General features: G+C 34.1%; 1 long non-coding RNA gene and 3 pseudogenes across 1 annotated transcript; 2 read left to right on the forward strand and 2 right to left on the reverse strand.

Annotated features, from left to right (window-relative positions):
- Positions 1-12,082: 12,082 nt before the first annotated feature.
- On the reverse strand, positions 12,083-13,706 carry LOC120215549 (annotated as a pseudogene).
- A 12,993-nt stretch (positions 13,707-26,699) lies between these two features.
- On the reverse strand, positions 26,700-29,275 carry LOC120215585 (annotated as a pseudogene).
- A 3,458-nt stretch (positions 29,276-32,733) lies between these two features.
- LOC120215531 lies at positions 32,734-45,954 on the forward strand. Its single transcript, XR_005524968.1, has 4 exons — positions 32,734-32,743; positions 35,139-35,144; positions 36,289-36,294; positions 45,759-45,954. It is a non-coding gene; the product is annotated as an uncharacterized LOC120215531 (long non-coding RNA).
- Positions 45,955-47,121: 1,167 nt separating this feature from the next.
- On the forward strand, positions 47,122-48,335 carry LOC120215550 (annotated as a pseudogene).
- The last annotated feature ends 23,754 nt before the right edge of the window (positions 48,336-72,089 follow it).

Below are 72,089 nucleotides of genomic sequence, written 5' to 3' on the forward strand. Positions count from 1 at the left end.
CAAAATGCAGCCATTCGAGATTTCTTGGAACATGTACAAAAAGCAGCTCGATACTTGCATGGTTTAGCTAGAGAAGCCGGAACGGTTCGACAGGGTATTCAACCGGTGACAGACGAAGGCAGAAAATGAGTCAACCTGTCAGAAGCTATTCGGGGTCTAGAGGACTTAGTCAGAATACACCTTTAAAATGTTTTCTCTCTCTTAACAAATAATGATTTTGTCCCAATAAAGATTATTTATAGTAATAGACACATTTTTGGATCAGTGCCTCAAAACCTCATACATCATGCATTCTTGCATATTTCGTATTATTTTTTATTTTTTTTCCATTACATTCACATTAACTAACAAGAGATGTCTCATAAAAAGGAACAAACATTGGATACACTGCTCAAAGAAAAGGAAATTAAAAGATAAGCTTTGAAAGTAAATTGAAGCTTTGAAAGATAAGCTCTGTAAAAAGATCTAAAGCAATGAATGAGATATTAGCACGTGTTGGTAAGATTGAGAAAATCCCAAGAGAAACTCATAAAGACCCAACATGAGATGATTGATCAAGTAAAAAGGTTTCAGAAGGAATCAATAGAACAAATGACAAAATTAATGGACATGGTAAATGTTGTGATCCATGGAGAGAAGCCATTAGTGGATCCCGTTTTGGATGGGACTATAATGCTAGTGTTGAAACTGAAAATCGTAGACCTATTAAGGAGCTGAATATTTCAGGCCAGTCCCAAAAATCAAATATGGAAGAACTAATGAGGGATAAAATTTCCCTTGTGAGAGATAAAATTCACTCAAATAAGAGGGTCATAGAAGAAGACTAATTGTTGACCAAGAAAGCTATGAAGGATCAACCTCTCATGATTAGAGGTTCTAACTATTTACAATCATCCAGTCAGAACACTTAAGTTCTATCTATAAAGCCATTGTCACGTAGTCTCTCGTCATGGGGACTAGATGAGAAGAAAAATGAAGTGCAGGGTTTTCAGTTCCCTCCCTTCCACTTTTCTCTTGAAAAGTTATGTTAAAAAATGCTCACAGCCAGATTGGTTACACCGGGATATGCCCAGCCACAGTGGCCCCAGAATGAGAAGTGGACTTATAAGGAGATTCCTTGGATAAACCAGAATGGAACCCAGATTGTTTAGTTAAGATTCCTAGCAACCTTGAGGATCTTTTAGAGCAAGCAATTCAAGGGTAAAAGGTAGAAGAGAAAGGGATTAAGGTCCAAAACTCGGAAGTCGTTGTTTCACCAGAGATTAATACATGAAATTCATGTGGGGAATATAAGGCACAAGAGGATAGGAAAGGAAATATAAGCAAAAGGGATTCCATGAACATAATTTGAGACTGCTATGTGGGTTTAAGAATCAGTAGGATAGATGTAGCTTTTGAAGACACCTCAAACACCTATATCAAATTTTCTTAACGCAAGAGGGGTTTTGGGCAACCTAGAAGGCCTGACGAATATTACCCCAGTCACAGCTGTAATATGCATTCGGGATCCAACCAAAACTATCATCACCAAGGAAAATCGTTTTAGATCTAAATTTGGGCCCAATTTCCAACCAGGAAAGGAAAAGCTGATGAATCACAAGGAAGTGGGATTTTCCCAAGAAGCTACTCAGGAGGAAGCATAAATTTGTGCGTCTGAGGGTACATCAAAAGGAGCCTTGGCAAGTGAAAGAATTGAGAAATGAGGAGCAAGTGCAGATGAAGGCCCTAATCCAATTAGACACTCAACATTCTGAAATAGTGGGGCATCCTAATAAGGTTTTATTCCATTTACAACATCATGTTTGAGCTTGTTTTTTGAACTTTCTCATATTTCTTTTTGTAACTTGTTTTTGAACTTTCTCGTATTTATTTTTATAAGGATATTTAAATAAATTTTTGTTGAGCATTGAATCAAATTTAAAACTTGAAATTCTTTGAATATCGATTGAATTGAAAAACTCTGTAAATGATTCAGAGTTATAGATATTTGACAATGTGACATGATAAAAAAATTGGTAAAACAACGACCCTTAACTTTACCCTAGAAGATACGCTCGAACACCATACACTTTTCTTGTAAGAACCGATATAGCCTTCTCATCTCATAAGGGAATGAACTCTTGGTGTTTAGGTATACATAAGAGCGGATAACATGGGGAATCTCTTGTGTATGACATTCCTACACTTTTGTTGAGGTCGTTCGATGATGATGATGATCTTCACAAATGGAAAAATCGAGTAGGTGAATCTAGTTTAGGCCAGTTGCTTAGAAATTGAACTCTAAAGATGAAATTTCTTGACTTTCAACAACACCTGGACTATAATAGGTTCTTATTGACAAACTTAAGAAATTGGATTCGTATGCCCTGATTATAATATTATATATATAAAATAAAGCTTGAGTTGTCCCTCTAGAGCAATTGATTAAATGCTCCGACTTTATGGATAAGATTCAGCTAGCCTGATAAAGGTGATTATAATATTGAGTTATCCCTCTAGAGCAATTGGTTAAATGCCACTTCATGGATAAAATTCAGCTAGCCAGACAATGGAAAATTAAATCAAATTTATCTAAATAAGGAGTTTCAGTAAAAATGGACTAAGGGAGTTAAATAACACCTGTTATAGTCAATTTCACACGAGCACTCAGGAATTTCATTTTTAGACCGATCTTTCTACACTATCTTTGTTAGAGGAGTCTACAAAGCTTAAACAAATGAAAGATTTTAGAGAATCGAAATAGAAGGTCTAGTATTTGATTATGCTAGTTGTGTCATTCTATCCCTATCGAAACGGTTTCTTTCCGAGTGAGATTTTTTTAAAGCCACACCAATTTTTAATTATTCTCTTTGGATTAAATTTTAATTAAAAGTGAATATGATTTAAAAAAACCTCTCGTTTCAAAAATTTTGGGATTCTTTTTAAAATAAAACATACGGTTCGAAGAGTCGCCACCAATATTTGATTAGGGTGTGATTGGGCACTCAAAAATAAATTTGCCATTTTAATAAAATATTAATTTTAATTAAAAAGACAAACTTGAGGTATGTGTTTCCAAAATTTGAGTTCGGAAGTCGGTTACGCGTGGGGAATGCTTAACACCCCACAATGCCCTAAATCGGTACCTAGTCGATTAATTAATAGTCTTTGCAATAAAATGTACAAGCTCGAGTCTAATTTAATTTAAGATCCCCGAAAATAATATTTTTCAAAATTTTGGATGAAAGATAATAATATTTAATTATTTCTTATCGAGAAGAACCGATCTATCATACCTTAAAGCAATCGATTCTTACTACAATTGAAATAAAAATAAAATTCCATTCTAAATTTCAAAATAATAATACCCAAAATAATTTTAAGAGTGGAAAAATAATATTTAATTATTTATGATTGAACATTATTATTTTGAAAACCCTTTGAAAACACATGCAAAAGTAAAAAAAAAAAAACCTATCAAGCAATTGATTAATTATTTATTTTACCAATATTTAATGAGAATAAGGATATTCAATTAATTAAATATCTCGGGACGAGATCATAGATTCGATCTAACTCTCTTTTCTCGATTAATTTAATTAAAAGAATGCGATCTTTTCCTCAATCCCCAATTTTTTTTATAAAAATGATTCAATTTAATTGGTGTCACTTGACGGGATAGATTTTCGTTTTAAAATTATCAAAAGTAACTTTCTTATACGTTAAGAAAGTTAATTTACGACAATATTAAAACGATCGAATATTACCCTTAATCAATTTATTTTGATTCAAATCCAGTGATGCTAAGGAGTATATCATATATTTTACCAAAAAATGATGCCATGCAACTAAACTTAATCTAATGATGCATTCACCTACGTTATAAATATTAAAAGATAAAACATATACATCATTTAAAATACAAACCATACCTATTTATATGCAAAACATAACACATATTATAATACACCACAACTAAAATGTTAATTAGTATGCGCGGGAAAAATAATAATATAAACACAAGTATGGCATGTTTACGTTTAATATATATATATATATAAATACAATCAAAATATAAGGTAATATATTAATAAACAGATTAAATTTAAAGAAGGACGAAACGTGAGTAATTTAGTTTATTTTCAAAATAAAATATTTAATATTAATAATGGTTATTCATGAATTAATAATATAACATGCATATTTTGAGAAAGTATTTACAAAATAAAGATACTTACCAAATCTAATGAATATATAAAAAATTTGAAAAGGAAAAGGAAAAGGAAAATTAAAATTAAATATATGTAATAAAAATTATCGTATTTGTGAACCAATATATTTATGAGATTGTGCATACAATAATCTATATATTTAAAAAAAAAACTTAACATATATAACTTACACACATTAAATATAATACATAATATGCAGAAAAATTACATACTTTTCAACCTTAATATATGTTTTAGACCATATATACACAACATATATAATACTTACATATATAATAAAACCAAATATGAAAATATTAATGTCCCTTAGGATCTAAAATGCAAAACACGGTTAAAGCTTGGAGGATTGAACTGATATTTTACCAAGATAAATATAACTGCACATAAAAATGGCTAAATGCCAATTTTGATCCTTACAGGTGACATTTTCATAAAACACGCTTAAACCTAGGGGATTTATGATGTAATTTAACCCTAAACTTTGTTTATAAATACCATTTATTTGATTTTTGTTTCATTTTTACACATTTGAGAGAAAAAAGAGAGAGAGGAGAAATCCTCTCCACTTGGCTCGGTCGGCACACCGCCGGCCCCACGAGCCACCGCTCCGACCACCGCACACGGTGGCCGAAATTCCTAAAATCACCCAAAACCACCCTCTCGCTTAGATCTAAACTCATATCTAGTTATTTTCGGCTAAAAATGACCCAAACGTCCCAAAAAAAGCCCCAAAGTCTCGACTTTTCGGCTTCTACGAGTCTCGACCGCCGTGGAAACCTCCCCTTTAAGGTAAACTCTACTATATCTCTCTTTCGTGTTTTATTTCTCATACAATATGTTTTTTTATATTTTATTTATTATTTTCGAAATCAACCGAAAACTAAGATTAAATAGATAAAAATAATACCTCAAATATTTGATGTTTTATTATTTTTTTCTCTCTGGAAAAATCCCAAAGGGGTTGAACCTCCTTGTTACATACAACATTCGGGTATTTATAGAACCCATGGTTTACATTATTTGTTATAAAAACAAGAAGGTGGCCTCATGTATTTCTACCCTTTTTGTTGATCTTTCCCCTGTTGTTGACGAAAATCCCCTTCCCTTTTCTGGTTTTGATTTCCTCTTTTTTTATTTCTTTTCACTCTACCGAATCTCTTTGTGCTTTTGTTGATTTTTTCTTTGTTGTTTGGTGAAATGTTGATGGGTTTAGGTAAAATGAAATCCTGAAATTTTCGGGATTAAATTGCTTTCTTTGTGTTTGACTTTGGTGCAGATTTGTCCCCAGCCCGACGGCTTGGTGACTCGACACTGGTCCAGAGAAGCTGAAGAGTCGAGTTGGGTCGACTATTGGGCCAAGAGAGGTCGGATCCGGAGCAACTGGATCGGGTCTACTGTTGGGTATGTTGGTTTTTGGGAACTTGTAATCTGGGCTCCGGGATTTGCTGGGCTTCTGAGTAATCATATAATTGGGTTGTTGGGATGAGGCTTGTATTTTTAATATGTAAAAAAATATATTAATAATAATAATAATAATAATTAGGATGGAAAAACGAGTGTCAACAGTTGCCCCTCTTTGTCCTATTTTTATGTCAACAAGAATAGAGAAAAAAATGAAGAGACAATGCGTTTTTTCGTCTAGTTAACTTCATGGTTTGAAATATGATGAGGAATCTGTTCCGCTGTCACTAAGGGAATATCAGATATGGGGATGTTGATCCACTCCATTGTTCTTAAGGGAAGATTGAATCGGGGTAAACTTGTTCCCCTGTCACTCATGGAATATAAATATCAAATATTGAAGGAGGGATATGTTCCGCTTCTTTCTGAAGGGAATATCAAATCTCGAAGAAGAGAGACCTGTTCCGCTTACTCTGAAGGGAATATCAGATCTGGGGAAGTTGATTCATTCAATCGAGGCAGACTTGTTCCACTTACTCTGAAGGGAATATCAAATCTTGGAAAAGAGAGACATGTTCCGCTTACTCTGAAGGGAATATCAAATCTTGAAAAAAAAGACTTGTTCCGCTTACTCTGAAGGGAATATCAAATCTTGGAGAAGAGAGACATGTTCCTCTTACTCTGAAGGGAATATCAAATCTTTGAGAAAAGAGACATGTTCCTCTTACTCTGAAGGGAATATCAAATCTTTAAGAAGAGAGACATGTTCCTCTTACTCTGAAGGGAATATCAAATCTTTGAGAAGAGATACATGTTCCGCTTACTTTGAAGGGAATATCATATCTGGGGTAAGAGAGACCTGTTTCGTTTACTCTAAAAGGAATATCAAATATTTGAGAAGAGAGACATGTTCCGCTTACTTTGAAGGGAATATCATATTTGGGGGAGTTGATGAGACTTGTTCCGCTTACTCTGAAGGGAATATCAAATCTTGGAGAAGCGAGACATGTTCTGCTTACTCTAAAGGGAATATCAGATCTGGAAAGATATGTGATCCATTGAATTAGGTAGATTTGTTCCGCTGTCACTCAGGGAATATCAAACCTTGGAAGAGAGGGATATGTTCCGCTTCTTCTGAAGGGAATATCAGATTTTTCAAAAATCTCAAATTAAAGATTTAAATGAGAAACATTTCTCATAGTTCGATAGACATTTGGAAAAATCCTGCCCAAAGGTCTTATGGATGACCCGAAGTACTTATCATCTTGCTCGAAAGGTTTACAGATACTCAAAGGATTTAAGCATCATGTTGGAAAGACTTACTAATGGCACGAAAAATTTTGGGAAATATTTTACTAGGTAAGAAACCTCTCTTATTTTTCAAAATTTCAATTTTTAAATTTAAATGAGAAACTTTTCTCATATTTCAACAAACATGTGAAAACATCCTGCCCAAAGGTCTTATAGATGGCTCGAAGAACTTATCATCTTGCTCGAAAGGTTTAGAGATGACCCAAAGGATTTAAACATCATGCTCGAAAGACTTACAGATATCCCGAAGGACTTATAAATTTTGGAAATAGTTTACTAGGTAAATTCAAAAATTTCAAATTTCAGATTTAAATGAGAAATCTTTCTCATATTTTAAAAGACATGTGAAAACATCATTCCCAAAGGTCTTATGGATGACCCGAAGGACTTATCATCTTCGGAAATAATTTACTAAGTAAAAAAACCTTTCTTACTTTTCAAATTTTCAATTTTCAAATTTGAATGAGAAACCTTTCTCATTTTTTTCACTTATAAAATGACTTAATGGTTAGGTAACATACCCCACTTCAAAGTAATGTTTCCTCTGTGGATTGGGCCCAATCTGCTTTTCAGGTTCTGCCTCTTTAAACGTTATTCCCTATATTTGAGGTTTGAATTCTAGCTTCCACTTGTTGAGATTTTAATTCCATGAATCTTTTTCCTTTGGAAGATCTGTAAAAACCAAATGTTTATGTGTGAAATGCGAATGCAATGCATTTTCTTTTATGCAAATGATGTTCTCATGCATGTATAAATGCTGATTCAGTTTTCCTTTGACTCTAAGGTGAATAACTGGGCCTTCTTCATCTTGATCGCTCTTCTCTAGGGTTTACTTAGATATCGGTGTAGCAGCTTGCAACTTCTGAAGATTTGCCCAATCATCTTGTGGTCTTTGTTTTCTGTCTTCATTTTGGAGGAAGTGTTTTCTCTCGTAATTCTTGCTATGGTTAGAAACATGATTGTGTTACCCCATTTTTGGAGACTATGTATATGACCGCGCCAAACTCAACAAAGATCAATGTGATAGCATCATCTCTTCTGATTTGAATATTGCGACATATCATAAGAAGGATTTATCCCAATTTTTTTCATGTCACCATATCTAATCGGATATCAAACAAGTCTTATTTATACCATATCATGTCGAGAGGTTTAACAACAACCCATCATTCAACCTTAGTTGGTTCTATTAGTTTCTCATTGTTTAAAATCCCATTGCCATTTTCGTGGAAAGAAATTGTCATCATTTCTCCTTTTTAAACATGGGGTTGTAGAAAACAACATTCACCTTGGGTAATGGAAGCAACACATGATCACCGCATTGATTCAACACCATATTCATTGGTTCGTAAAACATTTGACAACACATTCATCTTTCATGTGGCTTCTGCTCATATCTTTCAACCAGAGTAGCTCTTTGCATAGTGTTCAGAGTTTTTATAGGGTATTATAATGATACCAAAACTCAATGGAAATTAAAGTGGGATGTTTTGGCTCACCAACATTAATGCATATGAAATCACGAAAGTAATGCAACTGATGATAGATAAAATGATCATATACAGTAAACTCCATTGTCACTGTTTCACCATTTTCACTCTTCATACATTTCTATCCCATTGGAACTATTTTTTTCAATTCAATGATCTTTCCATAGGATAACATTGGCTTCTAAAAATGCCCCACATTAATACTTCTAGCTGAAATAGGCCTTCAAAATGCCCCAACATTTAAAGTTGTAAGACTCACTCTCAATGTCTTCTTGGTCTTAATCTTGTCATCTCAACATGATGTGGATTAAGTCATGCCCCAATGTGGGTACTCATGGCTCCTTTCGTACCAAAATCTCTTTACTTTGAATGCTCACATTCTAGTGTTACTAAACAAGAGTGTTGTCAAATAGCTTCAGAGCTTTTCTTCATGTTGTCATGGACACTTAAGAAATGATAAACCCTTCTAACATAATGTCTTGTATTTTGTTATGAGCCGGGATATTTGTGCCCCTCTCTTCAAATAAAGCAATCATCTTATTCTTGACTGGTCGCACTCTTGCATTTTGGCTCTGCACTGGGATATATGCCCCTTTCCCATAAGGTGATCATTTTCTTGATAGATTGATGACAATGTCACAAAGGGATGTTACGAGCTCTTATTCTTCATCCTTTATGATCTCTTAGACCATCTTTCAAGATTGTGGAATGCTTCATGTTCTAGCATTTCTTATTCTTCTTCTCCAATAGAGGCACAATGAGCCTCACAAGTTTCAAGGACCTTTCACATTTGAAAGTGTCCTGTTTGAAAATGTTTTTCCCCTTTCTCATATTTTAAGGATCAAAGAATGAAATAATTTTATAAAACATTGCCCCTTAATTCAGGCTCACAGTCGAATCAAATCATAAACATGAGTTCACAGAATATCAAAAGAATCAATAGTTCTTTAATGTTTTCAGGGTTATAACACTTTGACAGGTGTCAAAATTGAGGGGTTGGCTACAGGTTGGCTTCCTATTTTCTAAGGTTTTGACCACCAAAATGTCATTTCTTTCTTGATCATTGTGAACATCGCAACATCCCCTTCTTTCTTGGCTTGGTATTTTAATCGGATTCGGACAAAATGACGCACCTAGCATAATCAATTACTAGACTTTCTAGAACACTTCTATTTTAGTTCTCTGAAATCATCCATTTTTTCATGCTTCGTAGACTCTTCTAACAAATGCAGTACAAAAATATCGGTCTAAAAATGAAATTCCTGAGTGCTCGTGTGAAATTAAATATAACAGGTGTTCTTTAACTCTCTTAGTCCATCTTTACCGAAACTCCTTATTTATAAAATTTATTTAATTTGCCATTGTCTGTCTAGCTGATATCAGTTTTATTATAATTTTCCTTTATCAAGCTAGCCGAATTGCCAAGTACCCGATCAAGGTCATGGTTTGAATATAATCTATTCATAAAACCAGGGCTTTTGAGTTTCCTCTATAACCAATTGCCTTAGCGGAATAACTCAGCTTTATTGTGTACACAAATATTATATATATATTTTGTTGGGTATATGAATTCTATTTCTTAAGCTTGTCGAGGAGAACTTGTTATAGTCCCGGTGTTTATTGAATGTCATAAAATCTATTGTTAGAGTTCAATTACCAAGAAACTGATCTAAACTAGACTCATCTATTAAACTATTTCATCTATAAAGGTCATAATCATCATTGAACGTCATCAACAAAAGTGTGGTCAAGTCAGTTTTGTAACATCATACACAATAGATTCCCCATGTTGTCCGTTCCTGTGCATACCTGAATACCAAGCCTATTGTTCATTCCCTTATGATAAAAGAAGGTTGTATTGGTCTCTGCAATAAAAAAGTATGGTGTTCGATTGTATCTTCTGGGGATAAGGTCAAGGTCCTTGTTTTATTAGGTTTCAACCTTGTCATTTTGTCAAAGATTTATAACTCTAATCATTTAAAGAGTTTTTAATTCAGTTGATATTCAAATAATTTCAAGTCGTAAATTCGATTCAATGCTCACCATCCTTAAAGTAACATAGATTCATTTAAATATCCTTTCAAACAGAAAGATGAGAAAGTACAAAAAAACAAGTTTAAACAAGATGCCGCAAATGGAACATGCGACTATGGTGGAGCACAAGCTTCACTCACTACTAGAAAAACCCCCTTTAATGAATCACATTGCGCGTCATCTATGGGTGCAGATGATACACAAATGCGCGTCATTGAAGCCACCGTCATAAATCTCAGATGACACACAATTGTGTGTCATAAATCTATGACGCGCATTTATGACTGACATTTATGACGCGCATTTATGACGTGCATTGCGCGTCATTGAAGCCCCCGACATAAATGAAGATGACACACATTTGTGTGTCATAAATTTTTGACTTACATTGCATGTCATTGAAGCACATGTCATTAAAAGAGATGACACACATTCGTGTTCGTGATTTATGTCGTAAATTATATATATACATATATATATATATATATATATATATATATATATATATATATATATATATATATATATATATATATATATATATATATATATATATAGATTGACAAATAATCAAACTAAATCACATTTAATGCCTCATAATACTAAATATATATATCATATTATATATAAGCAATCTATTTGCATACAATATATTAATATTAAGTTATCAAAAATATTGTAATCATATGTCAATACAAAATATCACGTCTTAATAAAGTTTGCAACATAAGATACCCATTCTTTGTGAATATCATCAATGTCATCATCCGTGTATTCTTCCTTCCCATCTCCAACCTAAGTAAAAAATATGAAATAAGTATATAATTTATACTTATTTAAAGTGAAGTATATAACTATCAAAGAGTACTAAAATGACCAATTTTACATATGCATTCTTTGAAGCATATGTAAAAATAAATTTTACACATTTAATTAGTAAAACTTCCCATATAAATTATATACATTATCACAACATCAATTCACAGTTTTCAGTCTTGCTAACAAGTACTTGTATTAATTTGTTTAGAATAATATCATACTTCAAGTCCATATGATAGTTGTATGACTAATGTGTATGTATGATATGACAGATGTGTATCAGAAAAGTTTGCTTACATTCTTATTGACCAGCACTTCAAGTTTGTTCTCGACTATCTCTTTCATGAACTTACAAACATAATATCCACACTCGGTACCTCCCGACTGACGGGGACACTACAAAAAGTTTACAATAAACGATTAGTCAAAATGAAAGCTGTAATTTAAACAAGGAATTATCGATCGAAGTCCTCACCAAAACATTGATCCAATTGAGGCTAACCCTTTTGTTAGATCCACTTTGAGCAGTGTACATTATCATTGCCCTATAAAAATTGATGAAATATATCAAAGAATATACTATAATGTTTCAATAATTTATGTTACTTACGCATCAATAATCTGCTTCAACTGTTGATGGACATTGGTAGGCCCCAAGGATCAAGATAATAACTTGTTGCTTCATATCTATCATCGCCAACACCCAATGATTATAAAACCAAAAACCAAATTAAGTTACTAAATATATGATAATCAAATGAAAAAACAAACCCGGTATTATATAGGCTGACATTTAGATCTCCGTTATGCGTTGCTTCAAAAAAGCTCAAGAATATGGTTCAATAGCTTAGTACCTGCATAAATTCAAGATTTAATAATGGCCTTTTAGACAAACTATGGCTCTTACTAAGAATCAATGGAAACATAATTTCAACAAAAGCATGTTTGAGGCAATCAACAAAACCAATTCTTACCCCATGATATGGTGCTAAAACACCCAATGTCATGATGTACACACAGATGGCCCCACCTTCATTCTTTTTTATTCGACAAGCAATTGATCCAACACATATGTCACTGTAATATGCTAAGTTAGCAAGCAAGCATATGATTGTTAGAATAACATGCTAACTTTTGAATTATACATGTCACTTTCCAACTTCATCTCTCATCAGGCTCCAACTCGTGTAATATGATATATGAGTCTGTGCATGTGTAACCATCCACATTTTGTTTCAAGCAATCAAATTGAAAACAATAACATTTATTATTTCTAACTATAAATGCACCATACTAGTAATTGATGTCAAATGCTGACGACATTGTGACAAAATACATCTCAAACATGCTCTGCACATTGCTAAGATCGTATAATTAGATGAGGCTAGCCACTCAAAACTTCAATCGAGTCTATTTCTTTGATCATGACCTAAGGATTACGGAGAAAAAATAAATATGCAATTACCAAGGCAGAAGAAAGTTATAGGATAAATACTCTAAAAAACTAACATGTTTTGAAATTCCTACAGTTTTAGTGTTATAGACCATCAAAGCTCAATAAGTGCCCTCCAATACAGGGTAGCAAATTTCAGAATTGGGAAATCTTTATCTAGGGATTTTATGACTTGAATATTCTCCCAACAAAATTACTTATATCTACTACCTATAGCTTAAAAGTTCAAAAGAAATGCAAGATAGGGATGGATCAATTAATGTTTCATAATAAGCATAAGATCATGGTAGAATCAACAAGTGCGCCAAATACAATCAGTAGCATATGAGTGCAAGGCAGCACAAGCACAAAAATAGAACTGAAGAGTGTTTTTTAGGCATAAACTGAACAATATCTAGCCATTTCTTGGTTTCAATAAACCCACAAAAAATTGACAATTAAAATATAATTAAATGTGTTAGTTATTAAATGCCTCCGAACACAATCAATAGAACAATGTAATCTAAAGTGGAACTATTTAATCCAACAAATAAATTACTTGTGCAAATGATCAAATGGGAGCAAACTGAATTGACATCTTATAATACCTTATTTGTATCAAAGGCCACTCGTAGTATATCATCAAAAGTCAATGTAAATCAAACCACAAAAGACCAACAATTAACCAATGAAAATATATAGAAGAACGACAAAGAAAACCCCAAGATTAAAAAAGAAACAATTATGAAGAAAAAACCCAAACAAGAATCGAACACAACAACGGGAGAATAACATGCTTTCTAAAGAAAATAAAGAAAACCCAGAAAAGATTGGGGGGAGGAAAAGAGGCAAACCAAACTTTGTGAATTCACCGAAAGCCAGAGCATCGGCGTAGTACTTTTCGTTGTAACGAACGGGGAAGATAGCAGTGTTTAGCTTCTGTAACAGCATCACGTTCTTGCCCCTCACACCATCGAGTGATATTGCTACTTCTCAACCAAACGCCATTATTATTAACTCTCCAAGAAAAAACAAAAGATTTGGGGAGGGGGATATAACAATGGCGTCGTGAAGGGATTGTACGAACAGAGATAAATTTGTTGTGTGTGAAGACATAGAAAATGTAGGCTTTGAAATTTTAAAGCGAGAAAGCATGCGTACGTGATGAAAATTATGGTGGGAAATTAAAAGAAAACTTTTAGAGATGACACACAATGAAAAGTATACTCCATGTGTTTGCTAAATTTTTTGGATTATGACTATTAAATATGACACACATTATTGTAAGTCATAAATCGTTCAGATTTTAAGAAATATGTTATTTTTTATGACACACATTTTTTGCAAGTCATAAATTAGTGTGTGTCATCGTTCATGTGTCATTAAAGGTATATTTTCTTGTAGTGGCTTGTTCAGCCATAATGCCCTATTTTCCCTAAAATGATGGATGCCTAGTCAGATTAGGGTTTTTAGCCTTATTTACTCCCCATTTCTCGATCATGTCTCTTGTCAGGACTCTCTTCTCAACGAGCCTTTCTATCTCTTTCATCAATGGTATGCACTTGTCAGTGTGATGGCCCAATGCCCTTAAATGAAAATCAGAAGCACTATTCGGGTCATAGCCATAAGCGAATGGGCTAGTCTTCATTCTTAAAGGTCTTGGAGTGAGGTATCGATTATTGATTAAAGGGGATAACAAGTCAGAAATAGGCACTTGAAAAACCTTATTTTCCCAAGACATCTTTTGCGGCCAGTCTCGGATTACCTCTCATTTGACTTTTTTCTCATCACTTCCCACCTTTATCTTCTGTTTTAGCGTCAGAGAAGTCTCGAGAGTTGAGTCCTTTATCTTTGCCTCACATACCTCGCTTTCCTTATCTCCAGGAGATACAATCGAACACCATACATTTTTATTGTAGAGACCAATACAACCTTCTTTTATCATAAGGGGATGAACAATAGGCTTTGGTATTCAGGTATGCACAGGAGCGAACATGGGGCATCTCTTTGTATGATGTTACAAAACTAACTAGACCACACTTTTGTTGATGACGTTTAATGATGATTATGACCTTTACAGATGGAATAGTCAAATAGATGAGTCTAGTTTAGATCAGTTGCTTGGGAATTGAACTCTAACGATGAGATTTTCTGACCTTCAACAAACATCAGGACTATAATAGGTTTTCCTCGACAAGCTTAAGAAATAGAATACGTATACCCAACAAAATATATATATAATAATATATGTGTACACAATAAAGCTGAGCTATTCCGCTAAGGCAATTGGTTATAGGGGAAACTCGAAAGCCCTGGCTTTATGAATAGATTATATTCAAACCATGACCTTGATCAGGTACTTGGCAATTCGGTGTATGCTCCACTGTGATTGTCAAGTCGAAGACATTGTGATGAGATGAACTCTTCAACTAGTCTGATAAAGGAAAATTATAATAAAGTTGATATCAACTAGCCAAACAATGGCAAATTAAATAAATTTTATAAATAAGGAGTTTCGGTAAAGATGGACTAAGGGAGTTAAGGAACACTTGTTATAGTTAATTTCACATGAGCACTCAGGAATTTCATTTTTAGACCGATATTTATGTACTGCCTTTGTTAGAAGAGTATATGAAGCTTGAATAAATGGAAGATTTTTTAATTCAGTTGATATTCAAAGAATTTCAAGTCGTAAATTCGATTCAATGCTCACCATCCTTAAAGTAGCATAGATTCATTTAAATATCCTTACAAACAAAAAGATGAGAAAGTAAAAAAAAAGTTCAAACAAGATGCCACAAATGAAACATGCGACTGTGGTGGAGCACAACATTCACTTGTTCAACCAGAATGCCCTATTTTCCCTAAAATGATGTGTTCCCAGTCGGATTAGGGTTTTTAGTCTTACTTACTCCCTATTTCTCAATCATGTCTCTTGTCAGGACTCCCTTATCAACGAGCCTTTCTATCTCTTCCATCAATGGTATGCACTTGTCAGTGTGATGGCCCAATGCCCCTAGATGAAAATCGTAAGCACTATTCGGGTCATAGCCATAAGTGGATGGGCTAGTCTTCATTCTTAAAGGTCTTGGAGTGAGGTACCGATTCTTGATTAAAGGGGATATCAAGTCAGAAATGGGCACTTAAAAAACCTTGAGGGTCGTATTTTCCCAAGACATCTTTTGCGGCCAGTCTCGGATTACCTCTCCTTTGACTTTTTTCTCGTCACTTCCCACCTCTATATTCTGTTTTAGCGTCAGAGAGGTCTCGAGAGTTGAGTCCTTTATCTCTGCCTCATATACCTTCATTTCCTTGTTTTCGCGCTTCTCCTTTTCAACAATCTCTTCTGTATATACTTTAATTGTTTCGACCCCATCAATTCCATTCTGGGAATTGACTTTCAACTATTTGACTGAAATAGACTGATTGTTACCATCCACCTTTATAACTCTATAAGCCAAAAGATCTTGTACTTGTCGTTTGAAGTTACTTCAATTCTCGATGGAATGTCCTTGGGCTCCAATATGATATTCACAAGAAACTTTCTCATTATACCAGCTCGGATAAGGGGGTAGCAGAGGCTTAGCCAGGCATGGAGCAATCAGCTAGGCTTGGAGCAACTTGGGATATAACTGGCTATATTAAAGCTCTTTTATCCTCACTTTCTCTTTGCCATTATTATGACCAGAAGACCTCGTGACTAATCACTGAAACACTCACTTTGAAGGTTTAACATTTGACCTGCATCCTGGGAGAGAAATTGGTTTGCAGATCTCCCTTCATCGCCAAGTTTTGAGCTTCCGGGGAGCTTAGGTTTTCTATTTTCAAAGCATAACAACTCTTTCGTGATGAGGTTTTGAACTTTAAATCTCATAATTGTAAAATCTTCTATAGAGTGGCTAAACTCTCCAATATGATAGTCGAATGATTTTTTAACATCTTGCCAGTCTGGACGCGAACAAGTATTGTACCTCGGAGGAAAAGACGTTAGGACCCCACTTTCAAAGAGAAAGGGTAACAAGTCTGAGTATGAGATCAGAATCAGAATCAGAGGTATCCTCTTCTTCTTCTTTCTATTCTTTTTGGCCTTCTTTATTGGCATTTGAACCTCCTCTATGCCTCTCTTCTTTGAGTCATACTCAACTTTTGTGTTAGCAGTTTCACCTTCAACTTTTGCTTTTTCACGCATGATATCTGTCATATTTACTAGAATCATGCCCGATTCTTTGAGTTGACCTGGATTACCACACTCCCTAACATGTTCTTGATCACTTGTTGTCATCGCATTGGCTGCACCACTAACATTCATATTCTCACTCGAAGTCATCATATTTCCTTGCATAATAGGGTCCTCTAACGATTTCTCCCCATGTATTACTATAAACATCATGCACATCAACTTAGACATCTATTCCCTGGACTCAACTTGGAACTTTCATGCTTCCTCAGTCATTTCTTATTGGGTCCTTATGAGTTTCTCTTGGATTCTCTCAATCCTACTAACACGTGTTGATATTTCATTCATTTCTTTTAAATTTTTTCAGAAACATGCCTCGGGTAACTTCAGTTTACTTTTAGAGCTTCTGTCACATTATCTTTCATGAGTTATTCTCACGTTTTCATGATTAATGCATGTAAAAATGTTTAAATTAAAACAATTCGATGCAAATGTGGATACCGAATGCACATACAAAAGGTGTTAATTCCAAAAGTGACCACCATAGAACAACCTTCATTTAGACAACAAGATTTCATTACACCATGTGGTCAAAATATAATTGTGATTCTTCATTTCTTTATTTCCTTGTACTGTACTCTTTATGGAATCCAACATTACACCCTAAAGTTTTCGACGCATTCTATCAACTTTGATGACGTCGGATGCCCCCATATTTACTTTCAATGCAAAGTGATCTTATTGTCTTTGTGAAGGGTCTTCTCGTCCTTGGTATGACTGTATCTATATCATGAGGGAATATCCTGGCCTTGTGAAGGGTCTCTTCGTCTCTTGAGGAAATATATTGGCATTCGATTCTTTAAAAGAAGTCTTTAATCAGCTTCAAACTTCTCTATTTATCGGATCTCCTTCTTCATAGATCTGTCTTCAATCAGTTTCAGATTTCTTCATTCATCAGATGTAATTCTTCATGAATTGTTCTTCAATCAGTTTCAAATTTCTTCATTCATCGGATGTCATTCTTCATGAATCATTTGAATGTCTTTGGATCTCCCGATTTTTACTACATAGTTATGAATTTCTTGTATCGTTATGATCAACCTTCTTATTAGTCAATCACTTGTGAATTAACACCTTTGGATGACATGAAGATGAAAATGCAATAAATCCAACATAAAATAGACATAAAACCAAAATGGGTTAGTACACATAATATAATCAACAAAATAATAAGTATCGTAGTCATTAAATAAAATCTACTCTCACATGCTGGCTACCCAATCATGCTTTAGTATATCCTATCCAAACACGATTTCTACCAATATACTTTGTTTATAGAACATCCTAACCTCATGTCATCTAGTTCGCATGCTTACCCAAGAAATTAAACCTAACCGCATGATTTCTAGTTCGCATACATTTATTCGAGAAATTAAAATTACACTAAAGAATGCTCAATTAAGCTTTTCCTTGTGTGCTCTCCTCACAGGATCATATTGGTCTGGGTAAGGTTGTATCCGGGTTCTAAGTTTACTGCATGTTAGGTTCAGTTCTAAAGTAAGGGGTCCTCGAATTGTCCTTTATTAGTGCCCCTTAGGCTACCGAACCCTTTAATCCTGGCCCATCACAGGCTTTCGGATCGAGTTCAAGTCGATGGGACACACTTCCTAATGTCATTGCGGAGGTGAAAACCTCACGAGGATCATAAGGCGTGAGCCCAAGGAGCATTTCACTATCCTGCACGGAGGTAAAAACCACACAAGGGAGTAGTTACTTACTCCTACTTAAATAGGATGGAGCGGGGTTTTAACTCATGTTATGCAAATGCAGTTTTGTAGTGTATGAGGAAAAGAGAAAACGAAGAAAACAACACTGAACAGAAAACTCAGGACCCTGAACAATTATTTAACCTGAAAACATTAGTAAACAGATCAGTACAACTATTTAGTGGTTAATTAAAATGCAAATCCAAATGCAAACAAAAGTTTATTTAAAACCAAACAAGGGATCACAAACCGAATTAGAACGAATTTATAATTTTCATATGCAAAGATAATTTATTAATCGACTGATGGCCTGACTCTCTAAAAAAAAGTCCCCAGCGGAGTCGCCAAGCTGTTGAAACGGTTTTTTTTCCGAGTGAGATTTTTTTTAAACCACACCAATTTTTTAATTATTCTCTTTGTATTAAATTTTAATTAAAAGTGAATATGATTTAAAAAAACCTCTCGTTTCGAAAAATTTGAGATTCTTTTTAAAATAAAACGTATGGTTCGAAGAGTCGCCACCAATCTTTGATTAGGTTGTGATTGGGCACCCAAAAATAAATATGATATTTTAATAAAATATTAAATTTTAATTAAAAAGACAAACTTGAGGTATGCGTTACCAAAATTTGAGTTCAGGAGTCAGTTACGCGTGGGGAATGATTAACACCCCCACAACGCCTTAAGTCGGTACCCTAGTCGATTAATTAATTGTCTTTGCAATAAAATGTACAAGCTCGAGTCTAATTTAATTTAACATCCCCAAAAATAACATTTTTTTAAAATTTTGGATGAAAGATAATAATATTTAATTATTTCTTATCGAGAAGAACCGATCTATCATACCTTGAAGCAATCGATTCTTACTACAATTGAAATAAAAAATATTAAAATTTCATTCTAAATTTCAAAATAATAATACCCAAAATAATTTTAAGAGTGGAAACAATAATATTTAATTATTTCTGATCGAACATTATTATTTTGAAAACCCTTTGAAAACACATGCAAAAGTAAAAAAATTAAAAAGAAAACCTATCAAGCAATTGATTAATTGTTTATTTTACCAATATTTAATGAGAATTAGAATATTTAATTAATTAAATATCTCGAGACGAGACCATAGATTCGATCTAACTGTCTTTTCTCGATGATTTTAATTAAAAGAATACAATATTGTCCTCAATCCCCAAATTTTAAAAAAATGATTCGATTTAATTGGTGTCACTTGACGAGATAGACTTTTGTTTTAAAATTATCGAAAGTAAATTTATTATACGTAAAGACAGTTACTTTACGACAATATTAAAACGATCGAATATTGCCCTTAATCAATTTATGCAAATCTAATGATGCATTCACCTACGTTATAAATATTAAAAGATAAAACGTATACATCATCTAAAATACAAACCATACATATTTTATATGCAAAACATAACACATAATATAATTCACCACAACTAAAATGTTAATTAGTATGCGCGGGAAAAAATAATATAAACACAAGTATGGCATGTTTACGTTTAATATATATATAAATACAATCAAAATATAAGGTAATATATTAATAAACAGATTAAATTTAAAGAAGGATGAAACGTGAGTTATTTAGTTTATTTTCAAAATAAAATATTTAATATTAATAATGGTTATTCATGAATTAATAATATAACATGCATATTTTGAGAAAGTATTTACAAAATAAAGATACTTACGAAATCTAATAAATATAAAAAAAAATGAAAAGGAAAATTAAAATTAAATATATGTAATAAAAATTGCCGTATTTGTGAACCAATATATTTATGAGATTGTGCATACAAGAATCTATATATTTAAAAAACTTAACATATATAACTTACACACATTAAATATACTACATAATAGGCAGTAAAATTACATACCTTTCAACCTTAATATACGTTTTAGACCATATATACACAACATGTATAATACTCACATATATAATACATACCAAATATGAAAATATTAATGTAAAACCATGCATATATACACATGCATAAAACACAGGGGGCTATACAGAGAATTTTCCTAAAAATAAATATCAAGCATAAAAAGAAAAAATTTAAAAAAAGTCCCTTGGGGTCTAAAATGCAAAACATGTTTAAAGCTTGGAGGACTGAACTGATATTTTACCAAGATAAATATAACTGCACATAAAAATGGCTAAATGCCAATTTTAGTCCTTACAGGTGACCTTTTCATAAAACACGTGTAAACCTAGGGGATTTATGATGTAATTTAACCCTAAACTTTATATATAAATACCATTTATTTGATTTTTGTTTCATTTTTACACATTTGAGAGAAAAAGAGAGAGAGAGAGAGAGAGAGAGAGGAGAAATCCTCTCCACTTGGCTCGGCCGGCACACCGCCGGCCACCACGAGCCACCGCTCCGACCACCGCACACGATGTCCAGAATTCCTAAAATATCTAAGACCACCCTCTCGCTTAGATCTAAACTCCTATCTAGTTATTTTTGGCTAAAAATGACCCAAACACCCCAAAGTCTCGACCTTTCGGTTTCTACGAGTCTCGGTCACCGTGGAAACTTCCCCTTTAAGGTAAACTCTACTATCTCTCTCTCTCGTGTTTTAATTTGCATGCAAGATGTTTTTTTATATTTTATTTATTATTTTCAAAATCAACCGAAAACTAAGAGTAAATAGATAAAAATAATACCTCAAATACTGGATGTTTTATTGTTTTTTTCTCTCTGGAAAATCCCAAAGGGGTCGAAGCTCCTTGTTACATACAACATTCAGGTTTTTATAGAACCTGTGGTTTACATTGTTTGTTATAAAAACAAAAAGGTGGCCTCATGTATTGCTACCCTTTTTGTTGATCTTTCCCCTATTGTTGACAAAAATCCCCTCATCTTTTCTGGTTTCGATTTCCTCCTTTTTATTTCTTTTCTCTCCACCGAATCTCTTTGTCATTTTGTTGATTTTGTCTTTGTTGTTTGGTGAAATGTTGATGGGTTTAGGTAAAATGAAATCCCGAAATTTTTGGGATTAAATTGCTTTCTTTGTTTTTGACTTTGGTGCAGATTTGTCCCCAACCAGACGGCTTGGTGGCTCGGCTCTAGTCCGGAGAGGTTGAAGAGTCGGGTCGGGTCGACTATTGGGCCAAGACAGGTCGAATCCAGAGCAACTGGGTCGGGTCTGCTGTTGGGTATACTGAGTTTTGGGGAACTTATATCTAGGCTCCAGGATTTGTTGGGCTTCTGAGTAATCATGTAATTGGGCTGTAGGGATGAGGCATGTATTTGTAATCTATAAAAAATATAATAATAATATTAATATTAATATTAATATTAATAATATTTAGGACAGAAAAATGAGTGTCAATAGTCCGCATCCGATTAAAATACCAAGACAAGAAATAGGGGCATGTTGCAATATTCAAAAGGACCGAGAAAAATGACATTTTGGTGGCCGAAACCTTAGAAATTAGGAAGCCAAGTCATCAATTTGGATATTTGTCAAAGAGCTATAACTCTGAAAGTATTAAAGAAATATTGATTCTTTTGATTTTTTGTGAACTCAATGTTTATGATTTGATTCGATTGTGAGCCTGAATTGAGGGGCAATGTTTTACAAAATTCTTATATTCTCATATCTTTTTTTCCCTCCTAAAATAAAAGAAAAGAGAAAAACATTTTCAAACAGGACAGTCTCAAATGTGAAAGGTCCTTGAAGTTGTTGAGGCTCATTTTGCCTCTATTGAAGAAAGAATAAATAATGCCAATTTCGAGCATTTCACATTCTTGAAAGCAATCAATCCGAGTGATTAGATAGAACTTGTAACACTCCCTTGTTACATTGTCAGTAACCCGAGAAGAAAATGAGGTATGATCGATTCCAAGGACCAGATCGGTAGACAAAGAATGAGACTCCATCCAAGAGATAAAACAGAACTAATTCATGTTGCACGAATCTTAGACATACTTAAGAGCATCACATTTATCATTTTTTACATACAAATTTTTTTTGCATCTTTAGAGTCAAGTTTCAACTTCAAGACAAGAGATACTCGATTCAAAAGCACCCTCAAAGATCGATGATGGTAGCTTAACTCAGCAGCGAGGAGCTACACCTAAACCAACTTGACATATTGAAAGATGGACAGATCTTAGAATCAACTTCAGACGGGTTCGAGAGCCAATTCAGAACGGATTCAGTTCAGCTTAAGTCAATGACGAGTGGCTAGCTTTCAGTTAACGTCTTCAAGCGAGACTTCAACTCTACGACGGATGATATCCGGCTGACAGAATTTACCACTTGACTTTCTCATGAAGGGGAGTGATCTAAAGAATTATGATCATCTTAGACCCGCGAAAGGAGACCATCCTTCATTTAGAGGAAATTTATAGAACAGCTTGAGTCGAGAAAAGTTGTCTATCAACAAACAACTCTCCAGTTCAGATTTCGAGCTAGATTTTAACTTCACAGCGAAAGATATCGAACTCGAAACGATGTAACTTATACAAGATTGGATTTCAACTTCACAACGAAGGATATCCAACCCAAGGCCAATTTGGCAAAACACTACAACTTGAGATTGGATTTTAATTTCACAGCGGAATATATCTAACTCAAAGCTCAACTTCACAACGAATGAGCCATCCACGATTTCAACTTCACGATGAAGGATATCGTACCCAAAATATTGACCCAACTTCACGACGAAAGAGTCATCTGTGACATAACCAGTTTCATTCAGAGTCAATTTCAACTTCACAGCGAAAAATATTGAACTCGAATGCGATGCAATTTACAATAGTGGATTTCAACTTCACAACGAAGGGCATGCAATTCAATGCTCAACTTCACAGCGAATGAGCCATCCACGATTTCAACTTCACGACGAAGGATATTGTGCCCTAGTGGATTGACTTAGTTTCACATCAAATGAGTCATCTGCAGCAATAGGGGGTTATCTCCCAAGCTTATTACAGTATAGCTCAAGGCAAGAAAGGTTATCTGACAACAAAAACCTTCGAGTTTGATTCCATTCAGCTCAAGGGCATATCAAATTCACAGCATAGCTCAAGGTGAGAAGGGCTATATGTCAACAAAACCTTCAAGTTTGATTCCATTCAGCTCGATGACAGCGAGGAACTACTTTCCGGTTAAAGTTTAAGCCGATGTCTTTAAGTCAAGAAGAATATTTGGGGCAATCTCTTAGCCTAATGTCGCATAGCTTAAGTCGAGAAAATCTATATGTCAACGAAAACTTTCGAGTTCGATTCCATTTAGCTCGAGGACCTATCAACCACATGGTAGTGTTACTTTCTAGTCGATTTTTCAAGCTGAGGTCTTTAAACTGAGGAAAATACCAAGGTTGATTATGATTTGGCAACAATGAGCCACCTTCCGATTCAAATTCCGAGCTACGGTTTCAATTTCATGAAGAATGGTATCATTTCAAGACTGACTTGACTTTGAGACGGAGGAGTCATCCGCAACTCAGTTTAACAGGGAGTTATTCCTAATTGCAATATCAGAGTCAATTTTCAACTCCAAAAGAGAGGATATTAGACTCCGGGTCCCTTTCATACCAAATGAAAATTTGTGTCATTTTATCTTTGTCCTATTTTTTGTTACACGAAAAAGGACAAAGAGGGGCAGCTTTCGACACTCATTTTTATCCGACCCCATTATATAATATGTTATCTATATTATATAATATAAACATTTTTATTATTATATATACATATATTATATTACATTATACATATTATTATAATAATGTTTTATTGGTTTGGTTTTATGACAGGCCCAAGACCAACACTCAAACCCAACATGTCCAACCCAATTGCAGACCCAGATCCAACTGGAGCGACCCAAAATGGCCCAATCTGTAACTTGAATTGGTTAGGGTTTCAAAACCCTAACCTTTCACCCCTTTCTTTCCTCAGCACCTCACCTCCATCAGTAAATCACCGGCTAGCTCGAGTACTCTTGGAGAGTCCTCATTCCAGCAGCAACAACCCACCTCCCTGAGAAATCCAGCGCACAACCAAGTCAAAAAAACAGAAAAGAAAATTAGTATTCTAGTTCAACTAGGAGTCTAATCTTACCGAAAACAATGTGCTTGTAAATCTATATATTCATGCAACATAAACGATTGAAGGGGATGAACCATTCGGGAACCAAACACCGAACAAAAATAGATAGGAGTTTTCAAAAAAAATACCGAGAAAAATAGAGAACGTTTGAAACTAAAAACAGAGAGAAATAATGAAATAGAGAAGAAAAAAGAGAAGTCTTACCTCGGTTTGAAGAGGAAAGCCTGAAGGTCATCAGATTTATTTTTCCCGAGAGGTAATAACCTAGATCTAGGAGTTTTGGGTTTGTTTTAGGCTAAACGGGGTTGGGTTTTGGTTTTAGAATAACGAGAGGAAACTTTTGGTTGGTTTCTCTCTCTCCAGCCGCCGTGGGCCATTGTTTATGCCGTCGGTGTAGGGCGACTCCTTCCCCACCGATGAGGAAGGTTGAGAGAATTCTCAATTCTCTCTCTTTTATTTCTGGAAAATGGGAGAAACGAGAAAGAATGAGAGATTGAAAGATGTAGGGGTTAAATATTGAGATCAAAACGACGCAGTTTTAAACCCCTTATCTCCGTGTTTTTCAAAATTTTAAGGCTAATAACAGGTTTAGTCTTTTCCCTTTTGTATTCTCACACACATATTTCATATTTTTGGGAAAATCACAGTTTAAGTCCTTATAGTGTTGCAATAGTTGTAATCGGGTCATCTTAATTAATTTATTTTTTTATTTCGGGTTTTGTATATGTTCTATACTTCATTTTAATCATATTTATATTAATGATTTTAGTTATTAATGTTGTGTATTATTCGTTTTGGTAATCATATTATGGTTCTGTTTGTTTCATTTTTTATACAAAAATTATTCATATTTCATTTAGATTATTATTTGTTAACTAATATGTTTTAGCGTAAATATTTTTTTTGAGCCCTAATTTGTGATTAAGTTCATTTTAGTCACTGATTTTGTGTTTTGTATTTTGTTTAATTATTGTGTGATCCTTTAACACTTTCTTCATTTGTTTTAAATAAAAAATTATTATTGTTACTATCTCCTAAATTTTTATATTTCTTTCCTTTTTACTTTTTTTATTTCTTTTAGAAATTAACGTTTTCTTAATTTTTTTTTATTTTATTTTAACATTTCTTAATTTAACCTTTTAAATTTTTTTTAGCATTCAATATTCTATTTTACCATCTAATATTTTTTTAACTTTTTTTAGTAGTAATCTCAATAGATAAAATGTAAGCAATTTGAATCGAATGTTTTAAATTTAAATTTTCGCAACTAAGACAACCGACAAATTAAATGATACCGAAAGGACAGTTCAAGAGTATTAATCCTTCCTTGAATGCAACAGACTCCCGAACCCGACACATTTATGGTAAAACACAGATCAGATAAGAAAGTGTCCGATTGACCTAAACATTGTTTTCAAATGATCGGTGACTGCTCTAACATTTTTATTCAAGTCGAAGCTCAATTCCGGACTCACCCGAAAGACGACTGCGACAGCTAGAATAAAGCAATTCTCTTTTCTTGGTAATGTTATATATATGTTCACACGGTTATAGTCCATGCAAAGTAAAGGTTGAGAAAGTTTTTTTGCAAAGGGATTTTGTTTTCTGATGATTTCATGCCCTTTCTTACGGCCGTTTTGTATTGCCTGACGTGAAATTTATTCATAATTTCTTAAGAAATGACATAAATTTGGGATTCATTTGAAAACAGGATCTCAATCTATCAAGATATAACTGTCACCGAAGGTATCATTTGAATTTCGATTCACTACAAGTAATTAAGCTCAAGCTACTGCATGTTCATCCATGAATAGTCACTTCGTTAACACCTACATTGAATTCTATTTATTCAAATTAAAGTTATAGATTTGGTTCAAGTCACTGCTCAACCTAAATCCAGATTTATTTTGGAGGATAACAACTTATCTCGGTGTGAAAACCGACATACCTTAGCAGGAAAATCTAGTTCTGCGTGTTTTAATCACTTTTTCTTCAGTTTCTCCTTCATCCTCTCAACCGCGGAGCTCAAAGTAACTTCATCCTTGCAGAAGGTAAATCTCACCAAATTCTTACCATCTTCGGGGTTCAAGTAAAATACACTAGTTGGAATTGCCACGACTCCGACTTCCTTGATCAGATACTCACAAAACGCAATATCATTCTCCAAACCGAAAGGAGTGTGATCTACAACAACAAAGTACAAACCGATCGATGGGAACATCTTAAACCCAACATCTTTCAACCCCTGTACCAGAATTGCCTTCTTTGCCATATAATCTCTCTTTAACTCCTCAAAGTAGGAATCAGGGGCACAGAGAGCGACTGTAGCTGCCCATTGCATTGGAGTGGAAGTGGCAAAAGTAAGGAACGAGTGCGCTTGCCGTACTCCCCAAGTCAAGTGTGGAGGAGCTATTGCCCACCCGATTTTCCACCCTGTTAGGGAGAATGTCTTCCCCAGGGAATTCATTGTCACTGTTCGCTCATACATTCCAGGAAGTGATGCCATAGAAATGTGATCCATTTCGAAAGCCAATTTATCATAAACTTCGTCCGTAAAAACCAAGACATCATTCTCAATGCACAACGATGCAATGGTATTAAGTTCCTCACTAGTAAACATCTTCCCAGTTGGATTATGTGGAGTGTTTAAAAGAATGGCACGAGTGTTCTTTGATATAGCAGACTTAAGCTCATTGATAGGAACAGCAAATTCCGGAGGGCGCAACGTGATGCATTTTATTTTGGCACCAGCCATAGATAACGTCGCCTCGTAAGAAAAATAAAATGGAGCAAAGAGGATCACCTCATCACCTGGATTAATCAAACCTTACATGGTTGCAGCAATAGCTTCGGTGCACCCAGAGGTAACTGTAACTTCCTTCTCAGTCAATCACAAGTCCGGTATCCTTCTTGAAGCGGGCAGCTATGGCATTGTTGAAGTCTGGAACTCCATATCCTCGAGCATATTGGTTTTTCCCGTCTTTAATGGCTTGAATTGCCGCTTCTTTTACAAAATCTGGACCATCAAAGTTGGGGAACCCTTGGCCGAGGTTTATTGCTCCATGCTTGATTGCAAGCATACTCATCTGAGTAAAAATTGTAGTTTTAAACTTTTCCAGTCGCTTTGCAACCTGAGAAAACATAATAGGTTACCAGACAGAATAAATACATGCATGCATATACACATACATATCTGGGATTCAACGAGAGGACCACTGCTTTATATTATAAATCGTATAACCAAAGAATATAACATTGCTCGAGCATATCTATGTGTGCACAAACATAAGGAGCCATACGCATAAAACTACACTCACTCAAACTCAATAAAATCCGGAATCCCTAAATCAAACGATGATAAATTGAAGCCAGGAAACAGTTGTATTCCCTATGTTTTACCATATTAGGGTCTAACTTGGCACTTCCGTTGGGGAAAAAGCTTGAGCTAAAATAGTTCAGGTTGGAAAAACGTTTTCAAAAAGTACGATGAAAATATATGTTTAAGAACTTTTAAACATCAACCATTGTGGTGAAGCAAAGTGCGAATTTGAATGTCAAAAAAGATTGATTTAAAGAAAAAAGTTTCAAGATATGAGAGAAAAATAAAGTCATCTTATGCAAAATCAGCTCTGAGAACCCAAAGGGACTTTTCTGTTTGAATTGCTAAACCATGATTTCAATCAGAAAAGCCAAAATTTTCTATCCATTAAGTATTTCATTAGCATTGAACCGTAGCTTTCAAGCCAAAAAGCTGTGCCACCTGCAGTGCTAAATGGGACTTAATAGGTGTGTGCATCATAAATTAAAACTTCCATAGATTCAAGATGCTAAACCTAAAAAAGCCATTGCAACAACAATCTCATTTTCTACTAAATTTCAGAAATTAAATCTTTACAATCGGCATTTCCATGTGAGACTGCAAGAACAGCATGATATAGTTCTTCAATTTGTTATACACCTAACCATTTCCTGGAAACCATGAGAAAAAATCTCATGTAATTCAATCAATTTGAAAAGTTTAGAAGATCCAAAGCAAGAAATTTGGATACTCTCTACATGAACTTCATTATAAAAACTAAACAACAACATGCCAAACCAGCAGAGAAAAAAAATCTCACAATAAAACAAACAAACTAGGGTCCAAATTAAGATCAACTGAAACAAATCACATGATACAAAAAACTGAAACACCAGAAAACAATAAATGAAAAGACTCAGAAAAAAGCCCCTCAATCACCAGAGATCAAATCAACAAAGAAACGTGTCACCTGAAGTGGTGGCTGGGTGATTTGGGGAGACCCACCGGGAGTAGAAACAGGGTCTTTCTGGGTGGAAACGGAAGACATGGTGGCTATGAACGACGGGTAATTGTTGGTTCTCCTGTTATATCTGAATAAAGGAGAATCAGAATAAGCCATTTGAAAATGCTTTGAGAAATTAGAGATTACTGTTGTTTATGTTGGGGATTTAAAGCAAAGTGGTCTAAGCATCTCGAATTGTCACCGGATACACTCAGCAACCTGCATCAAAGATTAGGTGGACTTTTCTGGATTATTTTGAATTTGACTGACCCTTTTCGCTTATGAAAGTTTGGAGTAATAGGAGAAAGCTTGAATCAGTTTTTTAAGCGAAATCATGAGACATGAAAAAAATTAAGAAAAATGCAGATAAAATAATTGTTGACGGTATGAATAGGGGCTTTTTTACCAAAAATATCATTCATGACGAGTAATTATTATCCGTCAGGTACGTTTCCGTAAACTTTTATCGATCTATTATTTTTTCTGACAAGATATACATTATTATTAGTGTCTTTTCGGGATTTCATCCGAATTGGCTCCACATCATGAAAGGCGCGAATCGTCATTTACGTTTTTTTTGAGATTTATGACACGCGCATTAAGGCGCGGATTCCATTTAATTTCCAACAGTTCCCACCTTCCATATTAATTATCACATTCGGCCAAACCCCTCTCATCTCCCTATAAATACTCTCCCTTCTTCATTCAAACACACACCAATTTCTCAAATCCTCTCAAAGCCCAAATTTTCTTAAAGCTCAAACCCGGTCAAATTCTATTAGGAAGGTAAAATATTTTACTATATTATAATAAATTAATAATTTATTATTTAATTAAATTGTATTATATTAACTTTTTATTATTTTTTGTAGTTATAAAATGGAAGGCGGTCTGCTACGTTTAGATAAACATTATATCTCAAGTCATTTTGATGATACGGTAACAATTTTAAATCCTATTTTAATTTTAATTATTGTTAATATTTTATTTATTTAATTTGTTTAGTATTATTTTATATTTTAATTTCTATAATATTTATTAAATTAGGAGAGTGACCGTACATTAGATCCCTTTATTCGTAATCTTATGTTAGAGATATCAACCCGTGTATGGACGTATTTAGTCGAGGCTGGATTCGGTTACGTAGCAAGATACGAAGGGCATTGTAACCTAGAATCCAACATGATTTTTGCATTGGTCAAGCGGTGGAGATAAGAGACACACACATTTCATCTTCGGTGCGGAGAGTGCACAATTATGTTGGAGGATGTTTTCATGCATTTAGGGCTTCCGATATATGGAGATGTGCTTTTTGGAGTGGCGCAAGGTGACTGACATTCATTGTGCGAGGAGTATCTTGGGGGTGTCCCGCCTAATTTCAAAGGTGGTAGAATTCCGTTAAATTGGTTGGATGCAACTTTCAAGTATTTGAGTCGTGACGCCTCAGAGGAGCAGGTTAAAATGTATGTGCGAGCTTGCATACTACAGCTCATAGGAGGGCTCCTTATGCCGGACAAATCGCACAACCAAGTTCACTGTATGTGTTGCATCACCTCGCCGATTTTCATCAGACTGGCACGTTGAGTTGAGGCTCGACAGTTTTGGCATTTCTCTATAAGGAATGTGTCGAGCTATTGACTATAGAAAAAATGCTATTGGCGGATGTCTTCTTCTACTCCAGTCTTGGGCGTGGTATCGCTTGCCCTTTTTATGTCTGATGGTAAAAACCCGTTGGTCGTCTCGCTATTATTGAGGTAATTAAAATACTGATTTCGTATATTAATAATTTTATTTAGTATATAATAAAAATTATTTCATTGAATATGTGGTCAACTGCAAGGAAAGATCATCGGGATTTACCTGATGAATTAGAAGAAATTAGGTTACTCATTGATCAGAATGCTGGCACAGAGGTATCTATTTAAATAACAAAATGTACTTTTAATTATCGTTATATAATTAGATTATTATTTTGATAAGAATTGTATATTTTTTTAAGTTTGAATGGGCTCCTTATTGTACTAAAGAGATAAGGATTTGCATCCCACACGACTTAAGAGGCTTATTAGATGTATGGATGATTGTGGTCCCTCTGATATGTTATGCGATTGTCGAGTGGCATCCCACTGATTGTATGCTCCGGCAATTTGGTTTTGTACAATCTATTTTGAAAGCACCTAAAAATCTCAACGATTTGCATATCATCGATCGACGCGGCAAAAAAGAAGTCGACTAGCTGTTGAAGCACTATGAATGGGTAATGATATGAGAGGATCGACATGGGCACATTCCCGGTACAAAACCCATTTTTGTGGACCATTTAACAGTTGCAGATAGTTATTATGAGTAGTTCAACAAGAACGAGAAACCGTTATTACTTTCCGAGGAAGCACGAGACGGGAGCATTCATCGACGTCGACAAAGACGTCCACTGTCACAACATCATCGTCCCCTGACTCATGGATGGAGAGCAGGCACTTCTGGCTCGTCCTCAGCTACAACACCAGAACATTCACAACAGCCACCGTCTACACCGCTGTACATTCCGCAGCCATTTCAGGTGGTACCACGACCATATGATATGGCACTGCAACCATTTCATATGCTAGTACAGCCAAGTCAGACGCCACCATTTCCATACCATATGTCGTCATCACCGTAGAGTTATATGAACCCTACTGGCGTATATTATAGTTTCATGTTTGTATATCCAACTTAAGGTTCATATGCTGGTTATTTGACAGTCCAACTTAAGGTGCTTTTTAATTTTTTTGTATCATTTTCTTGTTTAATTAATCGGTGATGTTCAAATGACATTAACTAAAAGTAAATGAAAATTAAATTACAGAAACTTAGATTTCATAAACAATAACTACATCAAGCATAACATCAAAGGTTATTTGATGAAAAAAGATATGGACATTTTTTCCTAGTGTGTAATAGGTTTCTACAATGCGCACATCTTTTGTTTTCTCTAGACGTTTCTCGAATATCCATATCACAATGAATTTGGGTGGATTTTGGAAGAACGGGCTCCCTCAATAAGGACAGATCTGGTACAATCAGAAGCCAATTCTGAACCTCTTTAGTGTCTTTCTCATTACCTATGGGGGAACTCAAATTCATATATCTTAAACACTTTTGAAAGTAGGTATACGAGATCCACAAAATGGTTACAGTCTTGATGGGTATGTGAGGAAGCTGCTATGACATGAGAGCATGGATACATCAGAGCTTGAAAAAACCCCACAGTCGCATCATTTGTCTCGTAGATCAACTCTGAACAAGTTAGCTTGAATCCCTTGAAAAGGTTGCGGGATCTCTGTGACACAAAATAATTCATGGGTTCTAGAGAAGCTTGTTACAGACATTCCATTTGATGCAACAATTCTTTTTTGTTCTGTAACTAATCTAGGGTGATAGACATGACCATTTTCCATCCAAGTTTGATATTGTCCCCCGAGCTTGGCGAAAAGTGCTCCCAAACGAAAATATATCGTTTTTACCAAACTCGTTACTGGTAAATGACGTGCCCCCTTTAAGGTCGAATTAATAGCCTCAAGCAAGTTGGTCGTCATGTGTCCATATCGATATCCACCATCATATGCATTTGTCCATATTTCTTAATTAATGAGGTTGATGTAATCGTATCCTTCCTCGTTGTTTCCTCGCAACTCTTGAAGCATGGACTCAAATGTTTGAGGTAGTAATTCATAACCTGAGCATTAAATATAGAACTTACTAACTTTGTTTCCATAAAAAAAATGAAAATTGAGAAATAAAAAATTTTGACATACTCATGCGCACAAGTAATTGGTGCTCATCATTCTTCTTGAACATTCCATGATAGTTTGCTACAATGTGTTGGATACAATATCGATGTTGGACATATGGTGGTTGCCACATTGGACCCAAAGAATCCATTGTTGTTTTGATTCCAACTCCGCGATCTGAAATGACAAGGATTTTTACCTCGTGATAACATGTAAGTGTAAGTTTATAAGGATAAAAGCCCAAGAATATGTATCTTCTCCTTCAAAAAGGGCAAAAGCAACTGGAAGTATGTTGCGATTACCATCTTGGACAACTTTCAATAGTAAAACTTTCTTGTATTTTCCATACAAGAATGTCCCGTTGATTTGGACCACGAGCTTGCAGTATTTCACAACATTAATGCACTGTGGGTAAGTCTAAAAAAGCTGGTAGAATTGGCATCGATTGCGAAGCACTCGATCATTGTGGTATGCATAGAAAGTTTTGAAGTCGATAATTGTCCCAGGATTCAATCTATGCACCACCCTAAATCAACTTGTTAGTTCGTTGTAAGATGCATCCCATTCGCTGTGAAGTTTTTTAATGGCATTCTATTTTGCCTTCGATACTTTCCTGTATGAGACATTATACCCATAATGCGATTGTATAGCTGAAATTACCACATCAATAGTTATATGAGAGTTTCCTTTTACCATGGGCATGATGACTTGGCATATAATGTCGGAGTCCAAGTTGGGATGATCCTGGTTGATCCCTCCAGTAAAACATATGTGAGGAATATTGTATATCATTAGTTCCCCTATATTGTTTTTCCTCTTCCTCTTCGATACGCGAACTATCCAATTGCATCTGTTATCACATTGGAAACAGTGGTATACATACGTTTTAGTGGTAGACATACTTTTCGGTGGTAGAGCGTTGACTCTAGACTAAACAAAATTACAAATATTATAATTCTTAATTGCTATCATCGCTTATTCTTTGTATGAAAACTCTATTCCTTTATATAATTCACCATTATTAACTGATGAGTTAAATCCATAGTCACCGACATTAGGCATATCCGCAAATTCTGGCCCATACATTGCACCATAGTCATCTTCATACATATGTGTTGGAGGTTTAGTGTGTACCGTATTTGTGAGAACTTTATCTACATCATCATCATCGGAGTATATGTTGAACTGCGGTGATTTTGGCTGAACGAATAGTCTAGTCTCAGCACCATTAGTACCTGGCTCACGAAGAGGTTCTTCTGGTGGAGATGAGGGTTCCTCCACGCTATCGACATTTAGGTCAAACAAGCTGGTAGTTGCATGTCTTCCCCTTGAACATGAAGGCATCTCAACATTGAGGTTGAAAAAGATCGCAGTTGAATGCCTCCCCCTAGAGCTTGAAGGCATCGTGTCAAATGGGTACTTCACAGATTGTTGTGTTAGGGACATCTCCATATTCAGGTCAAAGAATTTGGCAGATGAATGCCTTCCCCTTGAACTGGACTCAATGTTGCCATACGAATTGTTTGTGGAGCCACCTCAGTACAGATCGTAAGAAGTTGCTGATGAATGTATCCCCATTGAACTTGATGGGATGGCACCATGATGTGTATTTCCCATTAACGAGTTAAAATCATTACATATTACTTGAGTTGGGTTGTCAACTTGATCAGCTTGTATGAAAATCATTACACACTTTAACAAATTTCGCATACATCTCTGTATCGGCGTCTGAATAATGATTTTGAGAATCAACCATCATATCAACATTGTCATTGTTGGATAGTTCAAACGCTGTATAAGTTAACGGAAATATTACAGTTGGAAATTTGTACTGAAGTGATGACAGTCTTCTAGTACTTTCAACATGAACATTCCTTGAAATCTTCGTTATCATCTCCTCAAGAGTTATGTTTCTCTTTAAGGATATTTTGACAGAATGATTTGATGCGAACACGACGTCGGTTTCATCTTCCTGAATTTCTCCATTATAGTAAACAATAGTTGAAATATGTGTCATTCTGAGAGTTTGAAAGATTGAGTCTTATATCTACAAAAACAATAGCTGAAATATGGCTAATTAAATAAATAATATATGAATTAAAATATAACCTAATAAAAAAAGTAAAAAAGTTTCACAATAATTTAAATAATATAATTTTATATTGTTACCGTATCGGCAAAAATGTCTCGACGTATGATCTCACTTTCCAATTTACAACTGTAAAAAATAATAAAAATAATTAGTACAATATTTTTTTCTTCAAATAATCATATATAAAATAAATATAATATAATAAAAAATTACATTGCAACAAAAAATCGAAGGAATTGGTGAAACAAATATAGAAAGAATTGATGTGGAGATGTTTACTGTTGAAGGGTGTATTTATAGCAGGGAGAGTTTAAAGGCCGAGATATTCATAACCAATAATGAAAGGCGCGGATGGTTATACGCGCCTTACTGGCGTGTGTCAGATACCCCAGAAAGGCGCTGATGACGATCCACGTCAGAAAGGGTGCTAGATCGATAAAATTTGACGAAATGATGTCTGACTGATGTCTGACAGGTAATTATTTACTGTCAGGGTAATTTTTTGATAAAATCATCATGAATAGAACATAGTATAAGAATAATAATAATAATACGAAAAAAATATTTGTTTTATAAATATCATTCTTAAAATTGTATTTCTAAAAATAACTTTCATTTTAAGTTATTTATAAATTTAACTCCAAATTAATAATTAATTATTTTAATAAAATAAATATCAATTTTTTTACTTATGTACATAAAAAATTATAAATAAATTAAATTAAATCAAAAAATATTTTTATAATAAATATATAATATTTGATTTAAATTCATTTTTATTTTTCATTTGATGAAATTTGCAAGAAAAGATATAGGAACAATATTGTAATTCTCATTGATGAACTTAGAATACACTATGCTATATTTGTAGCACGTGTACAAGAGCAATTAACGTAACAAACTTGGCTAACAAAATAGCTACCCATCTAACAAACAACCACCTTAGGGCCACAACATCAGCTAACCTATTACTTTTTCCTTTACTTAACGAGTATGAACACACACCTTGTCTCGAAATATCTCAAACGCAACCTTAATCAATAGTTTGATCAATCCATCGCTAATGCTTAGCAGGCACATAACGGACTTGAAACTAATCAGTTGTAATTTTTTCTCTCGAACTAAATGAACATATATATGACATGCTTAGTGTGAACATGATACACTAGATTTTCACCAAGAGCCACAATACTAGTGTTATCACACCAGACAACTAGAACTTCTCGTGCACATCACAAGTAATATAGAACAGTTTAATAAACTAAGAAAGTATCAGACTAATAATCATTTGCATAACGTTTTAGATAAATTACAAGTGAGATAGCCGCTAGTGAGGGGATGACATCACTTTAGTGTGTCGAGTTATGTTAGTGTGTAGCTTAGATCACAGTATAAAATGTAACGCCCTAGACCCAACCTATGCGTTTCGACCAAGTCTAGTGAATTACATTAAAAAATTTAAAACATTTTTTTACTTTCAAAAAACCATTATTCGATAATTTAAAACCAAATCACAATTGAAATTTATAAAAGTATAATAAATAAAGATAAAAGTTTAACTCGTAAATATAAAACTAAAAACGATTAAATAAAACAAAACATGTCATAAACCTGAAGTACAGTAAACCAAGTATCATTAGCAAAATCCATAAACATCATCATCATAAAATAAGTACGTCAAAATAAAGGCCCATGTCACATAATTAAAAGCAGTTCTGAAGATAGAAACATTACAACAAAAAGTTCTTCTATAATGTGTTGATCTTCCGAGTGCCTGAATCGGTGTCTATCCACAAATATCTGAAAGGGGGAAAACAGTTTGAAAAGTGAGCTAGGGCTCAGTGTGTCCCAATATTGAAATAAAAACATAATATGAAAAACCATCAAGTAATAGTCCAGTAAAGTATCATGGAAATCCTGGTAAAATATAAGATATTAAATCACATAGTATACCCTCCTCCCTTACACCATATATAGTTCCCCAGAACTGCGTCCATAGGGTAACCTTATACCTATTGGGTATAAGGAGCCAACCTAAGGGGACATCTTATGGCCTGAAAGCCTACCCAATATTCGCCTTAGGTCCGTAAGGATTTACCAGCTTGATTAGGGTTGTACCTCCATACTATAGCCTACCCATATAATATCCCCATAAAATAATTCACATAACAAGCAACGATTTCCATGATCCGTATTCGGTGAAATAATATCTTCCAATGAAAACAATCATTCAAATATCACGCATCATTCCATCATTTAGCATGAACCATCATCCATTGAATCATAAATTTCAGTGAAATATATATATATATATATATATCAAATTAGATAAAACCATCGAGTAGGACATAGGGAACACACATCGTAAAATAGGGTACACAGTAAAACTACTGAGCACCGGCCTCGTCACGCTCTGCTATAGTGCTCGAACCTAATTCATAACAATCAGAGTTAATATCGAAGTAATATTTTAAATCGGGGTATTAAAAAGGTCACAGTTCACACAAGTGACTATCGGCTCCCGTGGCCTAACGGATCAAGAAGAGTTGGGTCGAGCTGGCGAGCGATCGTATAAGTCTTTAATACCTTCAAACAATAACAATTAATCAGTCCCAAGTCTTACTTTAATTTTTTCAAAATTAAAACATTTAATTACTTAAGCATATTTGGGTTTGATGGTCAATTTGGAGGCTTTCGGGTTAGAATTTAGAAAAATGAACTTCAAAATCGGGTTCAGAACGTCGAAAAATATAAAATAGGGCTTTTAAAAAATTGTGACTATTTTTTTCAAAGTCAATGGTCAACGATCTGATCGGTCAACAGTTAACTCTGACCAAAGTCAATGGTTTGGTTAAGTCAACGAGTCAAGTAAGTCTACGAGTCGGGCAAACGGGTCGGTTCTGCCTGAATCGATTTCCAAAATTTTCCTGGACCGGCCGGAGACCCCCATAAGCACTGTCGGCGCGTGCGCGATGGCGTCCGGACCAATTTCATCGGCCTATCATTCCCGGTTCAAAATTAAGCTCAAATACATCTAAACCAAACCAATATTACATCAAGAAACCAATCTAATTTACCAAAAACCGATTTGTAACTTACCCACACCGGCGATCTGCGATGGCATGTCACCAGTGAACAAAACCGGTCGGGTTTTGATCGCACGACACCAGTGAGTGCAATGGAGGCGGCGTTGAAGAGAAACAACACCGGATGTGGCCGGAATCGACGAAAAAGGTGGTGATCGAGGGGATTTTCGTTGATTTTTCACCGGCTTAACCACGGCGAACGGTGTCGTTTCTCGATGAAATTGGGATTGGGTTTTTATCATCGTTCGACGGCGAGCAAGTTGGTGGTCGTGGCTCGGGCTGGGGTGGGGTGGCTGGACGGCGGCATAATTGACCGATAAAGTGACCGTCGGGAGGGCGTTTAATTTAGGGAAAAAATTAGGGATTTGGGATTTTAGGGGAAATGGTTTTACCCAATCGGTAATTATATTTTACTGGGTAATAAAAATGCCAAATACTTGTTTAGTGCCTAAACTTTTTGAAACTTCTAAAATGGTCTGGTAACTTTACCTTTTTACAATCTAGCCCCTAAAATTTACCCAAATTAATCTTTTATTTAATTTCTAATTTTTCCTAAAAATTTGGGTTGTGACAATTCTCCCCCTCTAAAAGAAATTTCATCCTCGAAATTTACTAGCGTAAACAGATACATAAACTAAGTGTATATGGATTCTTCTGTCTCCCAGGTGGCATCTGCAGGACCTCTGTTATTCCACTGGACCTTTACCATGGGAATACGCTTGTTCCTTAGCACCGTCTCATCTCAATTCAAGATCTGAACAGGCTCCTCATCATATGATAGATCTGGTCTCAACTCAATATCCTCTAACTGAATGATGTGGCTTCGGTCCAGGTGATAGAGCCTTAACATCGACACATGAAAGACATCATGAATATGACTCAGCTGGGGAGGCAAGTCGAGCTGGTATGCAACAGGTCCTACTCTCTTCAAGATACAAAATGGTCCAATAAATCTTGGACTCAATTTACCCTTGCTCTCGAATCGTAGTACTTTCTTCCAGGGGATACTTTTAAAAAGACCTGATCTCCAACCTCAAATTGGATATCTTTCCTCCTCTGATCAGCATAAGACTTCTGTCTGTCAAATGCTTCCTTCAGGCGGTCATATATCAATCTGAATGTGTCCTCCGTCTCATACACTAACTCAGGTCCCAAAGTCTTTCGATCACGTAACTCAACACAACAGATCGGGCTGCAACATCTACGCCCATAGAGTGCTTCGTACGGTGCCATACGAATGCTAGCCTGGTAGCTATTATTGTAAGCAAACTTAGCCAAAGGCAAAAAGTTCTCCCAACTACCATTAAAATCAATCAAGCAGCCCTGCAACATATCCTCCAGAACTAGAATCACTCGCTCAGATTGACCATCAGACTGTGGATGGAAAGTTGTACTAAAATCCAATCTCGTACCTAGAGCCATATGTAGTGTCGTCCAGAATCTCGAAGTGAATCTTGTATCTCGATAAAAAATGATAGATAACGAGACACCATACAATATGACGATCTCTGAAATATACAATCTAGCTAGCTTGTCCAACGTATAATTTACCCGCACAGGAATGAAGTGAGCCGACTTTGTAAGCCTATCAACTATCACCCATACCGAATCCTTTTTGAAGGGGTCAAAGGTAACCCAGTAACGAAATCCATAGTAATACACTCTCATTTCCACTCTGGAATCTTGATAGGTTGTAAAAATCCGATGGATGCTGGTGCTTGGCCTTAACTTGCTGACAAGTCAAACATCTAGCCACAAAGTCAGAGATGTCCTTCTTCATACCGATCTAATGATACCTCTCTCTCAGATTCTGATACATCTTATCTTCACTGGGGTGCATAACATAAGGACTACTGTGAGACTCACTAAGAATAGTTTGTCTCAATTCTGCATCTTCAGGCACACAATATCGACTTTTGAAGCATAACACTTCATCCTGGTTAAAAGTATAATTTGAGGTCGTCCCCTACTCCACTTGCTCAAAGATTGGAAGTAAGGAGCTATCAAGAGATTGCTTAACCTTGATCTCTTCAGCCAAGGTCGGCTTAACCTGTAATTCTGCTAACATAGTGTCATATCAAATAAATTCTTCATGACCATTAAGGACCTCAAATCAACTATCACATTCTGACTCAAACCATCTACAACGATGTTAGCTTTACTCGGGTGATAATCAATCACACAATCATAATCTTTCAGAAGCTCTAACCAACGACGCTGCCTTAGTTTAAGCTCCTTCTGGGTCAGAAGATACTTTAAGCTCTTATGATCCGTAAAAATGTAACGCCTCTCTCCATAGAGATAGTGTCTCCAGATCTTTAAAGCAAAGATCACTACTGCTAATTCCAAATCATGGGTCGGTTAATTACACTCATGCGGGTGAAGCTGACGGGATGCATAAGCTACTAGCTTACCCTCTTGCATCAGAACATAGCCAAGTTTGGAGTGTGAAGCGTCACTATACACTGTAAAACCCTTCCTAGGCTCAGGTTGATTTAACATTGGAGCTTGAGTCAAAACCGTCTTTAATTTCTCAAAACTCTCCTATTGTGCTTTGCCCCATTCTAATAGGACATTCTTTCTCAATAACTTCGTCAAAGGAGTAGCAATGATAGAGAAACCCTTGACAAAGCGTCGATAATATCCTGCTAAACCCAAGAAACTAAGAATTTCAAAGACATTATTGGGTCACTTCCAACTCAGAATAGCCTCAATCTTGCTCAGATCGACCTGAATACCCCTATTAGAAATAATATGCCCAAGGAATGATATCTCCCGAAGCCAAAATTCACACTTGCTCAGATTAACATACAAGCGATGCTCTCTCAGAGTCTGTAAAACAATCTTCAAATGCTCATCATGCTCTACCTCAGTCTGGGAATAGACCAAAATATCATCAATGAATACTACTACAAACTAATCCAAATATGGTCGAAACACAAAATTTATTAGGTCCATAAAAGCTGCGGGAGCATTCTTCAGACCAAAAGGCATCACCAAGAACTCATAATGCCCATATCTAGTGCGAATGGTAGTCTTCACAACATCTGAACCTTTAACTTTTAACTGATAGTAACCCGAGCGAAGATCAATCTTAGAAAATACCATAGCTCCTCACAATTGATCGAATAAGTCATCAATCTTGGGTAGTGGGTACTTTTTCTTAAATGTCAACTTGTTCAATTTCTGGTAATCAATGCATAGCCTCAGCGATCCATCCTTTTTTTCACAAACAAAACTGGAGCTCCCAGGGTGAGGTAATATATCTGATAAAACCTCGATCGAGTAATTCTTGCAACTGCACCTTCAACTCCTTAAGTTTCTTTGGAGCCCTATGATAGGGTGCCATGGAAACAGGTGCAGATCCGAGATAAGTCTCAATCTCGAACTCTACCACTTTATCAGGAGGTAACCCTGGCAAATACTCTGAAAAGATATCGGGAAACTCGCTAACTATATGAAACTCCTCAATCTTGGACAATAAACCTTTAGTGTTCAAAATACAAGCAATGAAAGTCTCTTATCCCTTCCGGACCATTCGATCAGTAACCATAGAGATAGTCGCGACGTTCACCAATTAATACAACAGTCCGACCATTAGAAGTCTTCAGAGTAGCTCTCTTGTACTCACAATCCAAATTGACCTTATGTTTATTCAACCAATCCATCCCTAGAATTAAATCGAACTCCTTTAAAGGAAGATCTATAAGGTCGGCAAGAAAAATTTCACCCTGAACCTCCAGATGACAACGATGAAATACCTTATTCACCACCACTAACTGTCCTAATGGAGTCATAATTGTAACAGTATTATCGGTGTCCTCAATCAAAATCTAAAGGTTTCGAGATGTTGAACTCGATACATAGGAGTGGGTGGAGCCATTGTCTAGTAATCCAAAATATGGAACAAAATAAATGGTAAATGTACCTGCAATAACCTCTGGCTTATCCCTGTCATCCTAACATCTGGTAGCATACACTAGAGCTGGTTGTATAGCCTCGGAAACTACGGGCTCTCGGCTCTACTGGGGTCAGGCTCTACTATCTGCCCTGGATGCTGATCCGGAAGGCTTTCCCCAACTACAACCTCTGGCTGGGGTCTGAACTGATGTCTGTTAACGTGTAGGAGTCTGGGTAGCTGTCCACTAAGATGAAGCTAGCTGTAGACATTCCCTCCGGGAATGACCACTGGATCCACAATGGTAGCAGACACCCATCTTCCTACGATACTCTCCTCCGTGTCGATTACCACAATAATCACAAAGGGGCACCTAAGGCAACCCTGAAGAACCATCTCGACTAACAGCTGGGGATGGAGATACTGTAGGCCTGGAACGGGTATTGCTCTTCTGAGGTACTGAAGTACGAGTCCTCTTTCCTAACTTTGCAGAAGACTCAGTAGGGCCGGAAGACTTCTTTGGTCGCTCTTGATCAACACAATCTCTATCAGGAACTAAGGCCTCCACCTCCTCAGCATCTTTCGCTCTGCTCACCAGCGCATCAAATATATCATCTTGATGGGTCACAATATGCCTACGCAACTCATATTTGAGTCCAAGAGCAAACTTGTGGCATCTATCTCTATCAGTGGGAGCCATATTAATACCATATTTTAACAGTTTCAAGAATTCCATCTTGTACTCGGAGACTGACATATCACCCTGCACTAATTCTTGGAACTGCTGTCAGCTCTCAACCAGATAACGCTCTCCCAGAAAATGCTTCCTAAAGCACTCTTTGAAGAACTCACAAGTCAAACGATCAGCTGGATTGCGTCCAAACCCAACTGATCCATATGTATTTCCGTATCATAGAGCCAATCTTTAGCTTCAGTAAGAGCTCCTCCAATCAGACCTCCAAAAGTCCTGACCCCATTAGCAATAAAAGTCTAAGAAATCATAACATCAGGGATGATACCAGCAGCTTTAACCACATCCTGAATCAATTATAGAAACTGTCTGCCGATAGTCTCATCAAACACCACTCTCGTAGGTTCAGAACTAGAATTCGGAGCTCCTCTGATAGGAGTTGACATATCTATCTCTGGAGCAGGTGGTAGGTTTATAACAGTGTAATCAATAGGGTCAGTAAATCTAGCAGCTCAACCTCGCCCACAGCTAGGCTGACGACCTCATCTGTACTCATCGACAAGGATCTATAATTCTCTACAATAGGTAGACTTAAGGTTAGATTGGCACTGGAGTAATGGACACATTTAACTTGTAAAAAATACAGGTGACATGACCTTACATAAACTTTGTAAAATGTTTTCAAAACATTTTAAAGTTTTATGTGGCACCCATTTACAGTTTGATGTTTAAAAACAAAATGCTATGATACCAATAAAATGTAACCCCTAGACCCAGCCTATGCGTTTCGACTAAGTGTAGTGAATTACATTAAAAATTCTTAAAACATTTTTTCTTTCCAAAAACATTATTCGATAATTTAAAACTAAATCACAATTGACATTTATAAAAGTATAATAAATAAAGATAAAAGTTTAACTCATAAATATAAAACTAAACACGATTACATAAAACAAAACATGTCATAAACCTGAAGTACAGTAAACCAAGTAACAATAGCAAAATCCATAAACATCATAATCATAAAATAAGTACGTCAAAATAAAGGCCCATGTCACATAATTAAAAGCAATTTGGAAGATAGAAACATTACAACAAAAAGTTCTTCCATAATGTGTCGATCTTCCGAGTACCTGAATCGGTGCCTATCAACAAATATCTGAAAAGGGGGAAAATAATTTGAAAAGTGAACTAGGGGCTCAGTGTGTCCCAATAGTTCAATAAAAACATAATATGAAATCCATTAAGTAATAGTCCAGGAAAGTATCATGGAAATCCTGGTAAAACATAGGATATTAAATCACATAGTATACCCTCATCCCTTACACCATATGTAGTTCCCCAGAACTGCATCCATAGGGCAACCTTATACCTATTGGGTATAAAGAGACAACCTAAGGGAACATCTTGGGGCCTGAAAGCCTACCCAAGAGTTGCCTTAGGTCCGTAAAGATTGACCAGCTTGATCAAGGTTGTACTCCATACTCTAGCCTACCCAGATAATATCCCCATAAAATAGTTCACATAACAAACAAAGATTTCCATGATTCGTATTCGGTAAAATAATACCGACCAGTGAAAATAATCATTCAAATATCATGCATCATTCCATCATAGTTCATGAACCATCATCCATTGAATAATAAATTTTAGTGAAATATCAACTCATATAAAACCATCGAGTATCACATAGGGAACACGCCTCATAAAATAGGGTACACAGTAAAACTACTAAGCATCGACCTCGTCATGCTTTGCTACAGTGATCGAACCTAATTCATAACAATCAGAGTTAATATCAAAGTAATATTTTAAATCGGGGTATTCAAAAAGTTCACAGTTCATACGAGTGACTATTGGCTCCCTTGGCCTAACGGATCGAGAAGAGCTGGGTCGAGCTAGCGAGCGATCAGTTAAGTCTCTAGTACCTTCAAACAAAAACAATTAATCAGTCTTGAGTCTTACTTTAATTTTTCTGGAATTAAAACATTTAATTTCTTAAGCATATTTGGGTTTGACGGTCAATTTGGAGACTTTCGAGTTAGAATTTGGTAAAACGGACTTCAAAATCGATTTTAGGACATCGAAAAACTTAAAATATGACTTTTCAAAAATTTTGACTTTATCGGTCAAAATCAACGGTCAACAGTCAGACCTGTCAAAGTCAACGGTCTGATCGGTAAATGATCACCAAAGTCAACTGTTTGGTCAAGTCAACGGGTCAGGCAGACGGTGCGTGGGCGGCGACCAGGACCCATTTCACCGGCCGATCATTCCTGGTTCAAAATTAAGCTGATATACATCTAAACCAAACCAATATTACACCAATAATCCAATCTAATTTATCAAAAACCGATTGGTAACTTACCCACGCCGGTGATCGACGACGGTGTGTCACTGGTGAACAAAACTAGTCGGGTTTTAATCGCGCGACACCGGTGAGTGCAATGGAGGTAGCGATGAGGCAAAACAACACCGGACGCGATCGGAATTGGCGAAGAAATGCGGCGGTCGAGGTGGCTTTCGTCGATTTTTCATCGGCTCAACCACGACGAATGACGTTGTTTCTCGATGAAATTGGGGTTGGGTTTTGATCACTGTTCGACGGTGAGCAAGTTGGTGGTTGTGGCTCGGGCTGGGTGGTCGAATGACGGCGTAATTGGCCAGTAAAGTGGTCGTCGGGAGGGCGTTTAATTTGGGGAAAGAAATTAGGGATTTGGGATTTTGGGGGAAATGAGTTTTACCCAATTGGTAATTATATTTTACTGGGTAATAAAATGGCCAAATACCTATTTTAGTCCCTGAACTTTTTCAAAACTTCCTAAAATGATCTGGTAACTTTACCCTTTTACAATCTAGCTCTTAAAATTTACCCAAATTAATCTTTTATTTAATATCTAATTTTTCCTAAAAATTTGGGCTGTGACACTTTGCACTTATTGCCAGCAAAACTTCCCTATTATCCGTTGTTTGTCACCAGACAATGTTCATCTTTCCTTTTTGTATGGTAAATTTAGTTTTGATTTGTCACTGCTATGTTTTTCAGGCAATTCATAATTTTGACTGCCGGAGGTCTTTCACGGAAGCTGCTCTCAACCTGGTGTTGGGGGCCGCCTACCTTATCTCCTCTCACCCATTACATATGGGAATAGGGTTAGCTAATAATTATGTTTTTCAGGCTCCCTTCCTGCTTGCGGCTCTTGCTGTGGTGGCTAATTGCGGCAAATTTGTTGAGCACGCATTGCTGTATCTGATTTTTTTTTTAAATTTATTTAAGAATTCTATAAGATGTATTTAAAAAAGGATGTCAATTATCAATTGATTGCCTGTAAAACATACAACTTTAACACCTATATAAACCCTTTTATTTTAAATTCATACAACCACTATGTCGTTAAGAAACTATGGAAATGATTTTCCGCCTTCTTTATAAAACTGCAATTTCACTTAGAGGAACAATTATAATTAGTGTCCATTACTCTAAACTATAGAGGTGGCTCCATTTTATCTATTGAATTGACAATAAATTATTAACGTTGAAGTTAACCAAATTAATATAATTATATATTTGATTATTATTATATATATATTATTAATTAAAATCAAAGTAATAAAATATACATGTAATAAAAATTAAAATTAAATATATAATTTTATAATTTTATTTAATTATTATTTTTTAACAATTAATAGATAATAATTCGATTATATTATTTATATAATTAAAAAATTTGATTGATAAATTTTAATTTAATAATTAAAATAAAATCACCTTTATAATTTAACAATTATATATATGAATTATCTTTATAATTATAATTAATTATTATAATACGATAATTTTGAATATGAATATTAGAAAGACTTAATTGTCAACTAAAAATATATGACAAGTTATATATATTATAATTATATTTAGAACACTATATAATCTTTAAATTTTAATGAATTTTTAATTTCAAATAATATTAAACCAGTTATTTTATTTTACACATATCTTACATATAAATAATTTTATTTATTTAAAATATAAAGTGCAAAATATTGTTTTTTGAAATAGACTAAATGATTACAACTTATGAAAACATTGTTATTTGAATTCAGATTTTTTAAGAAGAATAATATTTTATTATTTATTTATTTGAAAAATATAAGATAAATACAAAATAGTATTTATTTAAAGATTCTCAACAATTTTACAATTAATACTCATACTCTTAAATAATAAGATCTCTTAATTTGTGCTAGACATATTTATTTCAAATATGCGTAATGGAATGAAAAACTAATTTTTATATATATATAATTGTGTAAAGAAAAATATATATTACATAAAACTAAAAAAATTATTTATACCGAAAACATAAAGAAAACGAAAAGCGGGCAGATTTTGGGGGTAAATGGTGGAATTAAAAAGTGAAAAAGGTAGAAATGGAAATTGGAATCTGAATAAACTTGCTACAAATGCCTTAGAATTTTAACTCTCTTCACGTATTCTTCCCTTTAAATCACTCAGTTCCATAACCCATTCTCAGAGAAATAATAATAATAAACTAGAAGATATGAGTCATTTGCTTTCACCTCTACTGTTGCTACTGCTATTGCTCTCGTCAGGTATAAGACCCGGATTCAGTTTGGTTCATGCAATCTTCTGTTTCCAATTAATTCCTTTTTTATTTGCTTTTTTAGGGCCCAAAATGTATGAATGTGCAAGAGTCTTCACCATAATCAACTACTGCAAGGAAACAGTCTGGCCCGGAATCACCTCCGGCGAAAACTTTCGAATTAAAATCCGGCCAATCCATTGTTTTCCAAGCCCCGGTTGGGTGGACTGGTCGTATATGGGGTCGAATCGGTTGCAAGTTCGACAAGAACGGCAACGGTTCCTGCCAAACCGCCGACTGCAACAACTCCCTTAAATGCAAAGCCTCGAGCTAAACACCTGCATCGCTCGTGGAGTTCACGCTTTCCGCCGTCGATTACTATGACGTCAGCCTCTTCGACGGGTTCAATCTCCCGATATCGATCAAACCGATACACGGCCAAGGGAACTGCAGAACGTACGGTTGCGAATCGGACCCGCGGGAAAGCTGTCCTGGCGAGCTGGCCGTGAAGGGCGGCGGGAATGGGAAAACTATCGGTTGCCGGACTGCCTGCGACGTGTTCAACACGGATCAATATTGCTGCCGAGTGACGTATGGAAACCCTGTGACATGTCAACCTACGTTCTACTCGAAGAAGTTTAAGGAAGCTTGTCCCACTGCTTATAGTTACGCGTATGACGATCCCACTAGTATCTTCACTTGTGCCGGAACTGATTATGTTGTCTCCTTCTGCTCAGCCAGGTTTTTTCTTTAATCGCATAATACAAAAAAGAATCTGCTATCATTTTATTTAAGATAGATGAATAAAAATAGATAGATTGAGATTAATTCATTATTTTTTTCTTAATTAATTTGTTCTTAATTAATTTGTTCTATTTTTTACTGTTAATCTCAATTATTTATTTCAACTTATTTAACAATCATATATATATATATATATAACTAAAAAAAATTACATTGTACAAATTGATCTTATATAATTATGGATTAAATCTAAGTTTTGATTTTAGTTTTCAGGAATCAAACGGTATGTTTATACCATTACCTCAAAGCTTATTTGCAGCAACAAAGCAAATGGCTTACATCAATTAATGGGAAGTTGGTGGTTTGCAATGCCTGCACTATTATTTATTGCTAATCTATGGATTTAGAATGTATTTGATTTGGGATATTCATTATGAATGATCTCTACACGGTTTGATACTCTTTTTTATTAAATTTTTTTATCAGATTACTGAAATTTTAAAGCCCCATTTATGTTGTGTAAAAAATGTCATTATAATCATCGTTAATCGCCTAAAGCCGTTTAGATCGATTAGTCTCTACACGGTTTTATATCAATCGCATTACTGAGTTCAATAGCACTATCTTAGTCCTCTTATCTAAGGTGGATGGTCTGGAACGCATTACTGAGTTCAGACCAATTAGTTTCTGCATGATTCTATATAAAATTGTGACGAAACTCATCGTTAATCGCCTCAAGTCGTTTCTCACACAGTGGATTTCCAAGGGGCAAACAAGTTTTGTCCCTAGACAATATAATCATTGCTCATGAGGTAATTCACTCCATGAAGAAAAATAGTGGAAAGGAGGATTGAATGGCCATTAAAATTGATCTGAGAAGGTTTATGACAGACTCAAATGGTCATTTATTGATGACACTTTATTTGACGTGGGTTACCCAATTGAACTCAGGAGTCTCATGATGAATTGTGTCTCTTCTGCAGACACAAGTTCTTTGGAATGGAGTTCCTTCAGACTCTTTCAAACCTTCTCGTGGGATTAGGCAAGGCGATCCACTTTCGCCCTACCTCTTTGTTTTATGCATGGAATGCCTTCCGCAAGCTATTAATGAAGCAGTGGAGGAGGGGTCTTGGAAACCTATTCGTCTTTCAAGGAATGGTCTGACTGCTTCTCATCTATTTTTGGTTGATGATCTGATACTTTTCGCTAAAGCTTTCTAAAGAATCTTATCTTTTTTTTTGTGACAGCTCTGATCATAAGGTTAGTCATGCAAAAACGAATATTTATTTTTCTTGGAACGTGGCATAGAGCCTTTGCCATGACCTTAGCAGTGGGTTCCAGTTTTCTTGTGTTGATAATTTGGGAAAGTACTTGGGTGTGCCATTGTTATATAATCGTGTGTCTACAGCAACGTACCAATACATTGTCTAGAAGATTCGGGATAGACTAACTGGTTGGAAGGATAAAATTTGTCTTTAACTGGTTGTTTTGTTCTTGTGAAATCTGTGTTAGCTGTTTTACCATCGTATGCCATACAAACGTGTGTGAGGGTGATTTGGGTGTGAAACGACTTCAATCTCAAAACAATGGTTTTTTTAATAAAGATTGTCTTTAGGTAAGTATCGGAAGGGGCAATTGTGGGCAAGGATTTTATGTGCCAAATATAAAATGAATGAGACCATCCCTCTTGTTACCATTCAAAACGGTTGTTCTTGCTTATCGTGGTATTAGTATGGTTTGGAAGGAAATTCGAAATAACATCGTTTGGATTGTGGGAGATAGCGGTACCGTTGACTTTTGGGAGGATGCTTGGCTGGGTGATTTTGGACCTCTTAAGGACCATATTTTAATTGTTGGGAATACTTTGATCGAAGGGGTAAAGATTGACACTATGGTGGATTCAAGTGGAGTTTGGGACTGGTGTAAATTTTAGGATTTACTCCCTTATTTTGTTTTGTTAAGCATATCAGCGGCTAAACCACCCCATCCAACTGGTGGTCCAGATATCCCGGGGTGAAAACGGGACAAACATAGACAATTTTCCATGATGAGTGCCCACACTCGATGCTCTTCTCATGTTGAACATGTTGATAGTTCTATTTGGAGCTTGCTGGACAAATACAAAGGATTACCTCTTATTAAGTCATTGTTATGGCTCATTTGCAAGAATTAATTTCTATCGAATGAGGAAAGTGTGCGACGACATATGGTGAATCAATCGGCTTGTTCTATTTGTGAAGTTAATGTTAAATCTTTTTCTCATATTTTTAAGGATTGTGTGGTTGCCCGTGCAGCTTGAGGACTTTGATTAAGCAAGAAGCGTCTGATAAGTTCAATTGTCTTGAGTTGATAACTTGGATCAAGAAGAATGTTCGCTCTCCTAATTATTTTCCAGTAGTGTCCGTTAATTGGGGATTGCTTTTTGGCTCCATTCTGTGGTGTTTATAGAGGAGGAGGAATAAACTAATTTTCGAACAAGAATTCATACCTATGGACAATGTAATACACGAAAGTTGGCGCATCATCTGGTCGATTGAAATGATGTACGAGTAAAAGGCCCTTAGCTCGAGGGGTTCTAGTACTCGTATAAATAGGAACGTGACATAGAAGCTGCCTTTGAATGATTATTATAAGATGAAATAGATGGCACTAGAAGATCGGATTCCAGAATATCTACTTGTGGGGAGATTATTAGAGACTCAACCGGTTCTTGGATTATGGATTTCACCAAAGTGACTGGGTGTTGTTAGATCCTTGATGCGGAGATCTAGGGACTCTATGAAGGGTTGCGTCTTGCCTGGGATAAGTGTTTGAGAAGGATTATAGTTGCATCAGACAATAAAGTTATTGATGTGATTCCTAGCAGCGAAGAACCGAAAGAATATCCAAGTGAGCCCATTACACGTGCAAGGGACAAGAAGTTCCAAGCAGCCATGGTAAACTTGTTTTTGCCAAGCTTGGAACGTGCAGGAGAAAGACCAACAACAAGGAATGAACACTTCATTTTACTTATGCATGAATTTGCATGAGAAATTAAAGTTTGCATAAACATTCATAACATTCAATAACCTTGTTGTTCATTAAAGCATGCATTGCATTTAAGCTTATATTTCATTTAGGGAAGTAGTTCATTAATGCATTTAGTTCATAAACTACTTCATTTAAGTCAGGAAGTTCATTGATTAAACTAGCTCATTCAGTAAACTAGTTCATTGATCAAACTAGCTCATAATTGTTTCATGCATGTTTTATTTAAAGTTTGAATAAGACCTTCATTTGTGTCTAGGTGCATGGACGTGTGGATGAAGCTTGAACCAAGGAGGAGTCTTTTCAACTTTAACCAAGAGATAAACAATTGAAGGCCTTCTTTATTTACATATTCAAGGCATTCAAAGCTGATTTTATCATCCAAATCAAGGGTTGTTTGAATTCTTTAAGGGAGCATGCAATAAAGGCTGATTTAATTCACTTATTAAGAAAAATTAGTGATGAAGATCAACATGGAATAGGAAGAGACACATCATTATGGACAGCAAGGGTGTTTACATTCATTCAATGTCTACTTTCATTCAATGTCTACATTCATCCTCTTTTCTTTTCATAAGAAAGCAAGACAAGGCAGCCCAAGAGTCATTCACCCCTTAGACGAAATTAAGGCTAAATTCAACTTCAAATTGTCTAGATTCATCCCCAAATAATCTAGAATATTCGGCCGTCCTTGAAGATGATAAAAGACAAAGCATTCAAGTGCACTTTATTTCTAATTTGATAAGAATGCTTCATCTTGTATGACCTTTCATATGCTTCCTAGAAACACTATAAATAAGCACTTTAGGATCATTTGTAAATACACAATTTGCATATATCAATCCTCTTTGAGAGTTTGCTTTCATTCTAGTTCTTTAGAAGAACTTTATCGGCTTCAAGTTGGAGTACGGTCTTCAACCATCCATTTGTTTATAGCGTTGGTTCCTAGCTCTTCTATAGCTGGTAGGCCACGTTCCACCCTCTATTACTTCATTTCCATCTTTGTATATTGTTGGTTCCTGCGGGTCACAATTTGTACTCCTTATTTCATCATTCATCTCCCACACCATAACCTCCAATACCATCACCATACTTTCATTCTTCCACACTATAATATCCATCACCATACATACTTAACTAAATCACAACTACCACAACATTCTTTCATTACCTTTTTATTAATATCTTCCTTATTATCTTACAAGTTCATTTTTAGGTTTCTAAAGCAAGTATGTGTCGACACCATTTTTTGGCCGGGTGGGCAAAACCAGTACGACTTAGGGGGTTTTCTTTGAAAAGATTTAAAATGTGAGGAGTTGCCACCAATCATTTTAAAGTGTGATCGGGACACCATAAAAATCGGGTAATTTTAATAAAGAATTTTTTATTTTATAAAAATACCAAGTTTAGGGTTTACAAAAACCAAAATATAGGTTCGGGAGTCAGTTACGCGTGGGGAAGGGTTAACACCCCTACAATGCCCAAAAATTGGTACCTAGTTGATTACTCTATATTTAGATTTGGAAATTTTGAGTTCGAACTTTATTTAATTTAAAAATCATTAAGGATGAAAAGTTAAAAAGGGTATTCGTTTATTAAAGCCAATAGCATTTGCCCCCTAGCATGAATGTTGGAGATCAACTATCGTGTCCAATAACCGGACATTGCCTCAATATTTTTGAAAAAATGTCCTCAATATTTTTGAAAATCATGATGTGGTTTTGAAAAAGATGTCGACCTATTTCGAAAATCACCAGTAGTCACCCCCTGAGCATACTTGCAGGAGATATACTATTAACTCTATAATAAGTGAACATTGCCTTGTGTTTGAAAATATATGCAATCAATCAGTTAATCTATTATAATCCTAATTTTACTACGTGAGTTTGTTAAAGGATTTATAGCCTAAAAGTTGTCAAATTATGAATAATTAAAGTGCCTAGAGGCATAAACCTAAAAATGTAGGCTCTAATACTAATCCTACTTGATTTTAACCAGTTATTGAATTGAATAATCGATATGATCCCTTGAGCATTTAGGCGAGGGCCAATTCAAATTACTCCTTAAATTAAAGGGACTAGATTGAAATATAACTAAAAGTAGAGGCTCTAATTAATAACCTATTTAATTTTAATTAATTATGCAATTCGAATAATTAAAGTGGACCTCGAGCAAAAATGAGGACTAAATTAAGAATTCTCCTAATTTAAGGACTAAAGGTGAAATTAGGCCTAAGATGGAGGCTTTAATATTAATCCTAATTAATTTTAAATAATTATTGATTCGAATAATTAAATTAGAACCTTGAGTAAAAGCTAGGACCAAATTAAGAATTCACCTAATTTAAGGACTAGATGTGAAATTAGGCCTAAGATGGAAGCTTTAATATTAATCCTAATTAATTTTAATCGATTATGACATATCAAATAATTAATTCAGAACCCCAAGAAAAGCGAGGACCAAATTAAGAATTCACCTAAATTTAAGGAATAAATATGAATCGAATAATTAAAAGGTTATGGACTAACTTTAAAAAAGTGATCTATCAAGGACTAAATTAAAAGGATACAAATATTAAAGGCAATTAAAATATATAAAAGGACTAAATTAAAACATTTTAAAAATACAAAATTAAAATTAAAACATTAAGTAAGGACTAAAATGAAAGAAATCAGAATATAAAGATTTAATTGAAATAATGCAAAAAATTAAAGATGGAATTTAAATGACTAAAGCGTAAACATCAATAATCTAAAGCATAAATTAAAATAACAAAAAATTTAAAGTGAGAAATTGTAAATAACAAAAATTAAGCAATCGAATAAAATTAAAAGGTTAAAAATTAATTTTTAATTTTACTCGGACCATGAATAACGTTAATCATACCCCAGGGTAGGTCATCGCAAGATCGTAAAAGAATTCGATAACTTTTTAGAAATTAGCGGTTAATTTAGAATTTTACCTGACCATAAATAATGTGGATCATACCCCAGGGCAGGTCACCACAAAGTCGTATTAACGTTTAATATTTGTATTTTAATATCATAAACACAAAATAAAATAAAAATAAAAACAAGAACTAGTTTAAAACAAACAAAAAAGCACAATGGTGACTAATTTGAAAACAAACAAAAAATATGCGAAGATTAAAATAAATAAAATGTAAATAAGTGACTAAAACATAAACAAACAGAAGCATTATACAAAAATTAAAATAAACAGAATGTAGATAAGTGACCAAAATTAAAGAAAATGAAATTAATATGCCAAATCCAAAATAAATAAAAAAGGAGAAATTAGTGACCAAACTGTAAATTCACGGCTAAATTAGAGGGACACTAACACAAATATACCAACAAAACATAACATACATGGAAAAAGGTTAAATAACAAATTTGGTCCTCGTATGTGACCAAAGTACAAAAACACAACTAACTTTGGGGGATTTAAACGCGAATAAACCTTAACTTTCCTTATAAAACATTTATTTTTCATTTTAAGTTGTTTAAAAAAACCTAAAAATTTCTCTCAATCCTCTCTTTTCCTATCACCGGCCGAAAACCATACCACACCAAGATGACGCCGCTCTAACACCAAATCAGATAACCGAAAACCCAAAAAACGCTCCTAAACCGCCCAAAAAAAATGGGCCCTTCGGCTTCGTCTACCTCCGGCGACCTTCGATGGATGACCACGCTCAAACCACCCCAAAACCTCTTGATCTACCCTTTAATGCCTAGATCTAGGTCAAAAACCAACATCACCATCGACGTTCCCCAGCGAACCGAGCTCAAACTCTCCCCCCATAGGTGATCTCTTCAAACCTCTTTTTTTTTCTTGTTTTTATTTATTTATTGTTATTATTCGAAACTTGCTAAAAAACCAAAAAAGTTTTTACATCTGAATATTTTTTTTGTATTGGTTCAAAAATCATTAGGGAAAAGTACCTTACAAGTTGATTTTGTTGGGTTCTTATACCCGATTTCTTACAGAGATAAATAAAATAAAATAAAAAACCTAATCCTACTTGCTCCTCTTCCAATATTGTGCATGATGATTTGTTTCTTTCAATGGCCCAGATTTTTTGGGGTTTTGTTGAGATTTCAGATTTTTTTTGTTCGGCTAGGCTTGACAGCGGTGACGATTGGCGCGACTGGATGTGGGACGAGCTTGGTCGGCGACTGGAATCTCAACTCTGGCGACGGTGGCGGTAACTGAAGAGATATTTTTAGGGTTAGGGTGTTAGATTAGTCTAGGGTTTTAATTTGGGCCCGATTTTGGGTTTGGTTTGGGCCCGGGTTTGTATTGTTTGGTAATAGGCTTGTAATAAATATTTAGTAGTAATATTTATTTGAAATAATAATAATAATAATAATAATAATATAATATTAATATTAATATTAATATTAATATTAATATATATAAGAGTTGAAAAATAGTGATTACATCTGCCCCTCTTTTCTCATTATAGTGGAACTGGAATAGAGAAAAGACATAAAACACCATTTTTCAACGTGATCACTGTTTGTTGACCTACGAGTTCTTCTCGTTACGAACTCTTTGCTGGGGATGTCGATCCATCTCCTTCTACAATGGATAAGACCTGATTGAACAAGTTCTTCTCATTATGAACTTATTCTCTCGAAAACATTGATCTAACTCCTTCTGTGATGGAATCAATCGTAGTGATGATTCTGATCCAACTCCTTATGTGATGGACGAGCCAATGTGACGATGATCCAACTCCTTATGTGATGGACGAGCGAAATGATAATGTTGATCAAACTCCTTATGTGATGAACGAGCAAAATGATGATGTTGATCCAACTCCTTATGTGATGGATAAGCAAAATGATGATGTTGATCCAACTCCTTATGCTATGGATGAGCCGAAGTCAATGATTTTCCAACTCCTTATGTGATGGAATCAAGTTGAGGTTGAACAAGTTATTCTCATTATGAACTTCTTCTCCCTCATCGGATGAGTTCTTCTCATTATGAACTCTCTATTGAAAATGTTGATCCACTTCCTTATGTGATGGAATCGAACCAAGGTTGAACAAGTTCTTCTCATTATGAACTTTTTCTCACTCATCGGATGAGTTCTTCTCTTTATGAACTCTCCACTTGAAATGCTGATCCTCCTCCTTCTGTGATGGAATTGAACCAAGGTTGAACAAGTTATTCTCATTATAAACTTCTTCTCCCTCATCGAATGAGTTCTTCTCATTATGAACTCTCCACAGGAAATATTGATCTACCTTTTTCTATGATGGAATCGAACAAAGTGATGATGTTGATCCAAATCCATATGCAATGGATGAGGTAAGTATTGGTGTTGTTCCAACTCCTTATGTAATGGAATCGAGCAAAGGTTGAACAAGTTCTTATCATTATAAACTTCTTCTCCCTCATTGGACGAGTTCTTCACATTACGAACTCTCCACTGGAAATGTTGATCCACCTACTTCTGTGATGAAATCAAACCAAGGTTGAACAAGTTCTTCTCATTATGAACTTATTCTCCCTCATCGGATGAGTTTTTCTTTAACACCCCCAACCCGTATCCGACCCAGATACAAATCCGAGGTGTTATATTGACTTTTCAAATCATTTACTTTTAAAAGATAGTTGAAATTTAAACTTTTATTTGTATACAAATGGTGGAACCTTTGATCAAAAGTAAATAAATATAATTCAACTTAATTTGAAAATAGAAAATCAATAATTTACATAAATATAATAGTGTATGTTTACAAAAATTGATTAGAGCATATGCAATTCAAACCTTTAATTACATGCGAACACATTTAGTAAAACGAAATGACATAAAGTGTAAATCACTTCTGATCTGATCATCTTGTAGAGATATGTTGTCTTGACTGATCCTAGCTTTGTTCTTCCTGCATCTTTGTACCTACGTGTGAAACACTCACACGCTAAGTCGTGGACTTAGTGAGGCATATAAAGTGCATAATAAAACATTAAAACACTTAATCATATTCTGATTATTTCATAAAAATCATATAAAGAAACCATAGAACATATCATAGAACAAAAACATACATATATATATATATATATTATCATCATCATGTACTGTTCATTTTTATATTTTCCTTTAATAGCCCATGGTACATCCTTGAGAACTTAAGGTATGTGAGTACATTGAGGTTGTGCACTAATGTTGTCACCACAACTCGTATATATTGCACCGAAGTGCCGCGTAGAATATACATCAAAGTGCCATGTAGAAATGTCCCGAAGGACCATATAGATATGTCCTGAAGGACTGCATAGAAATATCCCGAAGGACCATGTAGAATTGTCCCGAAGGACCGCGTAGAACCCTCGACTCTTGGCGTGCCAATTATACCTTTAGTTCTTATATCACATACTTTTGGGCTTTATCATTTATACCATTTCACATAGCTTATATCACATAAACATATAATCACATAGATCAATCACATAGCTTATATCACATTTTCATGTAATCACATAGGTCAATGCCACATAGCTTATATCACGTTTTCAAGTAATCAAATAGGTCAATATCATATAGCATAAAATATAAACAATGCATGTTCAGATAGTAAAAGAATCAAAACTATGCTTATATTCATGTAATCAAAACATTGGAAATAGACTCATCACAAGTCTTCTTTCCATAAGACAATATATATAATAGTATGCAGTCACCTTAGCCTCACTTAGTCAAAGCAAAACTCTTATCTCTCTCTTGGTCAATCTTATATTGTCAATTCATCCTGAACTTGCTTTCGTTAGATATCTACACAAATATATTATTGATATGAATATCGAAATTTGAATCACTATTAATCGATTATCAATAACTTAAGCTAAAAGAAACTTAATTCACAATTTCATTCTGAATAGTATTCGGTACCTCTGGCCCAGTACTGATACTTCCTCACTATGGTATCGATACTATACTTTAGTATTGATACCCATTATACATTTTGGAATTTAATCTCTAAAAATTGTACCGATACTTGTCCATTAGTATCGATACCCTTGGTATCAATGCTACTCCTTCGATATCGGTACTCTTTTAAGGGTTTATCAAATTTTACCTTATGGTATCGATACTGTTCTTCCAGTATCGATACTCAAACCCAGATTTCACCCATTATTGCTTTGAAGTATCGGTATTGTTAATCCATTACCCGATACCCTTGTCTAGAAATTACCTATTTCAATTCAAAAATTTATCAACACTTACTTAAAACTAACGTATATCACTTTAACATACTTAAACATCCAAAATTCCACAATATCACTTGAAACTAAAAATTTTATCAAATATTCAACATGCCCCAAATCCTATTCCAACACCTTAGATTTCTTATTCCAACTTATGACAAGTCAAATTTCACTTCAAAATCCATTTACTAACTCTTTCTCATCAATTCACTCAAAAATCCTTTTTATTCAATCACTCATAATTTGTAAATCTTTTAGTTTCTACTTCTCTTTAAGCTTTCTAAAGCTTTCGAATACCCCAAGAATCAAAACCAATCATAAATTACAAGAAATACCCAACTGAAAGATTTCTTACCTTAGCTATGGAGTCACGGTGGAGAGGAGGAAGAAAGATAAAGAGAATTCTATATTTCATTTGTTAGCTATTTCTTCTTTTACACGTATATATAATACCTTAGAAATGAATTTTAAATTCATTTCCTTGTCTAATGACCATTATGCTCTTCCATCTTTCCATATTTGCAAATCAATCCTACACAAAGATATTCCACATAAATCCTTAAACTTGTCAATTTCTCAAAATTGACCACAAAGTTTCAAACACTTAAATTTTAGTTACTAGCCTGGTTTTTGAGATGTTACATTTTCTCATTACGAACTCTTCCATTGGAAATGTTAATTGGTTTATCCTCTCTTTGAAAAGTTTTAAACCTGTAAAAGATTATCATATGTCAGCGATTTGTATTTAAAGTACTTGAAGGTAATGACTCGATGGTCCTCAATTTTTGCTGAGATCCATTTCTTTCAATGGTGACAAAATATTCAACCTCTGAAAGAAAATGGATAGGCGAAAAGAAATTTGTTTCAAGAGAAGCTATCTCATGTGAGATAATTTTTTTTTTGTTTCTAGTGAAACAATTCTATATTTTGTGTTTCAATGAGAACTGTCTCAAGTAAGACGAAATTTGTTTTTTATGAAAAATAATCTCAAGTGAGATAAACTTTATTATATCAATATGAGAAACTTTTATAATCAATTTCTCGTTTTTCAAAAATATCAAATAAAAATATCATGCCTAAAGGTTTTAATGATTTTTTTTGGAAATAATTTACTAAGTAAGAAACTTTGGAAATCGCTTTCTTACTTTTCAAAAATTTCACTTTGGGAAAGATTAAATGAGAAACTTGAAAATCATTTTCTCATTTTCCATAGATCATATGTAAACATCTTAGTGGTTGGGTAACATGTCTCACTTCCAAGTAATGAAGTTTTTTGTGGTTTAGGCTCATTTACTCTTGAGACTCTGCCACTCCAAATGTGATTTCCTCTATTTGAGGTTTAAATTGTGATTTTCTCTTCTCGAGATCACAACTGCTTTCCTTTCTTTTGGAGACCTGTAAAGGATCATGCGTTTATTTATGAAAATATGAATGCAATTAAATGTGTCTAAATGTAATGCACTTCCCTTATGAAAATGATGTACTTATGGATGTAAAAATGTTAATTCAATTTCCTTTTGACTTCAAAGTGGAGAACTCAGTCTTCCTTCACTTGATCAATGTTGGCTAAAGCCTTCTCCAATATTAGTGCGACAACTTGTCAGTTCAAGCAAACCTTCTCTTTTTTTTTGGGAAGAGCAATATAATCAGTTCATGTCATCATGTCTTCTTTCTCATCTTATTTTTTGTTTCTTTATGAAAATCATAGAAGAAATTTTATCTCTTTAATTCTTGTTGTGGTCAGATATATGATCTTGACACCTTTTGTTTCTGTGCCAATTGTTTTATTAGAGGTTTATCTTCAAGTCTCTTCTTCCAACTGAAGCTAGAATGGTTTGCTTTTCAAAATAAGTTTTTCTTGTCTTTATTCTACCCCTGGCATTCCAAGCGGCGAGGTTTATTCTTAACACATTCTTGGTTGGAATCTTGTTACTTCAACATGATCTGGGTTTTTGTTCGTGCCCCAATATGGGTAATTTCATGTCTAATCTTTATTTGAGTACCAAAAGTTCAATTTTGAATAGTCTAACTCTTGCTTCATCAATCGAAAATTACATCATGTCAGCTAGATAAACATTGCCCTTGGTTCCTTATGAAGCCTTTGAACATCAATGTCAATTTCAATTACAGAAAATATATTATCAATGTCAGTTTCAATTACAGAAAAAGATTTTTTTTTTTAATTTCAGGGTCATTCAGAAGGATGATCAATGTGCCTAATACAAGAGTTCCTTGAATCTTTGTTACAAGTTGAAATATCAGAAAAATCTCAAAATAACCATGCCCCTTCTTATTAAAGCAATTGTTTGCTTCTGATTAATCATTGATGATGTCATTAAAAAGTGCGAGGAATTCTATTCTATAATCTCTTGATCTTTCAGACTTTATTGTTTCAAAAATAGGGGAATGCCCTCATTACTCTTGCATTTTATTTGAGGCAGAATAAGCCTCACCAGCTTCAAGGATCTCTTTTATTATTGAGAAATCATCTTGTTTATTTGCCCCAATCAAAACACCTTGGATAAATGTCTTTGCTAGGAATTGAATAGTTATCCTCACGTAGTTATGTACATGAATTCAACTCATATATCTTTCCTTGACATACACTCTTTTACAAATGAACATGAGTGTCAAGGTTTTGGCTACTTTGGATTCCCTACATTTATACAGAAGAAAGCAAGAAATCTTTTACTTTCTTTTGAACTATGTTAATCTACTTATAAGATGCTCATAAATGAACAATATTGGGGCTTGAAATGAGAAAATTGGAATTTTTATAAGTTGCCTTCTTGTACTCTCTAAACTTCTTTTTAGCCCTCGATGCATGTCTGTGTACGCAACTGCTTGATTGAAAACTTTTATCTATCCTTGTGAAATTTTACACTTAAATATCCCCTTACAGATCAATATTTTTGTATTATGTTACGATGATGAAATGTAAAAAAAAGATGAAAATGACATAGAAAATTAAAAAAAATGAGTTAGTGCAAGTAAGATAATCAATATAGATAAAAGTGTTATTCAGAGATGAATATAACACCTACCCATCATGGTATTTACCCGAGCATGCTTTTATTAAATAGAAATCCAACCCAAACATGCTTTCTACCCAAAATAATTTACTTGTCAATTAAACCTAACCACATGATATCTAGTTCGCAGCTTTCAATCAGAAATAAATCTATTCTATGAATTTAAAGCAAAATGTAAAGGTTTAAAGTCATTCCTCCTTCGTGTACACTTATTTAGGTGCCTACTAACGGACAGAGGTTTTGTATGGTTCTACCTAGGGTGACCATTCTATGGTTCACTACATGCATGATTTTAACTTTAACAAGGAAAGGTACTTGAATTGTCCTTGCTATCAGTGCCCCATTCGGATGCCAAGCCCTTAATCCTCACCCATTATAGGCTTAAACGGATCGAGTTCAATTTGAGGAGATTCACTTCCTTATACCCATACGAGGAATAAATCCCTATGAAGGTATAAGGCATGTGTAACCCAGAGGTTATTTGCTAAGCCTCATACGAAGAATAAATTCTTACGAGAGTAAAGCGTTCACCCCTACTTACTTGGGACGAAGCTTGGGTATAAAGCTATGTCATGCAAATGCACGTGAGGTGTGTGAGGAGGAACATACAAACCTTTGACTAAAAAATGGAAAAGTCTCGGCAGAAACTTTAACAAAGCTGAAAACATAAATTAACATAAATTAACAAAGCTGAAAATAATAAAGAAATAAGACAAAACTTCAATAAATGGATCATAAGCTAACTATAGACTCAAACTCATAATTTCCACCGCTATGACAATGTATAAGTGACTTACATCTTGACTATCTAAAGTGTCCCCAGTGGAGTCGCCAAGTTGTCATAACCATTTTTGAAAACAATTCTATTTTAAAAACAATTATGACTTTATTTGAAAAAAATTTGGGATTTTAAATTGAATTGGAGCCGCCATCGACCTTTAGGTAGGTCGAATACCCACAAATGTATTTTAAAACAATTTTAAAAAATCATTTAAAAGAAAAAAATTGGTTTGCGCTTATCGAATATTCATTTTTAAGGATTCGGGAGTCGATTACGCATGGGGAAGGATAAGCACTCCCATAGCGCCCAAAATTGGTACCTAGTCACTTTACATGTCGTAATTGTGTATATCGTAAATTCAAATCAATATTTAAAGTGTGATCCTTTTATTGGACATTGAATAATTTGTTTTGAATTAATTATTAGGTAACATTATTTAATTTGATAAGAAATGTCTGGATTTGCACATCCACCAACGGAAAGGCTATCCCCTTTATTTCTCTTTTATACGAGAAATGTCCCCCTCCCTAACGTTATCAAAAAGCACAAATCGAATATAAATTGGTTGTCGGTAATTGCTTAAAATAAATTAATATTTAAATAAACATGCATTGCACCATTTGAATTAAATAAAAACAAATTAATCATTATTTACAAAAATAAACTCAATTTATTTCAAATTCATTTTCGTTCGAATATCGTATCGAATCGTACTACTTCGATCAAGTTTTGCTTTTCATACCCATTCTACAATAAATGTTATTGAAAATATACGAGTAAAAAAGGGATGAATATTAGTATCGACCATACATGTATTTTACAAATTTAATAAGTAATATTTTTTAGAGAAAATGGATCTCACAAATATAATACAACATAAACCTTGACATTCAAATAAAATTAAGTAAATAAATTAAAATGAAAGTGAACAACAGTCCATGATTCACAAATTAAAACTATGACTAAATCAAAACAGTGGAAGAACTACAAGAGCTTACATGCAATAAACCCATGTTATTGTATATATAAAAATAAAGCTGGAAATAGTGACCAAAGCAAAAAAAAGGATACATTTAGGCACTAAAGTGTAAACTAATCTAATTTAATAAAAGCATACACACGTGACCAAAATGTGAATCTCATAAATTAGCAGTCAAAATCTAAAATATTAACAAAGTAATGGAATGGAACAACTAAGGACTAAAATGAACTAAAATAAAAAATAGTTGCCAAAATAGAAATAAACACTGACCTGAATGCATAAAATGGAAGAACAATAGCCAAATCAGAAATAAACGGTGATTAAAATGCATAAATTGAAAGTATCACGTCAAATTCATAAATTAAAATGCTACCTTTCTTCTTCTCTCCTCTCCACTCTCGACTGAGAGCTTTCCCAAAGAAGCCATAAAGCCGCTTGTCGGTCACCGAAATGGTGACCTCCGACCGATACCCCAAATCAAGGTAACTGCCCACTCTCTGCACTCTACACTCTGCTTTCACGTTTTTTTTATTTAAGAAAAACAAGAGAGTTGCTATAATGAAAATATGGAAGTTGACCTTTGAATTTTTTTTTTGTATTGATTTTTGAGAGAAAAATCGGGCTCCCCTTTTATAATCTATTTGGGGTTTTTTATATAACTCAATACATGTGTGTAACACCCCCGACAAGGATACGACTCTGAGGTGTCACATTGACTTCAACTCTTTGATTCTCTATAAATTTGACTAAAATTTTCCTTTTATTGGACAATTGAAACATTTTTATAAATCATATCAGAGCATTTACAATTTAACATTTATATTACATGCCAACAACATTTAAAAAAAACAAAACATATACAATTTACATTTTACTGATCTGATAGTCTTCACAGGTATGTTGTACTTCCCTTGCTTAATCTAATTACTCATTGAAGCTCTTTGCACCTACGTGTTAAACAGTCACACACTAAGTCTATGAATTAGTGAGGCAAATACAAGTAGGATAAAACATTATAAAATAACTTCTTATTCTTTTCGTAGAACACATTTCGTAAAAGATTTCGTTTTCATTTCATAATAAGAATGTATACTTTTATAACTTGCTCGGTTTATATAACTTTGTTTTAACAATAGCCCAATGCATACTATTGAGAACTCTAGGTATTTGAGTACATTGAGGTTGTGCACTAATGTTATCACCACAGCTCGTATAACTTTCACCGAAGTGCCACATATTTGTCCCGAAGGACCACATAGTTTTGTCCCGAATGACCACATAGAACCTTCGACTCTTGGCATGCCAACTATACCTCTAATTCTCATACATATACCTTCGTATTATTTCATATAATTATATCACATTTATTATTCAAGAGGTCTTTTATTCACATAGATCACATTTCGAGTATAATAGTTTCACATAACTGACATCTCTTAACACATATTCACATATCATTGATTCACATAATTCATTTCACGTAGAACATTTACTCATAGCATATGCCATAGCACTATTTAAATTATCATTTATTAATATATAAAACATTTACTCATAGGGCATATATTTATAGTATTTCATGTAGAATTATTCAAATTATCGTATACAAATAGTTTGGGTAATTCATACCCAAACTTATAACGAAATCATTTAATAAATCAAGTCATAAAAATATATGTTATAATATAATACAAATCATTTATTCAAAAACTTTTGAGGTTGGCTTATCGCAGGCCGTCCTCCAAATATTTATAAAATAAGTAAGTTACACTCAGCTTTGCCTGACTGAAGTCCTAAACGTAGTCCTTAAAGCTTTTGATCAATAACTTATAACGTCGAGTTAACCGGAAGTTGATTTTGTTCAACATCTACACTAAACAATCGAACATAAATATCATAATTCAAATCACTTATATCCAATCAAAATAACATAAGCTGAAAGAAACACTTAATTTCTCACTTCATGCTTTGTAGTATCGGTACTCCCACTACAGTACTCATACTTCCCTACCATTTTGACATTCTGAAAATTTATCTTGGAAAATGGTATCGATACTATACCCTTGGTATCGATACTCCTAATTCAATATCGATACCTTACTCAACCAGTACCGATACTACTCTTCAAATTCAACTAATTTTGCCTTAAGTATCGATAATGTTCTTCCAGTACCGATACTTCATTCCCAGAATTGCCATTTCCATTTCGAAATTTAACCAAAAACTTAACTAATCTCCTTCTTTTACCTCATTCTTTATCTTTAAACTCAACTTCATTCATCCAAACCAACTTGTCTTCATTTACTACTCTTAAACATACAAAATCTTACTAAAACTATTACATATCAAAATCATATCATGATTCAACCAAGTTCTTAATCATTTCTAATCCTCCTAACTCTTTAGTTCGATCATTGACAAGGCAAATTTATCAATTCGACTCCAAAAACTACACCATATCAACAATTCATTTCAAAACACATTTTACTAAATCTCTATTAAATCCTTGATCTCTTGGTTTCAGCTAATCTTTAAACTTTATTAAGCTTGAAAACTTTTTATAAAACATATCAGAACATCTACAATTTAACATTTATATTAATGCCACAACAATTAAAAAAATAAAACATATACAATTTACATTTTACTGATATGATAGTCTTCACAAGTATGATGTCCTTCCTTTGCTTAATCTAATTACTCCTCGAAGATCTTTGCACCTAAGTGTGAAACAGACACACGCTAAGTCTATGACTTAGTGAGGAAAATACAAGTAGGATAAAACATTATAAGATAATTTCTTATTTTTTTCGTAGAACACATTTCGTAAAAGATTTTATTTTCATTTCATAATAAGAATATATACTTTTATAACTTGTTCGGTTTGTATAACTTGGTTTTAACAATAACCCAATGCATACTAATGAGAACTCTAGGTATTTGAGTACATTGAGGTTATGCACTAATGTTGTCACCATAGCTCATATAAATTGCACCAAGTGCCACATATTTGTCCCGAAGGACACATAGAACCCTCGACTCTTGGAATGCCAACGATACCTCTAATTCTCATACATATACCTTGGGCTTAATTCATATAATTATATCACATTTATTATTCAAGAGGTCTTTTATTCACAAAGATCACATTTTGAGTATAGTAGTTCCACATAACTAACATCTCTTAACACATATTCACATATCATTGATTCACATAATTCATTTCACGTAGAACATTTACTCATAGCATATACCATAGCACTATTCAAATTATCATTTATTCATATATAAAACATTTACTCATAGGGCATATACTTATAGTATTTCATGTAGAATTATTCAAATCATCGTATACAAATAGTTTGGGTAATTCGTACCCAAACTTTGACGAAATCATTTAATAAACCAAGTCATAAAAATATATGTTATAATATAATACAAATAATTTATTAAAACAACATTTGATGTTGGCTTATTTCAAGCCGTCCTCCAAATATGTATAGAATAAGTAAGTTGCACTCAGCTTTACTTCACTGAAGTCCTACACGTAGTCTTTAACGCTTTTGATCAATAACTTATAACGTCGAGTTAACCAGAAGTTGATTTTGTTCAACGTATACAAAAGACAATCGAACATAAATATCGTAATTCGAATCACTTATATCCAATCAAAATAACATAAGCTGAAAGAAACACTTAATTTCTCACTTTATGCTTAGTAGTATCGGTACTCCCACTACAGTACCGAAACTTCCCTTCTATGGTATCGATACTCCCTTTTTAACCGATACCATTTGGACATTCTAGAAATTTATCTTGGAAAATGGTATCGATACTATACCCTTGGTATCGATACTCCAAATTCAGTATCGATATCTTACTCAACCAGTACCGATACTACTCTTCAAATTCAACTGATTTTGCCTTGAATTATCGATACTGTTCTTCCAATACCGATACTCCATGCCCAGAATTGCCATTTCCATTTCAAAATTTAACCAAAAACTTAACTAATCTCCTACTTTTACCTCCTTCTTTATCTTTAAACTTAACTTCATTCATCCAAACCAACTTGTCTTCATTTACTACTCTTAAACATACAAAATCTTACTAAAACTCTTACATCTCAAAATCATACCATGATTCAACCAAGTTCTTAATCATTCTAATCCTTCTAACTCTTTAGTTCGATCATTGACAAGGCAAATTTATCATTAGACTCCAAAAATTAACCATATCAACAATTCATTTCAAACTCATTTTACTAAATCTCTATTAAATCCTTGATCTCCTGGTTTCAGCTCATCTTTAAACTTTATTAAGCTTCTATATCACTCATAGAACCAAACCCAAATTAAAGATAAAAGAAATAATCAACTTAAATCACTTACCTTAGCAAAAGGGAAGGGTCACGGTAGGAGAAAGAAGAAAAGAAGATGACCAAGCTTCCAGATATTTCTTTTTCATTATCTCTCTTTATCCCACATGTTAAATACTTTTAAAATGAATTTTAAATTCATTTCTTGTCAAAAGACCACTTTGCCAAACTTTGTCCTTCAATCATTCAATATTTGATAATAAGTCCTAGACAACATTTTTCCAAAAATTAGTCCTTAAACTTTCAATTTATCAAAATATAACCACTAACTTTTAAATCTTTACACTTTAGTCACTAACCCGATGTTGGGGTGTTGAAAATATCCCCATTAATAAAATTCATCCTCGAATTTTCACTGTACAAAAAGATAAAGACATTTCTCTTTACACTTTACACGCCACCTCTTCCTCTTTGTGATCACCCAAAATATCTTACTAACAAATCATATAATTTCTTAGTTATTAAGCTTCATATACTATTTCTTCTTTATAGTCAAATAAATTGAACTTCTATGTCTTCTGACTCTATGATGTGAAAAAATTGAATCAATATCTCTTGAGCGTCGAAACCTAAAAGACACTTATGAATCCTTTCCATTCTGGTGGCAACCTTCACTGATAGACTACTGGTCCAAGTCCTTTAAGATCTTCTAGGATCTAATGAATCTAAGATTGATCTTTTCGTTGTATACAAAACAAAGAATCTTCTTCCAAGACAAGACTTTGAGAAACACTTCATCACTTATTTGGAATTCAATTTCCTTTCTCTTCAAATCCATTTAGGACTTTAGTTGATCAACAACTATCTTAAAATTGTCTTAAATAATAATCACTTTTTCTTCAACTTCTTTAATCCAATATGGATGCACTAAGTATCTATATTTTAATTTGAACCAACTTAAGGGTTCTCAACATTTTCTTATATATAAAACTTCACTTAAAAAAATAACTATATAACAACTTTATCCATGGCATATAAACATTCATCAGAATTTAGTTATTCCTTTTCCTACTTATTTGTACTTAACAAGTAAAAAAAATCCATATTTCTCTTAAGATTCTTAAATCGATCCAACATCCAAAAGCTTAAATTTAATTATACATTCAAACACTATCTATCTTAAAAGGCAATTTCATATTCAGAACTCTTAAAATGAAAGTGTCTCTTGACCTTATTGTATTAGTACCGTACTTAACCTTTCATGATTATAATTGATAAACACTTCCTCATTCTTCAAAAATTTCAATCTATATCCTATCTTTACACTCCTTCGATTCAACACATACCCTTGGCTTTAAGATCCTTATAGATATAATATCCTTTACCTTGAAGTTAGTAGTTTCTTATCAACAAAGTATCTCCAATTATTGTTAACTGGATATTGTGAATCAGATGATTTCTTTCATACCTCTTTAGTAACTTCACAGTGTAACTAAAACTTTTTCTTCTTATGCAAACGCACATCCTATAATTAAAATACACGTTGCTAAGAATAACACCATCTTTTCCAAATTCTAATCATACTAACCTTGAAATTTATATCAATATTCTTTGTAACCTCTTAACATTTCTTGACACTTACCAATCTAATTAAGTAATTTGTCTATCCTTAATAACTTAGCTAGAGAAAATACAATCATTGATTATATTCTTACCAATCCTTGTAATTTCATTCAACTATATCTCAAGGTTCCTCAATACACATACTTATCCTCTTAGTTGAGTTTACATGGCCAAGGAATACAACCTAAGAAAAATCCACACTTATGCTTTTGTCAAATTAATATACCATTTTTCTCCTGATCCTTTAAACTTGATCACACCTATCTTAACATAACTTTTAAAAGTTGATTAACCTTATTAGATCACCCAACTACTGTATATGGACAATATCGCTAAAATTTGATCAAATTCCATATACTTTGCTCAATTAATTCCAAAACCTTGAGGTAAACCTTAATCCCATCAGATATAATTAATATTGACACTCCATGTAGTCTGACTATCTCCATAAAAAAAATAGTTCGAACAGGAATGGAATGCATAGTCTTTGTTACTTGCTCCACAATAACTTAGATTGAATTCTTTTTTATTCAATGACAAAAGTAACTCAGTTACGAAATCCATTGAAACTCTTTCTCATTTCTACTAAGAACTGAAATTGTTTGCTTACATCCAAATTTATTTAACACCTTATTTTCAATATGTCAAGCTTATCAATTACACCTCTATAAAATCCTCTATCACACTTGGTTCTCTCAACCGTTTACTTATATTACTTATGTCTTTATCTCTTTACAGAATGAAAATATTTCTTATTTCTTCTAAAACAATCTTGAACTTTCCTCTACCTTCAAGGTACTATCCCTTTCTTCCAACAAACAACCAACAATCAATATAACATATCACTTTCCATATCTTTCTTATGAGTCTTCTAATCTAGTTTATATACTTGACATTTAAACTTGACTTCTTATCTATTAACAATTTTTAACTCCTTATTTGCTTATCGAAATAATTTCTTTTACTTCGAACAAAACCCAATTACTTCCTACAGATCTTATTATTACTTATCTTGCATTTCTTTGTTTCTCGCAATCCAAATAATTGTTACATTCCTTACTAATAACTTCCTTAGTGGGGAGGAATCTTAAATAATTTCTCCTTAAATCTTTTGAATAATCAAATAACTCCCACAGATTTCGAATTCAAAAATAACTTTTTCACTTCCAGTCAATCATAACCCGTACTTATTTTATACTTTCTACCATTTCAACATTAACTTCTTTTTGAAGTTTAAATCATTAATCAAGATTCCTACTTCATGTCTTTATTTTATCTTATCAATCTATTTGGTTTAACAACCAAATATATCTAATTTGCAACCAGAATTATTCTAAATCCCCAAAAGATAATACTTGTTCTTCTTTGCTACTTTACTTTGTGAACTATATCCATCCATAATTTCATAATAATTACCTTTAAACATCCTCATTGGAAACCTCTTCACTTTCTTTATCACCTGCGATCTATCATACAGGTGCTCGACCTCTTAACAGTGAGACCACTCCATCCAACTTATTCGTTTCAGAACAGTAGAGACCATCCAACCAAATTTTCTCTTCCTTAACCAAAGATCCGTAAAATCAGGACCTTCTTCAACTACTTCATTTAATTCAGATACTCTTAAACTTTCAACTCTTTAACAACATTTATTCTAATAACTTGAAGAATTAAACGATTAAAATTCAAAATCACATCTATCATTCAAAAAATACTCACTAAGGTGTCTGTTATTCACCTTATCGTATTACTACTTCACTTAATAACTCTAGTTTTCCCTTCACTTCGGAAGACCTATTAGTCTTACATCTCTTAATATCTAATCACTTAACTATACTAGGAAGGGCATCATACTAATTACACTATCAGATCAGAGATACTTATTATTTCATTGGCATGTATAAACCAAACATTTTTTACAGTCAACAGGCTGGTCTATTTTAAAAAATTGACTCAACCTAGGCTCTAATACCATTAAATGTAACACCCGACCCGTACCCGACTCGAATACGACTCTGAGGTGTTACATTGACTTCAACTCTTTGATTCTCTGAAATTTGACTAAAATTTTCCTTTTATTGGACAATTGAAAACATTTTTATAAAACATATCAGAACATCTACAATTTAACATTTATATTACACGCCAACAACATTTAAAAAAATAAAACATATACAATTTACATTTTACTGATCTGATAGTCTTCACAAGTATGATGTCCTTCCTTTGCTTAATCTAATTACTCCTCGAAGATCTTTGCACCTAAGTGTGAAACAGTCACACGCTAAGTCTATGACTTAGTGAGGAAAATACAAGTAGGATAAAACATTATAAGATAATTTCTTATTCTTTTCGTAGAACACATTTCGTAAAAGATTTTATTTTCATTTCATAATAAGAATATATACTTTTATAACTTGTTCGGTTTATATAACTTTGTTTTAACAATAACCCAATGCATACTAATGAGAACTCTAGGTATTTGAGTACATTGAGGTTATACACTAATGTTGTCACCATAGCTCATATAAATTGCACCAAAGTGCCACATATTTGTCCCAAAGGACCACATAGAACCCTCGACTCTTGGAATGCCAACGATACCTCTAATTCTCATACATATACCTTGGGCTTAATTCATATAATTATATCACATTTATTAATCAAGAGGTCTTTTATTCATATAGATCACATTTTGAGTATAGTAGTTCCACATAACTAACATCTCTTAACACATATTCACATATCATTGATTCACATAATTCATTTCACGTAGAACATTTACTCATAGCATATACCATAGCACTATTCAAATTATCATTTATTCATATATAAAACATTTACTCATAGGGCATATACTTATAGTATTTCATGTAGAATTATTCAAATCATCATATACAAATAGTTTGGGTAATTCGTACCCAAACTTTGACGAAATCATTTTAATAAACCAAGTCATAAAAATATATGTTATAATATAATACAAATAATTTATTAAAAAAACATTTGATGTTGACTTATTTCAAGCCGTCCTCCAAATATGTATAGAATAAGTAAGTTGCACTCAGCTTTACTTCACTGAAGTCCTACACGTAGTCTTTAACGCTTTTGATCAATAACTTATAACGTCGAGTTAACCAGAAGTTGATTTTGTTCAACGTATACAAAAGA

The sequence above is a fragment of the Hibiscus syriacus genome, unplaced genomic scaffold, assembly GCF_006381635.1.
Source record: "Hibiscus syriacus cultivar Baekdansim isolate YM2019G1 unplaced genomic scaffold, ASM638163v2 tig00110123_pilon, whole genome shotgun sequence".
Classification (NCBI taxonomy): domain Eukaryota; kingdom Viridiplantae; phylum Streptophyta; class Magnoliopsida; order Malvales; family Malvaceae; genus Hibiscus; species Hibiscus syriacus.